We start from the raw sequence: 72089 nt of genomic DNA, 5'->3' as shown, positions 1-72089 counted from the left end.
GTGTCCTCCACAGATATCCCCCAGAAGTGCGTCATCCACAGATATCCCCCATAAGTGCGTCATCCACAGATATCCCCCATAAGTGCCTCATCCACAGATATCCCCCATAAGTGCGTCATCCACAGATATCCCCCATAAGTGCGTCATCCACAAATCCCTCCCATAAGTGCGTCATCCACAGATATCCCCCATAAGTGCGTCATCCACAGATATCCCCCATAAGTGCCCTCCACAGATATCCCCCATAAGTGCCCTCCTCAGATATCCCCCATAAGTGCCTTCTAGTAAGTAAAGTAATGTATTAGTGGGGGGAAGGGAGGAGGCAGGGACACTTGCGGCAGGGCCGGTGCAGTGCCCGGCGATGTGCACACACCGGGGGCAGCTCCTACCTTTCTGCTGCAGAACATTTTGCTCCAAGTCTCCTGAGCAGCGGCCTCTTCACCACTCCTCACATGGCCGGCAGTGGGCAGCTGAACTACAGCGCCGCTGCCCGCCCTTCTGCTGCTGTGCGCAGCGTGACATCTCACCCTCCGTCATGCGCCTCCTGCCCCGCCTGCCTGCTTCATTCATAAAGTAGAAGGAGCAGACAGACGAGGCAGGAGGTGCATGATGGACATTTTTCAAGCAGCTTGAGCGGCGCGCTATGGCTGTGCGGCCGCCCACCCGCCAGCCCGCACCAAAGAGCCACATTGAAGGTTCTAAAGAGCCGCTTGTGGCTCGCGAGCCGCACTTTGCCAACCACTGCTATAGGAGAACCAGAAAGAAGTGAATGCAGCGCTCCGCAGGCTCTGTACTCGCCACTTCCTGGTGCTCGGCTGCTTGCTGTGCTATGACTACACACAGCATGAGGACGTCTGCACGCTGTAACCCCACCATGTACATGTCAGATCACAGCACAGCCTGTGGCAGGCTGAACTAGAAGAGTGTGTATGTGAGATCTGCTTGGAGGGCCATTCACAATGGGGCTCTGATCTGAGGTCTGCTTGGGGGGAGTCATTACCCTTGGAGGTCTGATCTGAGGTCTGCTTGGGGGTCATTTACATTGGGGGTCTGAATGGGGGGTTCTTATTTGCATTGGGGCTGTGATTTGAGGTCTGATTGGGGGTCTAAGCTAAGGTCTGATTAACATTGGAGGTCTGATTGTGGCTCTGAGGTGAGGTCTGATCAACTTCGAGGGTCTGATTGGAGCTCTGAGGTCTGACCTAGGTGCATCTTATAGAGCGAAAAATATGGTATTCCTGTGAGATGGGAGGGCAATAAAATGGCTGTTTTCTTTAGGAAAGGTAGGGCACTGTTTTGCTATATATTTTACTGTCAACACTATTTCCATATGTCTGGCATAGTCAGAGTTGTTCTTCAGGTCCATTTTCATCTTCTATGATTCAGTTCCACAGTCATGGTCTAAATCAGTATCTTCTTCTGGCAAAAGGTCAGCTGGATCAAGGGAGGTGCCCTCTTCACTTTATTCGACTGTGGCTACTCTTGCCTTGATGTCTACTTCATTTGGATAAATTCCTGAATGGGTATCAACACAACCAATCTAAACGGTTTCTTTGTATGGCTTAATTCCACAGATTTTCCCACTGTTCAGAATTACCCCAATAGGGCTTTCCATTCATCTTCCAGTTTTCTAACCTCCAAATTGCCGTACACATTGTCAAACTATTGTAGATTGCCTAGCTGCCTGTGTAAATGTAGACCTTTCCAGTAGTCAACAAAAATAATGATAGCCCTTATTTCCACATATTGGCTTCACTGTTGTCTCCATTCACTTCCATAAGTACTTCACGTGTAGGTTGAAAAGCAACAGCTATCCAAATTCTTCTTTACAAGATAATTGTAGCTGTGCCAACTGTGAGCCAAGTTTTAGACCACCAGGTTGGCGCTGCATTGTAGGCCCACCTCCACCCAGAGTTCAGGTTCTTCTGGCTCGGTGGACTCAAGGAGTCCTGCTGTTTGTTGATTAATAACACGAGCTAGCCAACACTTCCTGAACTTTATGGCGGCCATTATGGCGCATAACAGGTAGTATTTAGTGTTAGGACCCGTCTAACAGAGATCGTCTTGATGTACGGCAGACGGGCTCAGATGGTTTTGTACAAAATGCATTGGCCAAGCATCTCCCTTTATAAATAAGCGTAGCATTAGCACTATAATTTTTGGCATTATTATACTTTATCTGATTTGTAGGGTGCTGCTGCATTGTCTTTTTTTCCTCTGTGCCATCTGTGAGCCAAGTTTTAGATCTTGTGTGTTCAACGACCACCAGGTTGGCGCTGCTTTGTAGGCCCACCTCGACCCAGAGTTCAGGTTCTTCTGGCTCTGGTGGACTCAAGGAGTCCTGCCATTTGCTGATTAATAACACAAGCTTTCAGATGTTATAGCTCCCCATTCAGACAGGTGCCACTTTCATTGCAGCAAAGTCTGGGAGACTACAGTCTGCAGCACCTTCCTCCTAAAGGCTGTGTCAGAATGTAGATCCAAACTGTAGTGCCTAACAAAAGTATGGACAGAACTTAAAGTGGCAGCCCTACATATTTGTGAGAGGACCACCATGGGTAAAGGGATTCTGTCACCTGGATTTTGCCTATAGAGCTGCGGACACGCGCTGCTAGATCGCCACTAGCACTTCCACAATATACATTCCCCATAGCTCTCAGTGCTTTTATTGTGTCAAAAAAAGATTTAATATATATATATATATATATATATATATATATATAGTTATACACAGTTGCAAGAAAAAGTATGTGAACCCTTTGGAATGATATGGATTTCTGCACAAATTGGTCATAAAATCTGATCACAACAATAGATAATAGAAGTCTGCTTAAACTAATAACACACAAATAATTAAATGTTACCATGTTTTTATTGAACATACCATGTAAACATTCATAGTGCAGGTCGAAAAAGTATGTGAACCCCTAGACTAATGACATATGCAAGAGCTAATTGGAGTGAGGTGTCAGCCAACTGGAGTCCAATCAATGAGATGAGATTGGAGGTGTTGGATACAGCTGCCCTGCCCTATAAAAAACACACACCAGTTCTGGGTTTGCTTTTCACAAGAAGCATTGCCTGATATGAATGATGCTTTGCATAAAATAGCTCTCAGAAGACCTACAATTAAGAATTGTTGACTTGCAAATGCTGGAAAGGGTTATAAAAGTTTCTCCAAAAGCCTTTATAGACAAATTGTCTATAAATGGAGAAAGTTCAGCACTGCTGCTACTCTCCCTAGGAGTGGCCATCCTGTAAAGATGACTGCAAGAGCACAGCGCGGACTGCTCAATGAGGTGAAGAAGAATCCTAGAGTGTCAGCTAAAGACTTACAAAAGTCTCTGGCATATGCTAATATCCCTGTTAGCGAATCTACGATACGTAAAACACTAAACAAGAATGGATTTCATGGGAGGATACCACAGAGGAAGCCACTGCTTCCAAAAAAATAACATTGCTGCACGTTTACAGTTTGCACAAGAGCACCTGGATGTTCCACAGCAATACTGGCAAAATATTCTGTGGACAGATGAAACCAAAGTTGAGTTGTTTGGAAGAAACACACAACACTATGTGTGGAGAAAAAGAGGCACAGCACACCAACATCAAAACCTCATCCCAACTGTGAAATATTGTGGTGGGGGCATCATGGTTTGGGGCTGCTTTGCTGTGTCAGGGCCTGGGTGGATTGCCATCATCGAAGGAAAAATGAATTCCCAAGTTTATCAAGACATTTTGCAGGAGAACTTAAGGCAATCTGTCCACCAGCTGAAGCTCAACAGAAGATGGGTGTTGCAACAGGACAACGACCCAAAGCATAGAAGCTTTGGTGCTGTTGCTAATGTTTCTGGTGCCCAGCACCGCCTGCATCCTCCGAATCTCCTCCTTGCTCCCCGACGTCACAAAGTTAGAGCGCCATAATCTCGCAGCTAGCACAGTTCGTTCCCTAGCACAGGGAAGGAAAACGATGTTGCGAGATTACGGCGCTCTAACTTTGTGACGTCAGGGAGCAAGGAGAAGATTCGGAGGATGTGGGTGGTGCTGAGCTCCTTCACAGTGGACGTGGTTGGGCACCAGAAACGTTAGTAACAGCCCCTTGGGCACCTTACTTGCCTCATTTACATATACTGTATATAAAATGTTTTTTTTTACACAATAAATAGGTTGCTCCCTGCTGGAGCAGGTCTGGATCTGGCATTGACGGACTCTACCTGATATCCGCCAGCCATCTGCCTTTTTTTTATCTAACGGGCAACACACACCTTTATCCCACCAGTAGTTGTCACCTAAATGTTGACCCAGTGGGCAGGTAGAAGTGTGGCCCATGTCAGAATATTTATACTACTCTAATTAACAGTCTATATTATTTATGTAAATAAATTAGAATCTGTAAGGGAGGAGAGTCTAACCTATTAACATAAATACCAAGCCTATATAAAATATAATAAATGCCAGCACCAACCTTGGTAAATACTGGAGATTGGGTGCAAGCTCCAGTGGGAATAGTGTCCCAGGATAATATCAATAAAAAACAGAGCAGCACTCCAGTAAGGTGAAAAAAGAAAAGCTGTTTATTCACCCAGTGGTGACGTGACGTTTCGGCTCCAACATGAAGCCTTTCTCAAGCAATGTGGCAATACAAACTGAACATACTTATAGTGTGAGGAAGTGACATCATCAAACATAATTAGCATTAACCCATGCCTATACAGGTGATAAATAATAATGATAATACATGTGTATACATTTGTACATCAGGTGAACACAGTGCTTGGACATAAAATAGAACCGTGATACGATTGCATATTATAATACATTATCTAAATAAATGCAAAATTCATGTGTATAAAGTGCACTTGTGCAATGACCCAGGAAACAATTGGTTAAAATAAGGAGCTGTTACCACACATTCATCATGGGGAGTGGTCAGGTCAGATGACTATGGACATGGATACATGCATACAATCAAACATCTTAACAATACCCGATGTGACTCTGTTGGACCAACATGCGTGCGATCAAGTGCGCATGCGCCTAGACCCGGACGCATCCGCGTCATCCGAAATACACAGTACGCGCATGGCTGGCTAATCGCGTCACATCAGTGTCATCACAAAGCCTCGCGATGATTCACAAGCGCCCAGTACTCCTGCACAATCCACCATATTGGAAAGGGTAAAGCCAGTTCAGGCGCGAAAATAACCGCGTCATGACCTGTGCCGACCATTAACCAATATACTGTGCATACATAACAGAAACAACTCGTTACTTTTTGGTCCACCGGGTCCAAATCCAAGCGCCGTCAAGCACCACAGGTTGACACATATACAGGGGACATCACATGGGCAAGACTGCGGTAGCAGCTTCCCTATATGTTATCCATCCAATGGACCTCGTAACAATGAGGGATCTCCTCAACACATCCATACTCAGGAGACTGTAATTATGTAGCACTATAGGCAATGTATTGTTGACACTGGTGATAAACATATAGTGGAGTTCGGGGATTGTAGTTAGAATGACTGCACAAGTCCATGCTCATTTCACGCAACCTTCAGCCATCGACCATGATGTAACTATGTGAGTAAAAGAAAAAGAGAATTAGCTTAATCGGTATATTTATATAAATAACAGAATACAAATTACATTACTACCCAACACAGGAATTGAGCATAGAGTAAATCAAAAATGAGTCAGGGCAAGCTATCGACCAAATACCTGTCCTAAATTGAGATCAACATTGAGGCTACGTGGTTTCATGGAGTTTAAAGTGAAAATCCAATGGATTTCTTTCTTTTTGAGAAGTGCAATTCTGTTACCACCCCTCCTCGGCATTGGTACATAATCCACAATCCAACACTTGAGATCCCGTTCCTTGTGTTTGAGATCCATAAAGTGCTTGGAAACTGGAAGATCCAATCTTTTTTGTCTGATACTTAAGCGGTGGTTATTCAGTCTAGAGTGCTGCTCTGTTTTTTATTGAGATATGTGGAAGGCTGAAAAGTCAGCCTGAATTTGTGGGAGGGGCATATTACCTTCTTAAGCCCCAGCCCCCAGCTCCTCAGGGCGCTTCTGTTCACATTCTGGATAGGGAGTCGCCTGCTCTGGTGCTGCATCTGTGCATGTCGTGAGTAGCTTTCATCTGGTTCGGTTCGGTTCGTTTGGTTTCGTTGTCATACACTGCCGTCACGTCTTCAGGAGAGGTAATTTTGCGCAAACAATGCGCCACAAGGGCTCCATCAGCCACGGTCACATACTCCCGGCTCCCAGAGTTGGCATGCGTTCCAGCGTGGAACGCATGCCAATTCTCATGTCCGCACCAAATTGCTTCTTGTCTCCTTCCTTGGTTCCCTCCCTGTGTTCCCCTCCAACTTCCTCCCGAGACAGCAGGGGGGGCAGGGTCTGGCCCGCAGATCCCCCTCTCCACACGGCCTCCCCGTCCTCACCTCAGGCCCCACTGCAGGCCGGCGTGCGTTCCAGCGTGGAGCGCACACCGGAAATCCGCCGCAAGGCATGGGCCGGGTCACGTGGTCGGCGTGCGTTCCGGCTTGGAGCGCACGCCGGAGTCCCTCGGCCGGGCCTGGGCCCATAAATGTACATCAGAAACCCTGTCAAAGTTAAAATCACTATGCACCATGACACTTTTGTTAAGGGAATTAAGCTCTAATTGTTGGGTCATTTTTCCTGTGGATCCTTCTTCATGATAGACAGGCTATCAGCAGATGTTTGTTTATAGTATATATATTCATAGTGTAGAATGATGTCACAGAAGCTTGTGTCTATACTGCTGAAATCTGGATCCTGGTGAATATATTTTATTGTATTTAGTGTTCCCATTAGGTCTACGGCCAAAGCAGGGGTATCTAGCCCCCGGGCAACGTCAGGCCATGCCCTCAAAAAAAAAATTTAAATTTTATTTTTTTTTTAAATAAAAAAATATATATAAAAAAAAAAAAGAGAAACTTTAAAATGTTTTATTGTATAAAGAAATTTAAATATATCTACAAGTTAATCGGTAGGTTCCAATCTCCAGCCATTTCATACGCACTCCTGCCGTGCGGGAGCGAGGCAGTCATCCTTGGTTCCTCATTCCGCTGGGCTGGAAGGGAAACTCGGGGGTCTCACCACAAGTAGTCCAGGCCATCATTACTCGCCATACCCATTCAGCGGTCACCATACGCTCACCGCAGTCTTCTACTCTATGGGCGACAGTGCCACATGTTATATGTCTATGCTTCACGTGATATACTGCTGTCTCATCTACTACCTACTTCTGTCTCCTGGCTCGCCAGGCTCATACCTACCTCTGCCTCCTGGATCGCCCAGGCACGCACCTACCTCTGTCTCCTGGTTAGTCCAGGCTCACACCTACCTCTACCTCCTGGCTCCCCAGGCTCATACCTACCTCTGCCTCCTGGATCGCCCAGGCACGCACTTACCTCTGCCTCCTGGATCGCCCAGGCACGCACCTACCTCTGCCTCCTGGATCTCCCAGGCACGCACCTACCTCTGCCTCCTGGATCGCCCAGGCACGCACCTACCTCTGCCTCCTGGATCGCCCAGGCACGCACCTACCTCTGTCTCCTGGTTCGTCCAGGCTCATACCTACCTCTGTCTCCTGGTTCCCCAGGCTCATACCTACCTCTGCCTCCTGGATCGCCCAGGCACGCACCTTCTTCTGTCTCCTGGTTCGTCCAGGCTCATACCTACCTCTGCCTCCTGGATCGCCCAGGCACGCACCTTCTTCTGTCTCCTGGTTCGTCCAGGCTCATACCTACCTCTGCCTCCTGGATCGCCCAGGCACGCACCTTCTTCTGTCTCCTGGTTCGTCCAGGCTCATACCTACCTCTGCCTCCTGGATCGCCCAGGCACGCACCTTCTTCTGTCTCCTGGTTTGTCCAGGCTCATACCTACCTCTGCCTCCTGGATCACCCAGGCTCGCACCTTCCTCTGCCTCCTGGATCGCCCAGGCTCACACCTACCTGTCTCCTGGTTCACCCAGGCCTGTCATCCTCCCCGAAAGGTGTAGGTAAGCGCCTGATTCACTCAGGATTCAATGTATTTGCCTGAATCACTCAGGTTCCATGCGTCTGCCTGGAACGCTCTGGGGTTTCTCAGCAGGGTCCGGCTGGTTCCTGGTTACCCGGTTCGTGTCCGGCACGTCTGGATTTCTGTTTCCCACAGGTCTTGTTGCATGCAGCGCGACTTCGGGCCCTGATTCTGGCAGTTCAGGGTCATCCAGCAGTTGGCCATGATGCCCAGGCTGCATCCTGGTTCTCCGTCGCTTCATTCCAGTGCCACCAGATCACACCTCTCTCCGGGTCTCGTACCAACGCTAGTTTATTTCAGGTAAGCAGGGCCTCAGGCCACCGGAATTTCGATCCTTCCTCAATTGTGTCACAGGGCGTCTCCGTGTCCGGTTATTCCACAGTGCCAGGTTTCAGGTAAGGTCCAGCCGGGTGGCGGCTTTACGCACCTCCACAGCTCAGAGCTTTCCTTCATTCATCACGAGCCTCCATTCCTAGGTCTTCAGTGTCGCCGGAGAGTTGGCAGCGCTGTCCGTGGATTCCGGTAGGTTGCGATCCTTTTTATACCATGGTCATTCCTGTTTCCTTTCCGCTCTCGCCCGGTCACTCGGCCACCGCATAAAAAAAAAAAAAGAAAAATATAAAAAAAGGGGGAAATATATATGACCCCAGGTCTCATTTCCCTGAATCGCTCGGGTTTTATGTATTCCCCTGAATCGCTCAGGTTTTACGTATTTTCCCTGAAATCACTCAGGTCATGTATTTCCCTGAATCGCTCAGGTTTGTATTTTCCTGTCTCTTCAGGTTGTCGGTATTTCCAGGGTGTATGTATTAATTTTACAGGCTATAGCTACTAGAGAGATCGTTGATCCAGGGAGTTATTCTGATTGCCTGATTGGAGTCGGGAAGGAATTTTTTATTCCCCTGAAATGAGGAAAATTGGCTTCTACCTCACAGGGGTTTTTTGCCTTCCTCTGGATCAACTTGCAGGATGTCAGGCCGAACTGGATGGACAAATGTCTTTTTCGGCCTTATGTACTATGTTATTATGTTACTATGTATTTTCCTGATTCACTCAGGTCACGTATTTCCCTGAAATCGCTCAGGTCTTATTTCCCACAGGTTGTTCGCATTTGCCTGAATCGGTCAGGATCCAATATATTTGCCTGAAACGCTCAGAGGTTTTCCCGTACCATCAGGAAACTACCAAGCCGGCGTCAAGGTTTCCAAAGTTTTTCAAGGTCCCACCCGCAGGTGGCTTGAACGATGTCTCCTACACCCTGGCGTTCATAGCCCACTGTCACCGCAAATCTCAGGCTGTCATTTAACACCATCAAGCTGTACCTAGCGGGGAGACAGCACTGCGCCATGCGGGTAGGTGGCGCGCAGCCTGTCTCCGGTGAGATGTTTGGGCGACTCTCGTCCGCGCTGGATGGATTTCCTTTTTGGCCACTCTCCTAGTTTGATTGTTAGGGCAGCCGTGTATCTCGGGTTTTGCGGGTTCCTCGGGCCAGGTGAGTTCACCAGCACCTCCCCTAAACGTTAAGGGTTGCCGGTGCGACAGTTGTCCTGGGCCCATGACCATTGTGGCCTCTGGCTCCCTTCCACGAAGGCCAATCAGCATGGACCATCCTCGGAGGTCAGGTTTTAAAACCTCCAACGATTGGTGCCCAGTCATGGTCCCCCGTCAATTGCTGGCCCCGTTGCAAGGGCCTCCCCAGAGGCCCCGCTGCTTCCTTGGCGTGGGGGGCCCGTCATCAATCCAGTTTTGTGGCCCACATCATAACGCTGGCCTCAGGTCTCGGTCGTAACCCGCTGGCCACCACGGGACACTCGCTCTGAACTGGAGCTGCGCCCTCAGCATCGAAAACGGGGTCCCGGCGCACGGGTTAAATGCTTGGGTAGGTGGCGCTCTTCTTGCTTCACGAGATACATCCCGAACCCGCATGTTGAGATTTCCCAGGCATTTTGTAATCTTGCTCTCTGGGTGGTTTTGAAGGCTTTTGGTCACTACTCTGCCAGCTAGGTCAGGGGAAGCGCTTCACCCACTCATCACAGTTAAGCCTCTCCCATAAATATATATATATATATATATATAATTTTTATTTATTTTTTTTTTATTTTATTTTTTCAACCATATATGACAACAAACTAAAATCAGTTATTTTGAGATGATACAAAGTAGGGGCGGACATACCGCATATGCAGCTGGTTTGGTTGCACAGGGACCCAGGGCAGGAGAGAACCCCTTCTTACTGGCTGCAGGGGGAGATAAGCTACTCCCAGGGCCGTCTTTAAAGCGGGGCAGCTGCCCTGGGCCCAGTTGCTGTTGGGGGGCCCAAGGAGAGGCATACAAGCCTGGCGGGGGGAGGGGGCCCACTGCACTCCCATGTGATGGGAGCGCTCTGACTGGGCCCAGCATGAAGTACAGTGAGAATGCCGGGCCCAGTCGGACCTCCTTGCTTCACTGATATTCAGAGCTCAGGCGCTTCCCCTGCTGGCCGCACATTGGGCTGCTGGCTGTGGGAGGAGCGCTGAATGCCGGGGAATCTGCCTCCAGCACAGTCAGCAGCGCGATGTGAGTGTGGGAGCCTGTCATCAGGGAAGAAGGTAAGTATTACATTTCCCCCCCCCCCCCATAAAGCTGCAAAAAGGGGGCAACCACTAAAGTGAGGGGGCACAAAAGAGCATAACCACGGTGAGGGGCACATATCTGGGTATAACAACTACTGTGAGGGGGCACAGATATATAGGCATAACTACTGTGAGGAGCACATATCTGGCATAACTGTTGTAAGGCAGCTCATATCTGGCATAACTATGGGCACATATCTGACATAACCACTGTGAGGGGCACATATTTGGCATAACCACTGTGAGGGGCACATCTGGCATAACTCCTGTAAGGGGGCTCATATCTGGCATAACTGCTGTGAGGGAGGCACATATCTGGCCATAACTACTGTGAGGGGCACATATCTGGCATAACGACTGTGAGGAGGCACATATCTGGGCATAACGACTGTAAGGGAGGCACATATCTAGCCATACCCACTGTGAGGGAGGCACATATCTGGCCATAACTACTGTGAGGGGCATATATCTGGCATAACTACTGTGAGGGAGGCACATATCTGGGCATAACGACTGAGAGGGGCACACATCTGGGCATAACGACTGTGAGAGGGGCACATATCTGGGCTAAACGACTGTCAGAGGGGCACATATCTGGGCATAACTACTGTGAGGGAGGCACATATCTGGGCATAACTACTGTGAGGGAGGCACATATCTGGGCATAACTACTGTGAGGGGCACATATCTGGGCTTAACAACTGTGAGTCGGCACATATCTGGGCATAATGACTGCTGTAAGGGGGCACATATCTGGGTATAACTGCTGTAAGGGGCCACAAGGAGGACATAACTATTTTGACAGCTTAATTACTGTGAGGGGCCACAATGTGGGCATTAGTACTGTATGGTAGCACTAGATTACCCTGCTATACATTGGCATGGCTCAGTCTTACAGGCCAGCACAGCACCCCCTGCTGGTGATTTCACAAGGGCAGTCACCATCCCTTCCTTATGTGATTATTCTTTTTCTCTATCACCAAAGGGACCTTGTTCTGGATCCAGCGGACATCACACCAATGACAGTGACACCCTGGATGAGGTAGGACCAGCTTTTATTAGGATTGGGTGAGTGTAGCCATGCATTGGGCTTAGGGCTCTTTCACATGAGCGGATCCTGTGCAGGTAATCCGCTGCGTGAAAGAGAGCAAAGACCCGCTCCGGACAGCAGAGACACAGAGCAGTAACATGACTGATAAAGCTCCGTGCCTCTCTGTGATCTTTTTACTACAAAATCACAGTGACACTGTATGCTTTGTATTGCTATAAGTAATGATAGGACGGAATTGGTTATGTTGAGAACTTGGCTTGGAGGGGAGGGGGCCCAAGCACATTCTTTGCACAGGGGCCCTCTGCTGTCTGTGTCTGCCCCTGATACATTTTACGCATATATCTTTGTATCTATTTATCTCCCTAGATCAAATGACACCATTGAGGCTGCAGGTACAATGATCCCAAATTAATTTAGATCCTACACAAAGGATATCATTGATGCAATATATATATATTATATATATATATATATATATAATATAAGTTCATGAAGGCACACTCAATTGTTGCGCGGAATAAATATATAGGGGCATATGTAATCCAAAAGGATATGCCTTTATTTAACAATACTAAAAATCGTGTGGTCTAATTGCTATAAAATACAAATATAAATATACAATTAAAATATGGAGGGCCCTCCTTGTGTGCAGAGATTCTGCACTAATGCTAAACCTTGGATGCTACAAGGTGCCTAGTGCTGGCTGAATACACAAAAGTGCTACATGCAAGCTGAGTACACAAGAACATATATTGCACGCTGGATACACAGGAGGTGATGATTCAATATTGCATATATCAATACATTAAATACATCATATACTGAATGCATAAAGTGCCGGGTGCTTTCTGAATACAGGTGCTGAGTAGATAAAAAAAATATATCTATTGCACGCTAGGTCCACAGGAGGTAATGTTTGCATATATCAGTACATCAAATGCTTGATATGTGGGGAGTGCATAAGGTGGCAAGTACTGGTGCTGAGTGTGAGCTAGATATTAGCTAATTGCACAAAAGTGCACATTTAGTCCACAAACAAATTGTTGCTGCAATCTTTGGTTATTATAATGTAATCAACACTGGATTTTTCAAAGTAAAAATGCACACAGGACCCGCTAGATCTTATAATGCTTGATCATTGAGTAAATAGTTCGGTACCTGAATAAAATGTACACAGGACTCGCTAGATCTTATAATGCTTGATCATTGAGTAAATAGTTCGGTACCTGAATAAAATGTACACAGGACTCGCTAAAGTTAGTATTAGTTCAAGTTGGTATTATCTTGCTTGTTCTCTGAATATATAGTTCAGTACCTAATTACTGTATGTGTCAAACTCTGTTTCTTTTCAAGTGTTATAGGAGTATACAGAGATTGTTGCGATTATTGATACTTAAAACATTATATTGTATCGCATTGGGGGTTTAGTACTTTACCACTCCACGCCACTTCACTCGTCCAGATCGTCTGTTGTTTTTGCCCTGTAAGGACCTACGCGGCGTCCCACATGATAAAGGCGGTGCAGTATGTCACTCACAGAAGCAGTCGTGATTAGTCTTTAATTTTAGGTCGGTAGGTCACTTAAAAAAAATTAAAGTTGTGGTTAGTTCTTGGTTCCGGACTATGAGAAATGCGGCAATATGTTAATTCGAGCGGTGATAGTCCAGCAGTGGATTATGAATATTTCCAATAGTCTTGACTTGTATAACCCTCACTGTTCCTTCTACCAAACGCAGCTCCTTCCTCAGTGGCTTATAACTGTAGTTGTATACTGGAACTGTTGGGGGTTTTTAAATAGTCTTTTTCGAATGGGTGGTACATTTATTTAATTAATTAGTTACATCATCTTGAAATTCCGGACTGGATTTTTTTTCTGTTTTAGGTGCGTTTTGGATGCGGTTTCGGTGCGTTTGTTATATTTAATTCATTACCACCACCCTATGGTCACCCCACATCATCTTTAGTGGGTTGTATCTATATTAGGTTCTACACATGTGAAATATCTTAATTTTGTGAGTATTTAGTTCAATTAAGTATATATGAATAATCCCTATATTTGAATATTGTATGATCTTTGGGGTATAGGCTAGAAGGACGTAGAAACCTAGATATTTATAGGAGATGAAAGTTGAAGAGATGATGGTGAAAGTGGGAGGAGGGACCTCTCAGGGAGAGGAGATAGAGGTGCTGGTAAAACAGCCTGACCTATATTTCCCATCCATAAGGGGCATCCCCTCCATTATAAAGAATCCAAAAATTTCAAGTTCTGCATTGATGCCTGCGGGGGATATGGTGTTGAATTCAAATATTTGTCTTGATTCGGCCCTGGACATGTCCATATGGTTTCCTCCCCTCCAAGGTTTGTGAATTTTCTCAAGAACTATACAGGTCCTTCTCAAAAAATTAGCATACTGTGATAAAGTTCATTATTTTCTGTAATGTACTGATAAACATTAGACTTTCATATATTTTAGATTCATTACACACCAACTGAAGTAGTTCAAGCCTTTTATTGTTTTAATATTGATGATTTTGGCATACAGCTCATGAAAACCCCAAATTCCTATCTCAAAAAATTAGCATATCATGTAAAGGTTCTCTAAACAAGCTATTAACCTAATCATCTGAATCAACTAATTAACTCTAAACACCTGCAAAAGATTCCTGAGGCTTTTAAAAACTCCCAGCCTGGTTCATTACTCAAAACCGCAATCATGGGTAAGACTGACGACCTGACTGCTGTCCAGAAGGCCATCATTGACACCCTCAAGCAAGAGGGTAAGACACAGAAAGAAATTTCTGAACGAATAGGCTGTTCCCAGAGTGCTGTATCAAGGCACCTCAGTGGGAAGTCTGTGGGAAGGAAAAAGTGTGGCAGAAAACGCTGCACAACGAGAAGAGGTGACCGGACCCTGAGGAAGATTGTGGAGAAGGACCGATTCCAGACCTTGGGGGACCTGCGGAAGCAGTGGACTGAGTCTGGAGTAGAAACATCCAGAGCCACCGTGTACAGGCGTGTGCAGGAAATGGGCTACAGGTGCCGCATTCCCCAGGTCAAGCCACTTTTGAACCAGAAACAGCGGCAGAAGCGCCTGACCTGGGCTACAGAGAAGCAGCACTGGACTGTTGCATGTCATTCGGAAATCAAGGTGCCAGAGTCTGGGGAGAGGGAAATGCCAAAATGCCTGAAGTCCAGTGTCAAGTACCCACAGTCAGTGATTGTCTGGGGTGCCATGTTAGCTGCTGGTGTTGGTCCACTGTGTTTTATCAAGGGCAGGGTCAATGCAGCTAGCTATCAGGAGATTTTGGAGCACTTCATGCTTCCATCTGCTGAAAAGCTTTATGGAGATGAAGATTTCATTTTTCAACATGACCTGGCACCTGCTCACAGTGCCAAAACCACTGGTAAATGGTTTACTGACCATGGTATTACTGTGCTCAATTGGCCTGCCAACTCTCCTGACCTGAACCCCATAGAGAATCTGTGGGATATTGGGAAGAGAAAGTTGAGACGCAAGACCCAACACTCTGGATGAGCTTAAGGCCGCTATCGAAGCATCCTGGGCCTCCATAACACCTCAGCAGTGCCACAGGCTGATTGCCTCCATGCCACGCCGCATTGAAGCAGTCATTTCTGCAAAAGGATTCCCGACCAAGTATTGAGTGCATAACTGAACATAATTATTTGAAGGTTGACTTTTTTTGTATTAAAAACACTTTTCTTTTATTGGTCGGATGAAATATGCTAATTTTTTGAGATAGGAAATTTGTGTTTTCATGAGCTGTATGCCAAAATCATCAATATTAAAACAATAAAAGGCTTGAACTACTTCAGTTGGTGTGTAATGAATCTAAAATATATGAAAGTCTAATGTTTATCAGTACATTACAGAAAATAATGAACTTTATCACAATATGCTAATTTTTTGAGAAGGACCTGTATATGTTAATGATGCAGAGTCGCTGTTGTGATGTGTCTTGTAATGCTTTGATACTGAATGTTGTTCATTTCCCTTCTTGATGTGCGCAATGTGTTCGGCTATTCTTTTTTTCATTGGTCTTTTTGTCCTGCTTATATATTGCTTATTGCACGGACATTCTAACATGTATATAACATCCGTGGTATTACACGTTAGGCAGTCATCAATCTGATGACTAAATGAATTTTGCATAAAGTGGACTTCTGTTGTTTTTTTGGGGAAGTTTGCTGTTTTGCAATTGCTCCAGCGGCCACATCTAAAAAATCCTTTCAATGAAAGCCAATCATTAGAAGTTCCCTTCTTCCTTTATTTTATAGTTGGGGCTATTTTAATTCCTAGATTGGGAGCTTTAGTGTATACAATTGATGGTGTATTTAACAATGGGCCAATGATTTAATCTATTAACAGATGGTGCCAATGTTTGTTATTTTTTCAATTGTTTTGTATTGTGCATTATATGGAAGGATGAGTCTAATTTCATAATTTTGTTGTATAGCTTTTTCTCTATCTTACAAAAATTAGTTTAAGGACCGAACAGCAGCTATCATACACTTCACTTCCTGGTCACGTGAGATGCCGAGAACTCAACTGCAGTCTGCATACAACCTATCTACAAGGCACGTGTAATGCCGAGATGAGGAGGAAAACAGCGCTGATAAGTCTGGTCTGAACAGCGGGGAGAGAAGAAAAGCAGCACCAACCAAGCAGGCAAAGGGACTAACACAGGAGAGGGTAACATACAAACCAACGACAGATGGTAACAGATATCCATGTACTAATCAATGTACTAACTTCTATTAACCTGTGAGCCTAAGTGAAATCAGTAGTGTGAAGTATATGAATAGATGTGCTGACATTGCAAAACCTCTGGAAAAACGCACATGCATGTGTATTCAGTAGAACATGAGGAATTGAGGAATATAACTTATACAAGTTCACTATAAAGGATTGCTTGAAGAAACTACACATGAATGGGGACAACACTGGAAGCAGCACAGTGACCCCTAGGGGTGGTGACCTACAAGTTGTTGTGCCTTTTCATAGGTAAATGCATTGATATCCAATTTATTTTAGTCAAGATGAATGTTCATTCCCTTTAAGAGCCATGCTCGACTATAGTTACAATTTTGTATGTCTTGAGAAGGCCAAAGTAAGGTCACACGAAGGTTTCTACTTTTTAGTGTTATTCTTCTCATGAATGTACCAGTCTGAGAAAAGGCCTTCTTGTCTAAGATAAGCTCTATGCAGCTGGTGATAATCACCTATACAATTAGGCATTTATTAACCCCTTCACGACCGCAATCTGTATATATACGTGATAGCTGCACATACCCCGTGCAGCTACCACGTATATAAACGTCAAACAAGCTCTTTAATCCAAGCGCTGCAAAGCGCTTGGATTAAAGCTTCTGCCCCTGCACTGTATGCTGTCACGGACAGCATACAGTGCAGTAATGCCGGCAAGGGACCAATCAGAGTGGCCCCTTGCCGGCAATCGATCCGATTGGTTAGTCTGTGCAGACTAACCAATCGGATCGCGGCAGTGTTAAAATGCCGGTTTCAGGCTCTGATCTGCGCTCTGCAGATCAGAGCCTGAAAGCCGATAGTGTTCCTCATGCACCCCCCCCCCCCGATCTGTGCCGCTCTAAGACCATGATGCCCCACTGTGCCTTGCCGATCTGGCCCTCATCTCCTTCCTGCCATGCGATCCGCCCCTCCCCGCCCCCTGCATTAATTTTCTGTCCGCCCCTCCTGTAGTTTGTACCCCCGATTTATCCCCCCCTCCCTTCCAGCGCTGCCCCCAATTCCCCATTCTGTGTGTGATGGCGGCGGCTCCATTCCCGAGCCGCCGCCATCAGCAGAGTGTCAGCTCTATGCTGACACTCTCCTGTAACCCCATAGATGCCGCGGTTGCGGCATCCATGAGGTTAACAGAGGGAGGGAGCTCCCTCTCTCCACCATCGGGGCTGCAGCGCTGTGATTGCAGCACCCGATGGTTGCCATGGCAACCGGACGCTTTGCAAAAGCGTCCGGTTGCCATGGCAAAGGTGTCCAGTGCTGCCACCTACAGGCAATCTGGAAGTACTATACTTTGGAATGCAAGAGCATTGCAAAGTATAGTACAACTATCAGCCCCACTGGATCTTCAAGATCCAAGAGGGAACTGATAAAAAAAAAAGTGAAAATAATAAAAGTAAAAATAAATCAATAAATAAAAAAATGTAAATAAAAAAAGACATTGCCTTTTCCTATAAAAAAATGAAAAAATAAAATAAAATACACATATTAGGTGTCACCGCGTCCGTAACGACCGTCTCTATAAATATATCACATGATGGACCCCGTCCGATAAACACCATAAAAATAAAATTAAAAAAACAGTGCCAAAAAAGCTATTTTTGTCACCTTACATCCCAAAAAGTGCAACAGCAAGCGATCAAAAAGGCTTATGACCCCCAAAATAGTACCAATCAAACCGTCACCTCGTCCCGCAAAAAATGATTCCCTATTTAAGACAATCGCCCAAAAAATAAAAAAGATATGGCTCTCAGACTATAGAGACACTAAAACATCATTTTTTGGGTTTCAGAAATGCTATTATTGTGTAAAACTTAAATAAATAAGAAAACGTATACATATTAGGTATTGCCACGTCCGTAACGATCTTCTCTATAAAACTATCACATGACCTAACTCCTCAGATGAACGCTGTAAAAATAAATAAATGAAAACTGTTCCAAAACAGCCAATTTTTGGGTCACCTTGCCCCATAAAGTGTAATAATGAATGATCAAAAAATCCTATGTACCCAAAAATGGTACCAATAAAAACCTCAACACTTTCTGCAAAAAACGAGCTCCTGCACAAGACAATCGGCAGAAAAACAAAAAACATATGGCGTTCAGAAAACCAATCCAGCACAATCTACCTTCCAAAAACCGTATGGCATTCCTTTCCTTCTGCGCCCTGCCGTGTGCCCGTACAGCAGTTTACGATCATATGTGGGGTGTTTCTGTAAACCGCGGAATCAGGGTAATAAATATTGAGTTTTGTTTAGCTGTTAACCCTCAATGTGTTAAAGAAAAAAAATATATAAAATGGAAAACCTGCCAAAAAAGTGAAATTTTTAAATTTCATCTCCATTTTCCTTTAATTCTTGTGGAACGCCTAAAGGGTTAACAAAGTTTGTAAAATCAGTTTTGAGTAACTTGAGGGGTGCAGCTTCTATATTGGTGTCATTTATGGGGGTTTCCACTATGTAAGCCCCACAAAGGGACTTCAGACCTGAACTGGTCCTTTAAAAGTGGGTTTTGGAAATTTTTCTTTAAAATTGTAAGAATTGCTTCTAAACTTCTAAGCCTTCTAACGTCCTAAAAAAATAAAATGACATTTCCAAAATGATGCCAACATAAAGTAGACATATGGGGAATGTTAAGTAATAAATATTTTATTAGGTATCACTTTCTGTTTTAGAAGCAGAGAAATAGAAATTTGGAAAATTGTGAATTTTTCAATTTTTTTTGTAAATTTGGGATCTTTTCATAAATAAAGGTGAAATATATTGAGTCAAATATATGACTATCATGAAGTACAATGTGTCACGAGAAAACAATCTTAGAATGGCTTGGATAAGTAAAAGTGTTCCAAAGCTATTACCACATAAAGCGACACATGTCAGATTTGTAAATTTTGACCTGGACACTGGGGCATCAATGACCCTTGGTCATGAAAGGGTTAATGAAGCAAAATATATAATATGTATGTATTCATTTAATGAGCCTCAGTCCTTAGCATAAGACAATCAGTAGAACATATAATATATATTACACTGTTATATGTGATGAAAACAACATGTATCCAGTATATTATATATATTTCTCATTAGGAGAATCTTTGTCTCTAAAAGAGTGTGTGTTTTGTAACAATTATTCACCTCTTTGGTATGAGAGGAGGTACTGATATGTCTGAGAAAACAAAGCCATTGAAGTTATTTACGATTCACAAATAAACAGTGTGAGAAACCTTCAGAGAGACGCCTAGAGGTCTGTCTCTAATTGCTACAAGTGTCAGAATTAATCCCTATAGCTTTGAATTAAAGCTTTTAAGGTCAAAATGTATATTATACCTTTATTCAGACTTACAGAAGTTAACCCTTTATACTATGATGCAAATAGCTTACACAGCAGTGCCACCTAGGTATGAGTAGGTGACATTACAACAGTAGCAAAAGTGCATTCTGGGTAAGGTTATGATATAATTTCTTATCAATAGTCACGCCCATCCGATTATGATTGGAAACTTCCAAACAAGGAAGGTGTGTCTAACTGATAAGTTTGTGATTATAAACCATACACAGGGGGAGAAAAGGACACACACACAAGAAAGAGAGGAAAGAGAAGTTAAGCTCTTTAGAGGGGTCTATCAAGATGAAAGCCATGGTGAGATGCGCTATGATGGACCACCCAGCTTTCCTAGGAGCAGAAGTGAGATTTCTACTAGGACTTGGTAAGAGACACAGAAAATATTTCATTTTATTAAGACTAATTTGATAGTGTGGGTGAAATTATACCATCTAGATTGGCAAATAAATAAATACATTAATTAATTGATCATCTCCATATTGAGATGTAGTCTTAGGATATTGTGAGGCTTCATTCTACCTGCAGAACAATCTAGACTCATAATCTAGCAAAGCATTAAATGATTGCTTTATATATATATATATATATATATATATATATATTGATAGAACATTCTTCGCCAAGCTAATTGATGGATTCCCACAGGAAAGACATATTTCAAAGTCCTTCCCATTTAAGATATGATCTAGCAATGATCCTAGATCCCTGTTATTTGTCTTAATAGTCTTACCAAAGTCATATGTGTGAAAATAGTCCAGGATGGGGCGGAAGGATACAGTTATCTCTTCTAAGCTATATCCTTGAATGGATTTGCCCATGCCTGAAGTCATGTGATGTGTAGTTGGTTAGAGGGGAAAAGAATGTATTTAGCATTCTATATTGATGTCTAGGATTAGACATACCCGTCCTGATATCATGAGGTTTCCTCTGAACAGAAGTGATATATATAACTTATGTTCCTACTTTGATATCCTAACCTGATAATAGCTTTGTTATAATGTGACAAGTTATTTCCCCTCACATGTATTGTTAAGCTTGTAATGCTTTATATTAACGCTATATATATTAATTTGCATGTATCATTGTGTTTATTTACTTATATATGTTTATAACCTTGTATCCAATAAATCTGCATATTTTATAATACCTTTGTATTATTGTGTAATGTAGAACTACATGTTTTATCATTAACGTCATCTCACGTCAAAAAGAACTTATTTATCTGAGGAAATAGTCGGACTCAGATGTGAATTGTATCAATTAGGTTGTCTACAATTTACCAGGTCATGATTTTAAGAATTTATGACAAATCTTATAAATTTTATTTTTTTAAGGTTAATTATTTTTATGACCATAATTAATAATTCTTAATTGAATTATTACCACCCGACAAAGTACTATCAGTCATATTATAGTTCAAGACAGAATTTTACATGTATGTAAAATGTTCAATATGTTCAATAAATATTGTATATTTTCCATGACAAGCCAGTCCATGTAAGTCCATCTATTTGAGTGGCAGCCAGAAGCCTATATATTACTACTTTAAAAATATTCCTGTCTGTCCATTTTTCTTACCTTTTCTAATGAGTCTTCAATTAGTTTACCTGGGTACCTTTTTGTCTACAAATCTTTGTTTCCTAAGTGTGGCCTCTTCCTCAAATTTGGTGTTATCAGTGCTATTACGTTTTAATCGTCTGAATTGGCTTGTAGGGATATAGGTTAGCCATCTTGGAACATGACAGCTGGAAAAGAGAATATGGCTGGTTTTCATTCCAGGTTTTTGGTATGTGCTACAAACTAGTTTGGTTGTTTTTAGCTTGAATCAGTAAGTCAAGAAATTCTAACCGTTTTTGTGGCATTTATTGAGAATTGTAGGTTTAAAATATTAATGTTTTCCCAAGAAGAATTGTAGGGCTGCTTCAGTGTCTTGCCAGATAAATATGATATTGTCGATATAGAGTTTCCAGAGCACCAGTCTCCCCTCCCCCAATAAGGTTTGCACAACCTCTTCCTCCCATTGGGACATGCAGATGTTGGCATAACTGGGGGCGAATCTGGTGCCCATGGTGGTCCCTCTTTTTTGTAAGTAGTATTCTGATTCAAATATAAAATAGTTATGTGTGAATATATGATGAACACCGGCAGTGATACAGTCAATTTGTTCTTCTTTTAATTGCTTGTTGTTTGTTAGATGTCTTTTAAGTGCATGCATACCCTGTTCATGGTCTATGATAGCGTACAAAGAGTTCACATCTAATATGCCCAAGGTCTAATTTTCTTGGTGCTCCAAGTATGATATCAGTGGTGTCTTTTATATAAGAACTGAAGAGTTGTAGAACCATAGACGTCCAATGGATATGCGGACAATTGAGGGCGCAGAACCACAACCAAGGTAGAAGTAAATTCAATTCCATTGTCCACATATCCATTGGACTTCCCTTTTTTGGGGGAATTTTGTGTAGTGTTACTTATGTGTTCCAAATGTTGCATTGCCAGTTCACTTTGTTGTGTTTTAATTTTTTCATCTTTTTATAGATTATTTCCAGTTCCAATTAATCTAATCCCCTACAGATTCTGTCTTGCCATTTGGCATATTCATCATCCTTTGGGGCTTTATCTAATGTCTCCTTTAATTTCCTCTAACATTTGTGTACGTCTCTTTATTATTAGTTGTACCAATATGCACGATTGGGCTTTCAAAAAAGTGTCTCATTCTTCCTTGAAACCTTTAGTGTATAAATCTTGTGCCGGATCCTTTGTCAGTGTTACTCCTTTTGGTGTTGATCCTCTCTCTCAGATGATTAAAATGTAATTGCACTGATAACATCACATTTGAGGAAGAGGCCACACTTATGAAACAAAGATTTGTAGACAAAAAGTACCCAGGTAAACTAATTGAAGACTCATTAGACAAGGTAAGAAAAATGGATAGACAAGAATTTTTTAAAGATAGAGAAAAAAACTATACAACAAAATGATGAAATGAGACTCATCCTTCGATATAATGCACAATACAAAACAATTGAAAAAATGATTAACAAACAATGGCACCATCTATTAAAAAGATAAAATCATTGGCCCATTGTTAAATACAACACCATCAATTGTATACACTAAAGCTCCCAATCTAGGAATTAAAATGGCCCCAACTATAAAACAATGGAAGAAGGGAACTTCTAATAATTGGCTTTCATTGAAAGGATTTTTTAGATGTGGCCGCTGGAGCAATTGCAAAACTTCAAACTTCCCCCCAAAAAACACTTGACGCAAAATTAATTTATTCATCAAATTGATGACTGCCTAACGTGTAATACCACGGATGTTATATACATGTTAGAGCAATGTCCGTGCAATAAGCAATATATAGGCAGGACCAAAAGACCAATAAAAAAAAAAGAATAGCCAAACACATTGCGAATATCAAGAAAGGATATGAACAACATTCAGTATCAAAGAATTACAAGACACATCACAACAGTGACCCTGCATCACTAACATATATAGCTCTTGACAGGGGCGGACAATGAGCTGACAGAGAGGCCCGGAGGGCAATTGCCCCCCTGCCCCCCGGGCCTCTCTGTCAGCTCATTGTCCCGGCCGGCTGGGCCGGAATGATATGTGACTGCAGCCTGCGGAAGGAGACGGGGAGCGGGGGAGGCGTGCGGCCGGCAGCCTATCAGAGAGGCCGCCGGACCGGCGCAGGCGACGCGATGACGTCATCGCGCCGCCCGACTGAGCCGCTGCGCGGCCGTAAAGTAAGGACATCGACAGCAGCGCTGGAGGCGGGACGGGAGTATTTCAGTGGAGGTAGGAGGTAAGTATAAGTCTGACTAGCTTTCTTTCCTTCCTATTTCTGTCACTGATAGGGGGGCCTATCTGGCTACTGGCACATTATAGGGGGGGGGGCCCTATCTGGCTACTTGCACATTATAGGGGGGCCCTATCTGGCTACTGGCACATTATAGGGGGGCCCTCTCTGGCTACTGGAACATTATAGGGGGGCCCTCTCTGGCTACTGGAACATTATAGTGGGGGGCCCTCTCTGGCTACTGGAACATTATAGTGGGGGCCTATGGGCTACTGGCACATTATAGGGGGCCCTATATGGCTACTGGCACATTATAGGGGGGTCTCTATATGGCTACTGGCACATTATAGGGGGGCCCTATATGGCTACTGGCACATTATAAGGGGGCCCTATCTGGCTACTGGCACATTATAGGGGGGGCTATGGCTACTGGCACATTAGGGGGGTATGGCTACTGGCACATTATAGGGGGGGCTATGACTACTGGCAAATTATAGGGGGGCCCTATATGGCTACTGGCACATTATAGGGGGGCCCTATCTGGCTACTGGCACATTATAGGGAGGCTATGGGTACTGGCACATTATATGGGGGGGCTATGGCTACTGGCACATTATAGGGGGGGTCTATGGCTACTGGCACATTATAGAGGGGCCTATGGCTACTGGCAGATTATAGGGCGGCCTATTGGCTACTGGCAGATTATAGGGGGGCCTATTGGCTACTGGCACATCATAGGGGGCACTATGGGGACATTAGCTCAACTGGGGACATTACAAGGGTGTATTTTTGGCACTGTCTATTATAAGGAGAATTATTACTACTGGGAAGGGGGCATTATGGTGGGCTTTATTACTCCCCCATGGTATGAGCCCCTAGTAGCAGCACCAGCCTCTCCCTGCTCTGCTATCCCTCTGCCCCTTCTCCAAATCCTTATTATGATATTTTTCTCATTAGGATAAAACACAGCTCCGCCGAGCCCCCGGCCAAAGTGTGGAGGTGTCCGAGATCCCCAAGGGCCAAGCCAAGTAATTGTAAGTTTTCATATGAAATATGTTTATGTTATACACACATAGCATATACCGTGCCCCACAATATACAGTTTCTTCTGCAAAAGTCATCAGGTGTCATTGGGGGGAGACACAGCGCAGCGCCCAGCGGGGAGGAGAGAATACACGGATGCAACACTGTATCAGCCAGAAAATGACACTTTTGGCATTATACCAAAAATGCCATTTTCGGCTGATATGTTTCGGCGGCTGATATATCAGAGCATCCTTAGTTTATTTTGTTTTCCTGTGTTGTAATTTACATGGCTGACGAAAGTGTCAAGGTGGGGGTCAGGAGGAGGCAGGGGAAATGGGTAAGCAGGAGGGGGGCTCAGTGGGCCTCTGCGTGTTACTTGCCCCCTGGGCCAAAAGTTGCCAGTCAGCCCCTGGCAACTTTTGGTGTTGAATATTTGAATTCAACACCATATCCCCCGCAGGCCTTAATGCAGAACTTGAAATGTTTGTATTCTTATAATGGGAAATATAGGTCAGGCTATTTTACCAGCACCTCTATCTCCTCTCCCCGAGCGGTCCCTCCTCCCACTTTTACCATCATCTCTGCAACTTTCATCTCCTCTACGGACTTCTATAAATCTCTAGGTTTCTACGTTCTTCTAGCCTATACCCAAAAGATCCTACAATAGTCAACTATAGGGATTATTCATATATACTTAATTGAACTAAATACTCACAAAATTAAGATATTTCACATCTGTAGAACCCAATATAGATACAACCCACTTTAGATGATGTGGGGTGACCATAGGGTGGCGGTAATGAATTAAATACAACAAACACACCTGCATTTTCTGTGATAAACGCTCTAAATTAGCGCTTTCTATAACATACGCTCTAAGTTAACTTTTTATAATAAACTTTATAGTAAATTTAAACATTTTCTATGTATACATGATAATGGAATTTTAATTCATGGTTTTCTATTACTTACTGAGTATCATATCATCTGAATAAATATTGTAAAAATAAGGGTAAAATCTATCAACGATTCTGTGGGCCCATTGTATATAATGTAGAACACACATATAGCATTTAAAACGCATCAGCGTTTGCAGCTATTTTTTCATGTATTTTAATAATCTTATTGCATTTTTACTATTGCATTTTTTGCATTATTATTGCATTTATTTCATAGGCACCTAAAACACCAAAAAATCTAGTCCAGAATTTTAAGATTATGTAACTAATTAAATAAATGTACCACCCACTCGAAGAAGACTATTTGAAAACCACCACTAGTTCCAGTATACAATGCCACTGGAAGGAGCAGCAATTGGCTCCGAAATGCGTTTGGTAGAAGGAACAGTGAGAGTTATACAAGTCAAGACTATTGGAAATATTCATAATCCACTGCTGGACTATCACCGCTCGAATTAACATATTGCCGCATTTCTCACAGCCCGGAATCAAGAACGAATCACAACTCAAAATGTTTTTGAGTGACCTACCAACCTAAAATTAAAGGATAACTGTCACACTTAGACTCTAATTTCTATTTTCATATATGTAGTTACTAATACCATGATATTCCAGAATCAGTTACTATTAGACTGACTTACCCCATATTTAATAAGATTCAGCCCTTAGCAACCAGTCTGCATAAAACTGCAATCTCACTATTCAGTTAAGATGGCCGCCACTGCCCTCACCCTGAGGCTAATCCCGCCTGCCCTCACTAGCCAGTAACAATAACAAAAGTGTCAGTAACCACAGCCCTCCCCCTAAAAGGTTAATCTCCTGCAGCACAAAGGGGTCCTCTTACCACGTGTTGCTGTCATTTATACACTGAGCAGACGGCAGATCTTCCTTCCCTGCTCTGCGCTGCTTCAACTCTGCATTGTCCAGCTCTGCTGAGTGAGGGAGCGTCTGCCAAGCGCAGGGACAGGGAGAAGTGCACACAGCCCAGGCACTGTTATCAGCTGCTGGGGAGGACCTGGCTTTAATCATTTACTTACAGTCCCTGGCTGTCTGTAATCTGACCTTGCAGGCTGCTGCTTCTGCGTTCCTCCACATGCCTAGTAACCCTATTTTAAGCAGAGGTAAAAGGCAGTACAGGGAACAAAACTGTGGAATTAAGGGGTAATTGAGTACACAGTGAAAAGTTTAAATAGGGCCACCAAGGAGATATTAATCACCACAATCCAATACTCAAAATAATAATAATATGACAGTTATACTTTAAAGACGAATCATGACTGCTTCCGTGAGTGACTTACAGCCCCGCCTTTGTCACGTGGGACACCACGAAAATGCGCGTTTGACCACGTGGGACGCCGCGTAGGTCCTTACAGGACAAAGAAACAACAGGCGATCCGGACAAGTGAAGCGGCGTGGAGTGGTAAAGTACTAAACCCCCAATGCGATACAATAAAATGTTTTAAATATCAATAATCGCAACAATCTCTGTATACTCCTATAACACTTGAAAATAAACAGAGTTTGACACATACAGTGATTAAGCACCGAACTATATATTCAGAGAACAAGCAAGATAATACCAACTTGAAGCATTATAAGACTAACCCTATCGGGTCCTGCGTGCATTTTTGCTTTGGAACATCCAGTGTTGATTAAACTTTAATAACAATGAAAATAATAATAGTGAAAGCTCAGGGATAACCAGGATGGCCAAGCAGCAAGGTCACCGCAGTAAAACTATGCACAAATTGTTCAAGTGACCATACCCGGTGAACCATGAGCTTTGAGGTTACGCGCTCAGGGTCCGACAGTCCATCTACCACCATGTCCTCAGGTACGTTCTGGCATTAGCATTGCTTCACACTGCCCATTAGGATTTCCGCTTATATCCATAGTGAGTCTCTTATATATCCGTTGTGCATACTGTTACCATCTTCTTCCTGACTGAGACATTGACTCTTACATCGAGTACTTGTTATCACTACGGTCGGTCTAGATATTTATGCACTGTGTCATGTGTGAGAAAGCTCATGGTTCACCGGGTATGGTCACTTGCACAATTTGTGCATAGTTTTACTGCGGTGACCTTGCTGCTTGGCCATCCTGGTTATCCCTGAGCTTTCACTATTATTATTTTCATGGATTGTACCTTTCTGTGTGTTATATCTCACAGATATATTGGTGTTTTTTGGCGTCAGTGACCCTGCGCTTCTCCGTATCTTTGTATGTCATCCTGTAGTCTCTCCATCTTTTATATTTTATAATAAACTTATACTTTTATACATCATCTCCACTTGTTCGTTTTGGTTTACCTTGGATGTTTTACGAGTGGTAATTGTAGCTGTCTAGTTGACAGGTGGCCTTTTGTAGGTTAATACTTTTTTGTATTTAGCCAGTACTTGGCACCTTATGCACTCTGCACATATCAAGCATTTGATGTACTGATATATGCAAACATTGGACCTAGCGTGCAATAGATATATTTTTTTTATGTACTCAGCACCTGTATTCAGCAAACACCCGGCACTTTATGCATTCAGTATTTGATGTATTGATATATACAATATTGAACCATCACTTTCTGTGTATTCAGCGTGCAATATATATTCTTGTGTACTCAGCTTGCATATAGCACTTTTGTGTATTCAGCCAGCACTAGGCACCTTGTAGCACCCAACATTCAGCATTAGTGCAGCATATCTCCATATTGTAATTTTAGATTTGTATTTTATAGCAATTAGACCACAAGATGTTTAGTATTGTTAAATAAAGACATATCCTTTTGTATTACATTTGCCCCTATATATTTATTCCAAGCAACAACAATTGAGAGTGTGCCTTCATATGCTTATATATAATAAACAGCCTCCGGGTGTGCCGATGGTAGAGCACCTCTATCCACATTACAAAACTGGTGAGCCACTGTACAATTATTTTATTTGAATTTCCTAATATACAGAAGGAAATTTTATACTATACCACAAATCGGCCTGGAATAAATCAGGGTCAAGGTTCAGGAATGTAGTATGGTCAGGTCCCATTCCCTCATTTCTTAGTCTCCTTGCTGTGGTGGTTGTTCCTTGGATGGATGAATTGAGTGATCAAGGGATGATCTCATGAAGTGATGACAACCCTTCTATCAGCTTATGCTGCCTTTTTATCCCCCTTAGGAAGAGGCTTGGTCAAGTTAATGAATAATTATTAAAATCAGTCGCTCCACCCAGCGATTTCGCAATTAATTTACTCTACCACTAGATGGCACTAGAGATCCATGTAAAAATGTTTTGCAATTACAGCTATTTTCCCTTTTTATCTTTTAATTTGAAATAGGGATAATCTTTAACTGAGATTTTAGACAAAACTTCTAAAACTATAGAATGTAAATATAAACGTGTATCCAGGATTATACAGTGTGGGAGATTAGCTAGTGGGGATCCTCTTTTCCTGGAACAGACAGTCCGTATGCAGGCAGTTTCCTCGAAATCTGGCTGGTTGCCAGGTTTATTTAGCCAAAAAGGTTTGTACAGCAATAACAAACAAAACAAAAAGTAAATCCTTGCCGTCAGGCGCTAAGCTATACAGTCGTGTCCTGACTATGCGGTGCGGGGCTGCTCCCCGACATCCACAAACACAAATGGTAAAGCAAACCTTTTTTTTTCTTGCATCTAAACATAGCTCTCTCTTAAGTTACACAGGTTACGGTCCTGAGACTCAGCACATGAGAGACCTGTTGTGCTCTCTTCCTGTTTATTTAAAGTCCACCTGGAGGTGAACTCAAGTGGACCACAATCTCTGAACATACCTATCATCCATCACCTCGCCTCGCATACCGTCACAACCTCTATTCTCATATTTGTAGGTACAGAACTCCTAGACATGACTAAGGCCTTGAGAAAAACACAGTCATAGAACACTTGTCCTTATTGTCTCTGTGAAGATCCATTGTTTGTTATTGAACACCTGTATCTACAATTCCAAGAAAAGATTTACCAAGACTGAAGTAATACTTTTACTTATACATTGAGACTCTAGAAGAAATTCACCTAATAGATTACATGAATATACCTTTTATATAAAGTAAAATCAACACACTTTGTTATATAGAAACTTACAGGTCCTTCTAAAAAAATTAGCATATTGTGATAAAGTTCATTATTTTCTGTAATGTACTGATAAACATTAGACTTTCATATATTTTTGATTCATTAGACACCAACTGAAGTAGTTCAAGGCTTTTATTGTTTTAATATTGATGATTTTGGCATACAGCTCATGAAAACCCAAATTTCCTATCTCAAAAAATTAGCATATTTCATCCGACCAATAAAAGAAAAGTGTTTTTAATACAAAAAAAGTCAACCTTCAAATAATTATGTTCAGTTATGCACTCAATACTTGGTCGGGAATCCTTTTGCAGAAATGACTGCTTCAATGCGGCATGGCATGGAGGCAATCAGCCTGTGGCACTGCTGAGGTGTTATGGAGGCCCAGGATGCTTCGATAGTGGCCTTAAGCTCATCCAGAGTCTTGGGTCTTGCGTCTCTCAACTTTCTCTTCCCAATATCCCACAGATTCTCTATGGGGTTCAGGTCAGGAGAGTTGGCAGGCCAATTGAGCACAGTAATACCATGGTCAGTAAACCATTTACCAGTGGTTTTGGCACTGTGAGCAGGTGCCAGGTCGTGCTGAAAAATGAAATCTTCATCTCCATAAAGCTTTTCAGCAGATGGAAGCATGAAGTGCTCCAAAATCTCCTGATAGCTAGCTGCATTGACCCTGCCCTTGATAAAACACAGTGGACCAACACCAGCAGCTGACATGGCACCCCAGACCATCACTGACTGTGGGTACTTGACACTGGACTTCAGGCATTTTGGCATTTCCCTCTCCCCAGTCTTCCTCCAGATTCTGGCACCTTGATTTCCGAATGACATGCAACAGTCCAGTGCTGCTTCTCTGTAGCCCAGGTCAGGCGCTTCTGCTGCTGTTTCTGGTTCAAAAGTGGCTTGACCTGGGGAATGCGGCACCTATAGCCCTTTTTCTGCACACGCCTGTACACGGTGGCTCTGGATGTTTCTACTCCAGACTCAGTCCACTGCTTCCGCAGGTCCCCCAAGGTCTGGAATCGGTCCTTCTCCACAATCTTCCTCAGGGTCCGGTCACCTCTTCTCGTTGTGCAGCGTTTTCTGCCACACTTTTTCCTTCCCACAGACTTCCCACTGAGGTGCCTTGATACAGCACTCTGGGAACAGCCTATTCGTTCAGAAATTTCTTTCTGTGTCTTACCCTCTTGCTTGAGGGTGTCAATGATGGCCTTCTGGACAGCAGTCAGGTCGGCAGTCTTACCCATGATTGCGGTTTTGAGTAATGAACCAGGCTGGGAGTTTTTAAAAGCCTCAGGAATCTTTTGCAGGTGTTTAGAGTTAATTAGTTGATTCAGATGATTAGGTTAATAGCTCGTTTAGAGAACCTTTTCATGATATGCTAATTTTTTTAGATAGGAATTTTGGGTTTTCATGAGCTGTATGCCAAAATCATCAATATTAAAACAATAAAAGGCTTGAACTACTTCAGTTGGTGTGTAATGAATCTAAAATATATGAAAGTCTAATGTTTATCAGTACATTACAGAAAATAATTTTATCACAATATGCTAATTTTTTTAGAAGGACCTGTACAGATCTCAGACATATTCTATAAAACCCCAAATCCACTCACACATCAATATGAAAATTAGATCCTCTTTCTATTCACTAAGAACTAAAACTCAGCACAATTCTACTTAGTTACCTCTCTACAGACAGCAGTTTATGATACGTCTCTATAAAGGCATGAAGACCTTTATTGTATGTGCTAAACCCTCTTCTCGCAAGAAAGCACTTATGCAGACAATTTTGCACAGATCCTTAATCCAAAGATTTTGAACTCATCCTGCCCTTTTCAAGACCAGACAAGATGGCATCTCTTAATGTTCATGTCCATACATCTGTGTAGGCCTTATACTATGGACTCTTTTATGGCCAATAGTTCTGACACCTGTACACTATACTGCTGTGGTAATTGGGAATTATCCATAAAATAAGGGTTCCCTTAGTGACCACATTCAAATATGTATGCACATTTGTGAAGCCGGTTACTTAAGGGAGTGTCACCTAAATGGTGATCTCCTTATGATAGCGGTCACAGTGCATTGTGTTGCCTTGATTTATTTTACCTATAGGAACGATTGGTGCTCCTCTTAACCCATACATTCTAGCACAACTTGGTATTAGTACTATGGCAACAATAATACGCCACTCAAATGTTGTCTTAGTTTTAAAAGGTAATCCTGTAACGTTACATTTTATACTATTTAACTTAAGGGTTCATTTTCTTATTTTTTTTTTCCTTGGACAAACATCTTTATATTAACGATAGCTCTGCTACTGGTTGTTTTTGCATAGCAACCATTGATGTCATTATGTATACCTTGCATTCTGATTTGTTGGGCACTGGTACACTGCCTTGTCCAGACACTTTTCTGCCAAACAACTAGTGCCATCACTGCCCTGTCAATGACGTGTGGCCTCTCTATTGGATGGCAGTGCATACTGCAGGAGGCCTTTCTCCCGCATGGCAGCACACGCCGGCGTGGTCTTCATCAGAATGCATTCCGTTGCATCCCCATCGCGGACAGAATAACGCTGCAAGCAGCATTTTTATGTCCGTGATGTGGTGCGGAGCAAGCAAGAGTGATCCATCCTGATACACAATGTAAGCCAATGGGGAAGCATCTGTTTTCTTGGAACAATAGAAAACTGATCTATCCCCCGTTGACTTTGAATGGTGTTCATGACGGATATGTCACGGCTATTATTATTTTTTTAACAATAATCTTTTTGTTTTGTTTTTTCTTCTTTTTTTTAGTTTGTCAGTAAGCATAGCAAATACAATGTAATAAATCGGCAGCGCAGTGCCTGCATTCATCATATATATTTATCACATATAGTAAGAATATAAATCCTAGTGTATACATAACAATGTACCATGGATAATTTATTAACTTTAATAGCCTGTTAACCCTCCCCCCAACTTCATCTCAAGTGAAAGACAATAATATCTTGTTTTGTTCACATCCGCCATCTATCAATTATCTATTCTGTTGTTTTTCAGAATTGTGGAGTGTTTATTATAAAGGACGTACCAAGGGTCTGAGGTACTCAGCCTCAGAAACCATTCAGTGTGCACAAAAGGCAGTATACTACATAGTATTTCATCTGAACTAAGAAAAGATGACATATATAGCTGCCATTTCTTGAATAAAGGAGTTGTCTGCTTTTTTTTTTTTTGTTCCGTTCGACTTCAAGGCCCTCCAAATTGAAGCATCTGGAAGCATGTTGTATCACTTCACTTTGTGATGGGACAGCCGCTTCTAGCCAATGTCTAAGAAGGCATATTTTCGCTGCCAGTATTAGTATGTGAATTGCCGGTGGAATATTCCCTCTGTTGCCCTCCTCTCATACATGGAATAGAAGAATCCCCAGATCTAAAGGATTTTATTTTTTTTAAGAATATTTTTATTTTATTTAATCCAATAAAACACAAAAAGAGCAGTAGTAATACATTTAACAATTACATGATAAAAACATCAGGCATCAGCCAAGAGGAAGTAAGAATGCTTACTACAATTGCACCTATAGAAGTAGTAGGGTATTCGTTCCCCTGCCACTAAAACACCCCCTACATGGAGATACTTGACCTATCCAGTACATTACAATAAGTAGCACATTACTTATATTACCTTTAAACATTTATTGCTTATTAATATCTGATCTTCTTTACCTATTAAATTGAGCCATATGGGATTTATCATGTAATTTTTACACTTCCCTTTCAGATTCTCGACTTTCAAACCCACCTTTACCAGTACTGGAGAGTGATCTGAGATACATCTCGGTTCATACAAGACCTCTATATTTTCTTGTAGTGTTAACTAGTTATCAAGTCTATTCTTGACAAAGAATCATAGCTCTTACTATAACATGAGTACTGTTTTGCTTCTGGATTCTGAATCCTCCATATGTCCCCCCACCCAAATTCTTGCATTAGTTTTTTCAGCCAAGTAACTACCGTTTTTTTTTTAAAGGTTTTCACTTTTTGTTACTCTAAGTCATTATTCATTATGCAGTTGAAATCACCCATTAATATTAATAAAGAGTCACCTTTGTCTAACAGAAACTCATAATTTTAAGAGCACCTTATGTCTATAAAAGGTGGGGGAATGTATACCCCAGCCAGTACACATTTTACATTTTCAAAATATCCGTATAAAAATATATACAGTCCCTCCACATCAATGTTCGTCGAGATTATAGAACACATAATATCCTTATGAATAATAATGCTAACCCCCCCTGCTATACCTATTGAACACAGAGTGGAATTAGTGAGCTATCCATTTTCTTTTAAACAAGTTTAGTCTGTCTCTAACCATGAGTCTCTACCAAACAAGCGCTGGAAGATATCTCCTAATGATATCAAATACTGCAATTTTTTTTTATTTCTCCCCAAGGCCTCTCACATTCCAACATAACATTTTAGTATAGATCATATTTTTTTACTTCTCATAGTATACAGGTCCTTCTCAAAAAATTAGCATACTGTGATAAAGTTCATTATTTTCTGTAATGTACTGATAAACATTAGACTTTCATATATTTTAGATTCATTACACACCAACTGAAGTAGTTCAAGCCTTTTATTGTTTTAATATTGATGATTTTGGCATACAGCTCATGAAAACCCCAAATTCCTATCTCAAAAAATTAGCATATCATGTAAAGGTTCTCTAAACAAGCTATTAACCTAATCATCTGAATCAACTAATTAACTCTAAACACCTGCAAAAGATTCCTGAGGCTTTTAAAAACTCCCAGCCTGGTTCATTACTCAAAACCGCAATCATGGGTAAGACTGACGACCTGACTGCTGTCCAGAAGGCCATCATTGACACCCTCAAGCAAGAGGGTAAGACACAGAAAGAAATTCTGAACGAATAGGCTGTTCCCAGAGTGCTGTATCAAGGCACCTCAGTGGGAAGTCTGTGGGAAGGAAAAAGTGTGGCAGAAAACGCTGCACAACGAGAAGAGGTGACCGGACCCTGAGGAAGATTGTGGAGAAGGACCGATTCCAGACCTTGGGGGACCTGCGGAAGCAGTGGACTGAGTCTGGAGTAGAAACATCCAGAGCCACCGTGTACAGGCGTGTGCAGGAAATGGGCTACAGGTGCCGCATTCCCCAGGTCAAGCCACTTTTGAACCAGAAACAGCGGCAGAAGCGCCTGACCTGGGCTACAGAGAAGCAGCACTGGACTGTTGCATGTCATTCGGAAATCAAGGTGCCAGAGTCTGGAGGAAGTCTGGGGAGAGGGAAATGCCAAAATGCCTGAAGTCCAGTGTCAAGTACCCACAGTCAGTGATTGTCTGGGGTGCCATGTTAGCTGCTGGTGTTGGTCCACTGTGTTTTATCAAGGGCAGGGTCAATGCAGCTAGCTATCAGGAGATTTTGGAGCACTTCATGCTTCCATCTGCTGAAAAGCTTTATGGAGATGAAGATTTCATTTTTCAACATGACCTGGCACCTGCTCACAGTGCCAAAACCACTGGTAAATGGTTTACTGACCATGGTATTACTGTGCTCAATTGGCCTGCCAACTCTCCTAACCTGAACCCCATAGAGAATCTGTGGGATATTGGGAAGAGAAAGTTGAGACGCAAGACCCAACACTCTGGATGAGCTTAAGGCCGCTATCGAAGCATCCTGGGCCTCCATAACACCTCAGCAGTGCCACAGGCTGATTGCCTCCATGCCACGCCGCATTGAAGCAGTCATTTCTGCAAAAGGATTCCCGACCAAGTATTGAGTGCATAACTGAACATAATTATTTGAAGGTTGACTTTTTTTGTATTAAAAACACTTTTCTTTTATTGGTCGGATGAAATATGCTAATTTTTTGAGATAGGAAATTTGTGTTTTCATGAGCTGTATGCCAAAATCATCAATATTAAAACAATAAAAGGCTTGAACTACTTCAGTTGGTGTGTAATGAATCTAAAATATATGAAAGTCTAATGTTTATCAGTACATTACAGAAAATAATGAACTTTATCACAATATGCTAATTTTTTGAGAAGGACCTGTATATCCAAGGACCAGTGGTTAAAAAAAAAAAAGTTATTTCTCCACGGAACAGTTCCTACCCTATAAATCACCTGTAAGACGTGGGATGTATATGCAAACAAGACCAATCAGTTATAGTATATAGATCGCTTTATCACAGCTTGAATGCACATATCCCCCAGGTCCACAGCTTATACATTAATAGTAGAACCACTGGTTATAATACGTATGCACCAATAGGTGTAAGCCAGTATAATCCCTGAACCACCTATAACACTTAAACCCCCTAACTACACAGAGAATAGTTTAGTTAGATATACCTTATATATCACCCATAAGTCGTATATAGCAATTTGCACAAATACTCTACACGCCAATAAATTCATTTAGTGTAACTAAATACCATATTGCACAAATGTTGACTATTGTGCCCGTATCCACGTGTCCACCTGTGGCACAAAAAGCACAAAAAATAAAAATATTATGTCCACAGTGTTAGGTAATTTCAGTTAGTGTACATATTTGTCCACAATTGTACTTAAGACACATAAGACCTAATTGCCCGTTGTGTCCACAGTAAGTTCGCTTATGTATAACTAGCAAAATTCACCTATATCCATTTCTGCTCATAGGTGATATATATTGCGGGCAAGCAATATCTAAAGGAATTTTAATATTACATTTGGCGGCTATCATGTTTAGAAGGTTCTGCCAAAATTCCCTCACTTTCATGCAGGACCATAAACCATAAGTAACATCAGTGTTTGCTGATTGACACTTTGGACAGTGTGTTATCCTGTCTGTTTGTATCTTGTATGGATTTTTGGGAGTATAGAACCCGTATATGGCTCTATGTATGATTTTAAATTGTGTATCCCTTCAGATCTCATTACTCACATACTTACGAATTACATTCCACCCATGTAACAGTTGATCTGCGTCAGTCAGAGATTGGAATTCCCTGAGCCAGTATCTAAACATATGAGAATCCCCCCCTCTTAGAATGCAGGTCTCTAATTACACTATATATTGATGACAGCGAGTGTCTGATTCCTCCGGACTTCAAAAAACCATCAAAGGGGTTTGTAACAAATTCTACAGCTAAATCTTTTACCCTAGGACGTAGAAATCCCATCGCTTGATAAAAGGCTAGAAAATCAGTAGAAGATATCCGATTCCGAGTGTTTCGTATCTCTTGAAGTGTGCAGAATCTCTTTTCAGATTGGTTCCATATATGTTTCACTTCGGTTATTCCCTTCTCTCTCCATTCAAGGAATTGCTTATTCAATTTATATATCTGAAATTCTGGGCGATCCCATAACCACATTCTTTTGGAGAGCATCATCGGGAGATTGAACATTTTACGTACTGCTTTCCAGGTGGCTATGGTATCTCTCAACACTATACTATATTTTACATTTGTTGAAAGAGACGAGTATTTGGTGTGCAATAAGGCATTCAGATTCCACGGCCTGGCCAGTTCCTTTTCCAAAGAGAGGACTGAGTATTCCGAGGTAATCTGAATCCAGTCTATACAGTGTCTCATTATACATGCCAAATTGTAGTGGCGTATGTTTGGAAAGCCCACCCGCCTTCATTTTTGTCTGAGTATCTTTGTGCTTCACCAGTAATGGCAGTGTTTGCATAGGGTAAAGTAATTTGCTAAAACTCATCATTTTTACTAAGTGGCATCTACCTAGGAAGGATAAAGGCAAGGATTTAGTTCGGCTAAAATCTTTTTGAACAGTGGGGGATAATTCAATGTGTAAAGGTATTCTGGTATCCTGTATTGGTGCTAACACTACCTGTGTACCATCCAGATGTTTTTTTTGTAAGGCTTTGGTAGGCGATAGGTCTAAAATTTCACATTTCAATTGGTTTACCTTAAAGCCAGATAAAGATCCAAAATAAGATAGGAGTTCGAAAAGTTTTGGAAGTTCTTTTTGTGGTTGCGACAAAAAGACCAGAAGGTCATCCGCGAATAAGGTATGCTTAATCACATATTGTCCTATATTTATACCTCGTATGTGGGGAGATGTCAATAATGCCCTAGATAGGGGCTCTAAGCTATGTTAAAGAGTAATGGTGATGGGGGCATCCTTGTCTCGTTCCCTTTTGTAGGCTAAAAGGTTCAGAGAGAAAACCTGGAACCGCTATTCTAGCTAATGGGTTACTATATAGTGAATTAATGCAAGACCTGAAACATCCCTTAAAGCCCATATGGTCCAGAACCTTATTCAACCACTTCCAGCTTACATTGTCGAAGGCATTTTCCGCATCAACAGCCAAAAGTGCTGGAGTTGAGTGCAAGTGAGGATTGGTTTTGATGTCGTCCAATATAGCTAATACCTTCCGGACATTACTCACAGCAGACCTATCCTGAACAAAACCTGTTTGGTGGCGGGATATTATTTTTGGTAAAAAGGAAGACAGTCTGTCTGCCAAAATCTTTGAGAGATATTTAAGATCATTATCTATGAGCGATATTGGTCTTTATGAGGTTGCCGAGGTATTATCTTTGACCGGTTTGGGGGGGAACTTTAATATATGCCATAATCATGTCCAAGGGGAATGGTTGGCCTTGTAAAAAAAAAAAAAAACTATTGAATAAGGTTGTGAGTATGGGTGCAATTTTAGGGCTCAATATTTTATAAAATTAATTTGTTTACCCATCTGGACCGGGTGCCTTACCACCTTTGGACTGGCTTATTACCTTTTGAACCTCTTCCTCAGTAATGGGTTTATTTAAAGTTGCCAGATTCTCCTGCGATATTTTCGACAATTTCAAGCTATCAAACCATTTTCCCTCTATCTCAGTTTGTTGAGGTTGAGAAGAGTATAGTTTTTTGTAAAAATTCCGCAGTATCTCTACTATTTCTTTTGGGTGATGACAAATCTGTCCCCGATTGTTTTTTAGGGCCGATATTAGTGAAGTAGGAGTGCGGCCTTTGGCTAATGACGCCAATAATTTGCCCTGATTTATTTCCGTATTTGAACAGATGTGCCTCTCTCCTAGTTCCCTTTAATTCTTAATTTTGTCGTTGCCGTATATCATACTCAGATTTCGTTGCGATCCACTTCGCTTTGTGATATGATGAGGGGTATTGTTGAAATTGGGTGTAGGAATTTCTCTTATTTTTTTAAATTTTTCACGTATGTCATTATATTACCCCTAAGTACTGCCTTGCCAGCTCGCCACAGCAATAGCGGATAGTCTAAATTTGAATTGGTCTCCCAGTATTCCCCCCACAAATGGTGTAACATTTCTTCGAAGTTTTCGTTATGCGCCATATGTAGTCTAACTTTCGTGGAATGGAGCTTGTAATTTCTATACTTACTGGGGCATGGGGAATTATGTACTGTCGAAAAATAAAAGAAATCTCTACCTTCTGGATGCATTGTGCGCCATGCGTCTTTTAAGCCCATATCTACAACCATTCCTAGTAGGTTTTTGTCCCTGGAGCTAGAGGTATTTGTGTTTTTTTTTTACAGACCTACTATCTTCCTGTTGATTAATTACCGCATTCATGTCTCCAGCTACTATTATCATGGGTGATGCATCACTTAGTATTGACTTCCTCAATTCTCCATAAAAATTAGTATTGGTACCATCTGGAGCATATCCATTATAAATGCTCAAGGTTTCTGATGGTGAACTAAGAACAATGGCTACGAGTCTCCCTTCATGATCGTGGGTGATGGAGGAAACCATATGAATTAGTTTTTTGTGGCACAGGATCAATATTCCCACCACCTTTCCCACCCACATCTTTTGTATCTGAGCGTAGTCCCCTTTCTGTAAGGTGTGATTCCTGAATTAAAGCTAGCTCCGCTTTTAACCTGCTCAGATGTCTCAACACAATTGAACGTTTACACGGAGATCTCAAACCTTTTACGTTCTGCGTAACTATTCTTGTCATTTTGTAAGACCTAAATGAGTAAATGCGGTGTAGACAAATCAATTAATTCAAATTATGACCACTGAGATGAGGCAACTTCCCCCCCATAACACCTCCAACTAAACTTTTGAACAATGTTGAACTTTATCAACGTTATGTAATGGTTCCCGCTGGAACAGTGAACTCTGACCTCTCTTCTTCCCAACATGAACATTCCTCCTCTTACTTCAGGACCGCACCCGAAGCTGTCCCCAGCTCTATATCCACAATAAACAATAATCTAGCTGGATGCACAGCTCAGGGCAAACTACCTATATCTACGTTTCCCTTTGTGTTGTAGATGTTTTTCCAGTTTTATATATATATATATATATATATATATATATATATATAAAAAAAATTTAGATTAAATCTCAGCACATCGTATCTTCACCCACTAGTTTTGAGAGAACCAACACTGTGGTCTCTTCTCATATACATTAAACCTCACCCAAACCCCCCCCCCCCCCCCCTTCACATAGAAAACATTCTAGATGAGTCTAAAGGACATTTGTCATACTCCACCAAATGCTGTATCAGATGATCCCAGCCTCAAGATGTTTTCAGGGCCGGTAGGATCGAGAGGCAAGGTGTTAATCGAGCTGTTCGCTGTGGAGCTTTAAGCAGTGCGGCCGTTCATGTTGGCACTGGAACCGGAAGTCCTTCATGGCTATTTTAACCACTTCAGATCTGCCCGTTGACTATAAACATCCGGGTAGTAGTTCATCTCTGAATGGATGTTCTGAAACGTCTAGGTCAGAGATCGCAGCTGCACACTAATAATTCAGCTTCTGTGTCAGGGGCCCGCTGTCAGCAGGGCACTGCACGGAGAAGGCAGGGACAGTTCCCAGGTGTCCCTGCCTTCTAGATCGCTGCATACACAGCGCTCAACGCTATGCGCTTCCTGTCCCGGCGGTCATTTGACGGCAGGGGCAGAGAGAGTGCAGCAGCTGTCGGCTCTTTCACAGACCTCGATCAGCCTTGCACTGAGGCTGTACAGAGCTGTATACCACTGTACAGCCTCTCTAGGGGCTGTATTTCCCCTGTAACTGGGGCTACTATGTCAGCCCCAGTTACATGAGAAATCAATAGTGAAAAAAAAAAATAATATATGAAAAAGGGACGTTAAATGTTCCCCAGGAGGTCTTGTATGACCTTATGGGGGACGCAAAGTGTTAAAAAAAAAAAAAAAAGCTCCACATGAAAAAAATAAATAAAAAATTCCCCAATTAAGTTTAAAAAATTTAAGAAATTGAAAAAATAATTAATAAAATAGACATATTTGGTATTGCCACGTCAGTGACGGCCGGTTCTATAAATATATCACATGATCCATGCTGTCCAATAAACAAAGAAAAAGCATTAAAAAAAAGCAATTTTTCTCACCTTACATCACAAAAAGTGCAACACCAAGTGATCAAAAAGGCGTATGCCACCCAAAATAGTACCAAACTGTGACCTAATCCCACAAAAATAAGACCCTAACTAAGACAACCGGTCAAAAAATAAAAAAGCTATGCCTCTCAGACTATGGAGACACTAAAACACTCTTGTTTAAAAAATGCTATTGTGTAAAACTTTAATACATTAGAAAAAGTATACATATTAGGTATTGCCACGTCCGTAATGATCCGCTTTATAAAAATGTCACATGACCTAACCCCTCAGGTGAACGCTGTAAAAATAAAATAAAAACTGCTAAAAACAACCAATTTTTTGGTCACCTTGCCCCATAAAGTGTTCTAATGAATGATCAAAAAAATCATATGTACCCAAAAACGGTACCAATAAAAACGTCAACTCTTCCTGCAAAAAACAAGCCCCTGCACAAGACGACCAGCAGAAAAAAAAAAATATGGCGTTCAGAATATGGAGACACAAAAACTTTTTTTAAAATGCTTTATTATGTAAAACTGAAACAAAGAAAGTAGACATATTTGATATCATTGCGTCCATAACAACCTGCTCTAACATTTTTTTGGTTACCTTGCCTCACAAAACATTTAATATAGAGCAATTGGATGAGTGCTGCAGCCCTTTCTATAGCTCATTTCCATTTGGATCCAGAGCCAGGACCCTTTGCCACATGCACCACTATTACTTAGACTATACCAGGTATCCAGATTTCTGCGATTTTCTTTTTACCCAATTGAGGTTTTGGAATGCTGCTCATCTCTATTGTATATCTTTAAAGGGGTTCTGCACTTTCATTTAACTGATGATCTATCCCAGGGCTGGCCAACCTGCGACTCTCCAGCTGTTGTAAAACTACAATTCCCAAAATGCCCTGCTTTAGGCTGATAGCTGTAGGCAGTCTTTGCATGCTGGGCGTTGTAGTTTTGCAACAGCTGGAGAGCCGTATGTTGGCCATCCCTGATCTATCCTCTGGATAGATCAGCTTCTGATCGGCAGGGGTCCAACACCCGAGACCCCCGCCGATCAGCTGTTTGAGAAGGCAGCGGCGCTCCGGCAGTGCCGCGGCCTTCTCACTGTTTACCGCCGGGCGGTTGACCCACTGACGTCACAACTAGTATCAACTAGCGTGGGCGGGGCTAAGCTCTGTTCACTTGAATGGAGCTTAGCCGCGCCCACGCTAGTTGATACTGTTTACCGCCGGCGGTAAACAGTGAGAAGGCAGTGGCGCTGCTGGAGCGCCGCTGCCTTAGCTGATTGGCGGGGGTCCCGGGTGTCGGACCCCAGCCGATCAGAAGCGGATGATCTATCCTCAGTTAAATGAAAGTGCAGAACCCCTTTAATACTTTCAGATATGTTATGAGACTCTTCCACAACCAGCTTATCCACATACGGCTGACACATCGGTCTAGTATAGGTCAGTGGCAATACAGATTCCACATTCTCTATACTAAGACTTGAAGGAAATAATCAAAAGCATTGGCGCAACCACCCTCAGGTGTATTAGCACCAAGAGAGCGTCACTGATTGCACACCTGATACTTTGACGTGAAGTGCTTTAAGAGGTGGAGTGCAGGTGCACACACCTGTAGCAGCCTGAAATGGCCGTCGCTGCATTCAGTGTGCAGGGAAGTGACTCCTAGCTCCGGTGCCGAGTGTGTTTTGCTTGATGCAGCAATAAAGGAATATCTTATATCTTCACAATGGCGAGTGCCGCCCGCTTTCTTTCTACAAAGAATATTGTCCTGGACTAATTGTTGTTTGGGCTCGTGCACCGCTGAGATCATTGTATCAGAGGAGAACCGTGTGGGATCTGCAATTTCGGTTTAAAGTTAAAGGAGAGACGTGGAGTGTGCCGCTCATATTTCTATTCAGAGTGTGAACAATAACCTGAGATCTGTGAAACTCAAAGGGATGCTTTATTAAGGCGGTTAGAACCAAATTCAAAACCTAAAAGGCACAGCCCTGGGCGAAAGATTAAGAGAAGAACGGGAGACTGATCTAAACAACCTAACTATCCAAGGATCTGACGCAACATTATCATTAAACAAAGCCGAGAGAACCAAAACCCGGACCTTAAAGGTGCTAGGACAGGCATGCTCAACCTGCGGCCCTCCAGCTGTTTTAAAACTACAACTCCCACAATGTCCTGCTGTAGGCTGTTCGGGCATGCTGGGAGTTGTAGTTTTGCAACAGCTGGAGGGCCGGAGGTTGAGCATGCCTGTGCTAGGAGATAACCCTAACCACAACCCCTTCTGAAGGAATTCTAACACCTGGAAAATCGGGACTTTGGAAAATTTTTCCTGTGAAGGAAGGCATCCAGACCACAGGGGGATCCATCTGGAGATAAAGAAAATAATTCTTTAACTTTCCTGGTCTGATTGGTAGAAAACAGATCTACTGAAAGAACCCCTCAATTGTCAGAAATTTTATTAAAACGTTCTTGGTTTAGAGACTCCACTCCCCTTGGGAAATAACATGACTCAAAAAAAAAAAATCTGCCTGAATATTCTCTGTGCCCCGAATATGAACTGCTGAGATGGAACTATAATTTCTGCCAACTGAAGAATCTCACTTGTCATCAACGTTAAAGGGGTTTTCTCAAGACGCAGGTTTATACTTACCTGCTCCCGGCGCGCAGTCCACTTCCTGGTTTCGGCAGGGGGCGGGCTCCATCTTCATTGATGTCTTCTCCCGGCGGGCCGCGCGCTGTACTGAACGCGCACACCGAGTCCGCGCATGCGCCCTGGTGACTTCTTCCTGGCCAGTATAGTATACCTGCCAGGAAGAAGTCACCAGGGCACATGCGCGGACTCGGCGTGCGCATTCAGTACAGCGCGCGGCCGGCCGGGAAAAGAAAACAAGACGTCTGCGCACGCTCGGCCACCGCGATTCCTGAGAAGAGCGGTGGCCGTAACCAGGGGAGACGGAAGACCACAGTCAGGTAAGTATAGGTTTATTTTTTTCTAAGGGGTGGGGATTTGTTAATTAAATATATTTAGAAAAAGATAAGATGATATTTTAGAACATGGATCCTCAAAAGAATGAAAATCCTATTCTCGCTCCGAGTCACAGGAGCTCACCAAATTAAGATGCTGAACTCTTCTAGATTTCTGCTTTTTGACTCCCCGATTTCCTAGTGGACCTAGCAGAGCTGACCTCAGATCTGACCAATGACTAAAGGTTTTTATAAAAAGACGGTGATTCCTCCGCTACCGTTTTGTCAATGCAGTCCTGATAACAACAAAAAATAAAAAAATTAAAGTATTCAGAAGGCATCTGCATAAGGCACATTCCTTATTTTTTCTCTTAGACACAGCCTTCTTAGATTTTCCCTGTTCTATACATATGTGACATTAACATAAGAACAATATAAAATAATGGACAGAGGCAGCCCACGTCCTTTCAGGTACCAGAGCTGGGGTGGAAGCATAGTCCTTCCATAAATATCCCTTTTGCCTTCTTCCATGGTAGTTAGCCACAGGATATAGTACTCCTAAATCGAGTTAGAAAAGAAGACCCACCAGGAGACCACACACACACACATGCTATTCACATGAACTCTCGGTCAACTACAATTCGGGTTACGCGCTCTTTAAGCGCCTTATATGATGTCATACCCGCACGCCCACTTCCGGTGCCTTTGCGTTCCACCGACGGCTTCCACTTCCTGTGGAGCCACTCAAGCATCCGGAAGCGTCCGCTCCTCCTCCTCACTGCCTAAGGTGCGCCACTACGCCACCAAGCAGCCATATCCCACAGCGCTTCAAAGCCCCCTGTAACGGCCAACGCGCCTCTGCAGGTCCTTCGGCGCAAGAATATGCCACCATATATTATAGAAGACTGCAGGTAAACCTGGGGAAGAAGCCAACCTATAGAACTTCAAGCTTCCCTCCAGAGACAAAAAAACAAACAAAAAAAAAACATACTGGGGTGGGAGAAGAGCCTCCGCGTTTTTATGCTTCAGGTTTCCTGTCTGTGGGGGGCGGAGCCTCTCTCTCGTGGAGCTGTCGTGGGTGAGAGGAAAAGTGACATCACTAGCTCAGGCTCCCTTAGACAGGCTGTGGCCATCTTAGATAGTGGCTTATGTCGTTCAACGCAGCATCTAGTGGAATAGACTGGAGCCATCTGGCATGGCCGCAGCAGCTCCCTACATAGGGCAAGGGGCTGGGAAGGAGAACGAAGGAATAAAGGCAGACTACCAATGCAGCTCCCACAAGAGACTTCAGCTACTTTGGGATAGGTCCCATACACTATAATAGACCTAGACCTTTTCCAGCACCTAGGTGTGAACTTCTAAAAATATTCTTAGGAAGTCAAAGTTCCCTCAAGATATCCCATACAGAGAACAGGAAACCTGAGAGGTGGGATGGGGAGGTAATACTGGCAAGGCAGCCATTAGGGTAAGGGTAAAAAATAAATAAAAAATTCCTTTTTATAGTAGCAGTTCTGATACCACATGTCACAGGCATTTTAAATACGGCCCTCTACTGGATCTGCTTAATGTCAAAATGACAGACATGTTTTTAGATTTTTTTTTTTTATACCTATGTTACAGGTTAGAGTTCTAACAAAGTGTTGCCAAAGAAAAATAAGAAAAAGCAAATAATTTCAGCCATTTTTATTTACAAAAACAAAATGGTTCCAATTGTAGAATTAAAGAAAGGAAAAAGCTACACTTTCATAGCAACATTAAAGAGACTGCACTGCCAATATGACTATGCCATGTGCCACTTACAAACAGAAATAAAGAAAAAACAAACAACAACCACCTTAGACGTAGGGTCAACTTTTACTAATGAGGATGTAAAACCACTCCTAGAGGGGAGGGAAAAAAAATAAAAAATAAAACCTCCATACCCCACAGCCCTTCATCACCTGAGATTTTAATAAATGCAGGATTTCTATGGCAGTAGCACTTCATAAAATAAAATTGGACCAAGCCAAATCATGGGCATCCTTGTTAGATTATGAGGTGGATTAAATGGGCAAATGTACATAAAGTATGGGCTAGGAAAACAGACACTATCAGGATGAAGAACAGCTGCGGAGGGGGGAATATATTTCCTATATTTTGGGATTGTTTACCTACCTGGAAAAAAACAAAAACACTTAGAGAAAAAGGTCTCTTGTACAAAACATCAACGCAGCAACAAAATGTCTGAATGTCTCAAAAGGTGGACACAGATACATGGAGGTAAAATGGGATGACTTTACATGACTAGGAAAAGACCCCCCCCCCCCCCCCCCCAAAATAAAAAAAAATTACAAAAAAATAGTGGTCCTGAAATAATGTCAAAGATACCGAAATTGAAGACGAGGTATAGTTAAAATAAAGGTTACCTCAAATTCAATTTCTTGCACTTGACAAAACGAGTCTGAAGGGAAAATAAAAAATAAAAGAACCAGCTAATAAAAAAAATAAAAAGTGAACCAATTAAAAGGTTCACTTTCGAGCAGGTGGTGGTGGAGGTGGAGGAGGGGGTGGGTACTGATAACTAGCTGCTTGATTCATATAGTTCAACAAAGGAGTACCAGGCGGGGCGAACTGCTGGGACATCAGCGGCTGTGGTGCTTGGCCATATGCTGCTGCACCATAGCTGCTAGCTGCTCCTGCGGTAAATGCGCCCTGCCCGTATCCATACTGGCTAGGCTGGAAGTTTGAATTCTGCCCTGCATAACCAAATCCCTGACGACTTCCAGTTCCATTGCTGGCAATTCCATCACGGTTATTCCGTCCGTCACGTCTACCACCATCTTTGCCACGCATTCTCCTGTCGCACTCTTCTTGATACATCATGTTTGGATTATTGTTGGTTGGAATGCTGCGGTACCTAGATCGGCCACCTATGGATAATGAGATACAGTCAGACTTAGAGACTGTGAGCCCTATTGGGGACAGCTTGATGCTAATGTCTGTAAAGCGATGCAGAATATATGTCAATGCTATGCAAGTGCTTACAATAAATTTCATTTGTAATTTATTTATTTTTATACACAGAAAGGGGGGAACACAATCGGCACTGAAAACAAATGATGCACCAGGCTCAAAGGAACGCCAAACCTTGAAATTAAGGATACAAGTAAATAATATGAAGCTGCCATCACTGTCAGGATTTCTTTCCCAATATAAAAGCAGAAAATATACTGCTCATCAACTATTGTGGTTACATGGTGTATATAATGACCGCAAGCCTACTGTGCTCAGATGGCAATGGCCAAATGGTTAGTAATGGGTCATGGAGTGAAGCAAACCCAGCGATGTGGAACTGCGCTGCGTTAAATTGCAAAAGAGGCAAATTTCTATTAAAGAGGTTTATATGGACTACAGGTTTCTAGAATAATTTTTTCTTATCCTTAGGTCCAGATAAAGTTATAAATCTTCAAAAATTACATGTCTTAATACCTTATGATTTAAAAGGGTTTTTCTGAGATTTTAGTACTGATCAATTGGGATCCAACGGACCCTTACAGATCAACCATTTGCGAAGGCAATTGGGCTCTCCGGAGTGCCGCAGCCTTCTCCATGCTCACCAAATAAAGCGCCATACATTGTATAGCAGCTTTCAATGGTGCAGCGTTGCACCTAGGCCATGTGACCAATGACTGTGCCTGGAGAAATGACTTGGCCTAGGGAAAGCAGCGACAAGGCCTCATAGGGCTGCAGCCTTCTTAAAAAGCTGATCGGCAGGGGTCCCAGGTGTCATTCGCCACCAAGCAGATATTGATAACCTATCCAGGAGGAAAGGTCTTCGGAATTAACATCTCAGAAAAACCCTTTGTTCAGCCTCTCTTGCAACAGAGAGCAGCATGATTTCACATCACTGAGTATTCTTCACCCCATGAATGAATTTTTGTACAGTATGGATAAAGTTCCTGCTGATCTGATCGACTTAACCATTAAACAGCTTAGCTAAAGGAATCTACTGAAAAAAAGGGTAGAAGCTTGCTTGCTGTGCCATTTTGTTTCTGTAACTCCCATGCACTGCGAGCTACTGAAACAGTGAGTGCCTGCGTGCTCAGTCATTTCCGGCCACCTAAATATTGTCTTTCAAAATGTAAAACGAGCAGATATAAACTCTCTCTCTCAATACAAATGTATACCTTACAACAAACAGGAAGACTCACCTCCACCACCACCCCCACGGCCATGATCTACCAGCTGCATGAGTTTTGGATTGATAGTCTGGTTAGCTTCTTGAAGCACCTTCACCAGCTCACGAGCTTGTTTAAGGTTTCCAGGAGTGAAGAAAGTATACGCTGTGCCTTTATTTGTACTACGGGCCGTGCGGCCAATACGGTGCACGTAATCCTCTGAGCTATTTGGGTAATCATAGTTAATGACGAACTTGATATCTTCCACGTCTGTTTAGTGACCGGGATAATTGATGTGTAGGGGGAAAAAAATAAAAAATACATCGAGGAGAGGGACAAAAATAGAAAGTTAGAAAATATAGGAAAAAAAAATAAAAAAATCTAAAACATTCAGAAAACACACACAAAGGAGGGGAGAAGTAGGGAAATAAAGTACCAACAAATAATAAAATACTTTCATTAGGGCTATTATAAAGGGGATGTTCTTAATAGTATATGTACTCCCTTATGATTAAATCTTTATAATTCTTTTTTTTTTATAAAAAAAAAAAGTAATGTTTTACCAAAGTTGCACTATATTAGCAAAGGACAATTATTGCCCTTTTTGTTAAAAAAGAAAATAATCTTCTAATTTTCTAGTAAAGCTATATGAATTTACAGACACTTACTATGTGAATTAACACTTGTGCTAAAATGCACCAATAACAGTTTACGCACAACATTTTTCGTTTATATACATAATCCCTCATATCATAATGTATACGTACAATTTTATGATCATCTTTCAGAGCTGACTAACATGCTTACACTAAATCCCTATGAGAACACAGCAACTCATTTAAATGCACACATTTTCACAATCATCAGGTTCCTTATTATGGAGCTGAAGTCGAATTACTCCATGGGATTCATCCTCGGTGAGCTTTTGTCCGGACCGATGCACACTCCCTCAGTGAGGTGGGGAACCAGCTGTTGCTAATCCCATCCGTTTGGCATATAGCGGTCCTACCGCCTTCATCCATGGACACAGGGCCACCGAAGCAGGGAGCATGCATCAATTGTCCAGGCGCAGCAAGAGGTCCCAACACGTGCACTGGCTTGGCTAGATGCTTCTGTCCAGTGAGCCTGTTAATATGCGAAGAGAGACCCCTCCACCACTCATCTGTTGTGAACAGTTAACAAAACTGTGAAGTGGCAACCCCACCATTTCATGCGCCCACGTACTATTGTGAGATAAATACATGGTGGCCTTGGATAGGTCTGTTTCTTATTACAGGAAGATCATTTAAAAGTGCTGCAGGTTTTTTTTTCAGGTTTTGGGCATTTAGTTTTGTGGAGAAATGATAAAACCAGTGCAGTCTGCTCAATGGTTTGGGTAATGGAAATTTTAAGTGAGCAAGTGTCTTTCAGCTTGAAAATAATGTGGGCTTCTTCAGTCTAAGATGTAAAATAGGGAAAAGTTAATATAAATGGCACTTTTTTCTTTAAGGCCACGAAGATAAAAGCAGACCATGAAACATACCGTGCAGCATTCTAGCTTATTTTAAAAAGGTAGAGAAAGGGGCTACTACATTTGGAAATGGAGGAAGTCACAGAAGTCTGTAGAAAAACAGCAGAAGGGGCTATTCTTCTGCTTCGAAAGCCAAGCGACTTCCCATGTCTTCCTTGGTTTGGAACTTTCCCACAGCTGCTGAGTAGATAGCATAGTGGAAAGCACCAGGTGATCTCCCTTCTAGAAAGGTGGTCCTTCTATTGATTATGGCATCATACCAGCAGCCATAAGTGAACGGGGTGTAGACCCAGCTCAGCTGTCAGGGTGGAAAGCACACATTTTGCACCCCGATGTCGAGTGGGAAAGTTAGGGGATGGAGATGCAGACCCAAAAACTGCCTCTTCAGTACAAGACCTTTGCGAGGGAAGAGTGTAAGAAGCCAGTGCCCTTATAGCGGGGCAGCTTCCAGTGTTCATCCCCCCTCTATTTTCGACAGGCAGCTGGCCCTGTACTGAGAGTGATCTGCAGCTTCTGTCAAAAACAAACAAAAAAAGATAAGATTTAATATTAGGAACTATGTCAAAAAGTTATAATATATGTATACTTTATATATAAAATCCCTTAAGTGAGCAGAATGATTTCATTAACCAGTAACTTACCTGTCACCTAATGCAAGTAACTGAGGGAAACTGCATGCACAGCAGCTAGCCATGCATTTATGCGGTATCATAATAAAAATGAAAACTACGCAACTATTATAGAAGGCCTATAATTCGTACTATACGCAAGGTGCTGTCCATACAGTACTTGTGGTAAATCACTGGAAAAATACATATTGTCTCACACTAGTGAACCACCTTTCCATTGGGGAGAAGGAGACCAGGAAGTTTTCTGAACATGATAATGTTTTGTCAGTTAGCCAATGGTGAACTTCCACCAGGAGCAAGCTCTCCAATCCTAAGTAATAATATCTAAAATAAGGCTAAACCTTCCAGAAATAGTAAAATATACAACATAAAACAAAAAAATAGAAAGTCTGTAAGTAACAAGAAACAGACAGATTTAGGTTGTTTTGTTTTTATAACAACATGGATGGGGCACAAACTAGAAAAATGGAGACTACACAAAAAAAAAAAAAATGTGTCACTAGGCTTACACTCAAAAGGAAAAACCTAGATGAAATGTAAAGTATAAGGAAAATTAGTATGGGAAGATAGTAATATACTTCTCATGTCCTAGACCGAATAATAAAATATGAACAACAAGTATATTTAAATGTCTGCCCTATTTTTAAGAATATTCAGCTAAAAATAATGGGGGGGAAAAAGAACTGCTAAATAATATCACTCTTTGCCCGATTTATATAAAGCTTCAAGTTCTAGATGACTTGATCTATTAGGAAATATATCAGCTGTATTCAACCTGTAAAGTTACAAACCTAGACCTCGCGAGGCAACATCTGTAGCAATTAGAATTGGTGCTTTTCCAGTGCGAAATTCTGTAAGAGTAAATTAATGTAGAGTTACAAAATGTTTTCACATTTGAGACCATTTGTTTTCTCAGATAGCCAAGTATGGTTTTGGTACATTCGATAAAATAATTACACCGTTTTAAAGGGGTTCTCTGGCCTCTTTGCAGCTTGGCCCCAGATCCCTTGAGAAAGGTCTTGATAGGACCGAAACGTTGGGATACATTATGGCCTAAAAATTATATTACGTATACTATGTACATGCTCTAATAATGGCGCGATCAGTCATATATTGACATTATCAGAATTTTTGTATTCAAAATAAATTTGCAAACAAAAGACGTTGGTGTGCCGTGGATTATCTACCTACTACGTGATTGAAGTCCTCCGCGAGCACCCATTACATACAGGTGTGCGGACTCCACAATTTCCTTCCTTTCTCCTATAGTGACGACTAATCCTCAGGAGGTCATCAATATCAGATTGGCAGGGGTCCGCGCATTGTGCTGTCTCCTCATACAGCTGATCGGCAGGGGTGCCAGGTGTCAGACCCCCCAACAATCTCATATTGATGACCTATCCAGAATGTGTAAACTTGGCCTTAGGGTTCCCTCTTCAAGTCCCAATTCACTTAATGTACATAAGTAAACAGAATTTTGAGTAATTGAGTAATGTAGAATTCAGATGTCAATTTGTATGCATTTAACATTTACACTTATTTTTGACTTATCAATTATAGACAAAAACATCTTGATTCCCGCCACCCCCTCCTCTTCATTTCTAGCAGAAATTCTCTTCATACAGCCATAAAAGTAATTGGTAAAATTCTGTCTTCTGTAACGCAACTACCATTAGAGGCTCACTCAAGATAGATTGATACAGCTCCAGTATACTCCCATGTGTGGTCGCTATAAGCAGCAAGAATTTCATAGTTTAACTAAATCAGTGTGTGAAGACAAGCAAGAATTTTTAAATGAACTTGTCACGTTGAACATGCCGTCTCATCTGCCAGCATCATATTACACAGAGCAGGAAAAGCGGAGCAGACTGATATATAGTTTTGTAGAAATACATTTCAGTATAACGTGACACTTAATGATGGAAATCCCTACTGTTTCTACGCTTAGGAATCCAGTGGGCAGTCCTACTGGGGGGTGCCATAAACTACTAGGATACAGTGACTTCTAATTAGCTCCTATGGAATGCCTGATTCATTCTAGTTCAGGCTATACACAAGCAAAAAATAAGAAGTTCTGAAGTGGAATACATGAAAGCAAACTGACAAAACCTTCTTTCAACTCTGTTCTCGGCATACAGAAGTATAGCTTGGCGCACAGAGAAACACGGTAAGTGACCAACACTTTTGGTGACAGAAGGCGTTAAGAATCAGTCTGCTCTAAAGTCTACCTGTATAAGAACAGTGCTGAGAGGAGTTTTGTTACTTTTCTTGACTCAGAACCCATTTTCTTTTTTGCCTACTGAGTGACTGACAGTCATCTCAGCATGCATGCTCATACAGGGAATCATTGAGTAACTCTGCCAAACAGACTCCTGGAAAGAGCAGGGATTTCAAATAACCAATTACAAGTTCCCCTGACCCTTTTCTGACAAAACTACAAAGTCAAGTCACATTATCATGACCATCAGCTGACATCCAGAGTAACTGCCGTGTGCAGCTAGACAGGCTGGGGGTGACTCAATGTCCTGGTCGGTTGTCACAGGTATCTGGAGCCATGCTGACAGCAGTCCAACCCACAGCTGCTGGAGGGTGCATAGAGCAGACAGGACAATTAAGGTGGTTCCACAGATGCTCAAATGGGTAATTACAGAGTCAGGGTAGTACATGAAAGTCTTGGTCATGCTCTTCTAACCAATGTCGGACAATTCTAGCCATGTGACGTGTCACATTGTCTTGCTGTAATAACCCATCTGCCTCAGGGAAGAAAATCAGTATTGGTGTAGATCTGCAAGGATGGATTCATACCCAAATTGGTTGAGAAGGCCCACTCATCCATGTTGAAGGCAAAGAGAATGCCACAAAAACATTCCCCAGACCATAAACGCTGCCACCACACGCTTGTGTACTTCCAGCAATGGTTGACACGCCAACATCCATCCTTTTGACGAGCCAGAAAATGTGACTCATCGGAGAAGGCAACCCCTTTGTCAGTCAGGGTCCAATTCAGATACTGCCGTGAAAACGGAAGCCTTTTCTACCGATGCAACTTCATTAGCATAGGTGCAGTGACCATCTGTCTGCTTTGGGGCCGCATACACAGTAGCGTTCACCAAACTGTGTTAAAGCATGCGTCTATTAGCCCCCTGGATCATTTTGTAGGTGACCTCCTCCACTATAGTGTTTCAGTTCGCCCTCATGCACCTTTGTAGCCAATGTTCACCTCTCACATCAATAGTAGATGGTGCTCCGCAGTTTCCCCATCGCTTATTCACAATGGTGCCATTTGTCCACTCACCATAAACTTTCACTACAGCAGCACGAAAACAGTTCACAAACTGCACAGTATCAGAAATACTGCCACACACATCCTAAAAGCCGATAATCACCCTTTTTGCAACTCTGATAAATCGCTTTTTACCAATGACAGCAACAAGGCATATGTGTGCAGAAAGCCTATAGCAAACCATCTACCCACCAAGCCAGCTCACAACACTTTCCTTCATGAGCTACACACTGCCGACGTCGAAAGTAGCCATAATAATGTAACTCGACTGTGTATATATATCATTCTGGTCGTTTAACCTGCATAATCCAGGTCACGTCCAGCCACTATGAATTCTTGCATTCGTATTGGAAAGTCAGATGGAACACCGTTTAGGACTAGTTTGGTTCATGTTAGATTCCAACAATCCTCAACTGTCAGTTGCCAAAGGAAACTAGAAGATATGTTTTCAAGCCTTAATTACCAACTCACCATTTAGGACCCAGTCTCTCTCCTGCTGACTCTTGTCACCATGGATACACATGGCAGGCCACCTACAAATATATGCAAAAATGAAGAACTGTAGGAATGAAGAAAAAGCAATAACCAATATTTTGTGCTTACCCATCACGCCTCATTCTGCGAGTAAGATCATCACAGCGACGTTTAGTTTCCACAAAAATAATGGTTTTGTTTTCTTTTTCTGCCATTATTTCTTCCATTAGCTGGATAAGTCTGAAAGAAGTGCATATAAATGTGTTAATATTGGAAGTAACATAACACGGAAGCATAAAGAAACTGTACTAAACCTACTTGTGGTCCTTCTCACTCTCCTGGCAAACATCAACGATCTGGAGGATATTATGATTGGCAGACAGCTCCAAATTGCCCACGTTGATCTGCACATAATCTCTCAAAAAGTCCTCAGCTAGTTGGCGCACCTCTTTTGGCCACGTGGCACTCCACATTAGAGTTTGTCTGTCAGGCTAAACAAAAGAAACAGGCTTAGTTAATGCAAGGATGGAACATAGATAGTACCAACATTACCTCTACATGTTAACCCCTTCAGGACTCTGCCATTTTTCAGCAAATCTGACATGTGTCCCTTTATGTGGTGAGAACTTTAAAACGCTTTTACTTATCCAGGCCATTCTGAGACTGTTTTCTCGTCACCTTTTTTTTTTTTAAATTAGCAATTTTCAAAATTTCTATTTTTCTGCTTTTAAAACAGAAAGTGATACCTCCTAAAATAGTTATTACTTTACATTTCCGATATGTCTACTTCATGTTTTGTAAATTACATTTTCTTTTTTAGGGACCTTAGTAGGCTTAGGCTACTTTCACACTTGCGGCAGAGTGATCCGTCCCCCTGCCGGATCCGGCAAAACGTATGCCAACTGATGGCAATAGTAAGACTGATCAGGATCCTGATCAGTCTTAAAAATGCCTGATCAGTCAAAGAATTGAAATGCCAGACCGGTCTTTCCGGTGTCATCTGGCAAAACAGATCCGGCATTTATTTATTTCACCTTTTTTTCGGTCTGCGCGAAGAACGGAGCGGGTATTTTGCATTCCTATGGAAAAAAATGCAGGATCCGGCATTCAGGCAGTTTTTTTTTTTTTGCCGGAGATAAAACCATAGCATGCTGTGGTTTTATCGTTTGCCTGATCAGTCAAAATGACTGAACTGAAGACATCCTGAACGGATTGCTCTCCATTCAGAATGCATGGGGATAAAACTGATCAGTTCTTTTCCAGTATAGAGCCCTTTTGATGGAACTCAAAAACGCTAGTGTGAAAGTACCTTTAGAAGTTTAGAAGCAAATCTTTAAATCTTTAAGTTGCCAAAATCCACTTTTTAAAGGACCAGTTCAGGTCTGAAGTCACTTTGTGAGGCTTACATAATAGAAATCACCCATAAATTGCCCCATTTTAGAAACTACACCCCTCAAGGTATTAAAAACTGATCTTACAAACTCTGTTAACACCCTTTAGGAGTTCCACAAGAATTAAAGGAAAATGTAGATGACATTTCAGAATTTCACTTTTTTTGCCAGATTTTCCATTTTGATCCATTTTTTTCAGTAACAAAGCAAGGGTTAACAGCCAAACAAAACTCAATATTTATTACCCTGATTCTGTAGTATGGTTATTTCGATACCCAAATTTTTATTTGGTTTGCATACCATAAAAAAGTATTGCAATACTCTATACCACGCGAAGAAAAATAAAAAGACCCCAAAAAAGCTGTGTGCGTTGCGCATTTTATGGAACGTACGGCCCATAATCGAACAATCCTATCCTATTTTGTATTTTAATAGTTTGGACTTTTTGGACGTGGCGATATTTAATATATTTATTTATTGTTTATATATTTTATTTTTATATGTAAAATTGGGAAAGGGGGTGATTTATACTTATTTTGGTCTGGTTATTTACACTATTTAATAACCATTTCCCCCCTTAGGGGCTAGAACCTGGGAACTTTTGATCCCTTCACACTCTCCCTGCTGCCCTGTGCATAGTACAGAAAGTAGCAGGGAGCTTACCATTGCAGCCATGGCTTCAGTAGCGTCATGGCTGCCACGGTAACTGATCGGAGCCCCAGGATTACACTGCTCCGATCAGAAGCTGCCACCATTGAGGGAAGGGGGGGGGGGGGGGTAGCCTGTGACCACTGCCACCAATGATTTTAATACTGGGGAGGAGGGCGCACTGCGCCTCCAATGAAAGTTAACGTTTAATACAGATACTGGAGGCTGGGTGCAGAATCACATAGCCGTCGCCCAGCCTCTATGAAAGGAAGCTGCGATCAGCGGCAGTTAACCCCTGGGGATGTAATAATTGTTTTAGCACAGTTTTTATAATATTTCTTTCTACGGCGTTCAGGTGAGGGGGTGGATTATGTGATATTTTTGTAGAGCCGGTAGTAACGGACGTGGCAATACCCAATGTCTGGTTTTCTTTACTTTTTTTCCCCCTATTTTGTGTGTTTTATTTTAGGATTTTATTATGAAAAACTTTTTTTTTTTTCTGTCCAACTCTGGGACTTCAACTTCTGGGGTCTGATCCCCTCTGCAATGCATTACAATACAATCTGTATTGTAATGCATTGGCTGTCAGCTTTTATGCCGACAGCCTGCCTGTGAGACCCAGCCTAAGGCCTGGATCTCACAGACTTCCGTAGAGACGAGCTCTGATGCCTATGGAAGGCATTGGGCTCACCTTCTCTGTAACACCTGTACCCTCCGCAAATCAGCTTTGACCGTGGCATACAAGGGGTTAACACGCAGGCATCTGTGTTTTCACCAATGCATGCAGCAAGGGCCCAGCTGTCAGTGACTGCCGGTTCTGTGCCGCTGATCAGGCGGGTGCAGCTCCTGCACCCGCCCGATCAGCCCATAGTACATGTACGGCGTTGGTCCTTAAAGGGAACATGTCACCAGTTTTATGGTGTCCTAACTAAGGGCAACATAAATAAGTGACTGATTCTCTTAGCAAAATTCCGGGTCACTTTCTTTAACTGACCCAGTCAACCTGTCAACATCTTGTATTGAAAAAATCCAGCTCATAATGAGGAGTCCTGAATATTCATGAGCTCCTGACTCTCCCCGCCTACCTGCTACTGATTGACAGTTATTTTCCATATGAATCAGCAGCAGGTGGGCGGGGGAGTGGCTATAGCTCTGAATAAAAAATAAAAAAACGCTGCACTCACTGACATCACGCTGGACTCAAATCAGCTCATTAGCATGCGGCATGTGGCATCTGTGTGTGTATATTATGAGGTAACCATCTGTCACACCAGTAAGTGAACAAATCTAAGGCACTTTTTAGAGGTTATTGATTATATATAATTAGATTATAATCAAATATCCACATGACAGGTTCCCTTTAAGTCAAGTCCACCAGCGCCGTACATGTACGGCATGAGTTCTTAAGGGGTTAAGGAATAAAGCCTTGTGTAAAAATCTAAAATTCTAGAAAAAATAAAAAAATTCCTCATATAGGTACCCTGATTTGGTCCACAATCTTGCGGATCTGTGGCTCAAAACCCATGTCAAGCATTCTGTCAGCTTCATCCAGCACGAGGTAGGTACAGCGTCTTAAATTAGTTTTACCGGCCTCCAGAAAGTCAATGAGCCTGCCTGGAGTGGCAATGCAAATCTCCACACCTTGAGAGAAGACAAAGATTAATCAGACTATGCACTGCAATAAACTATGCTTTCTGTGAGCATAAGAAGAAAATTGTGGGGGCACAAGAAAGGTAATAAGGTGGCTTTCAGCTATACTGTTTTATAATACATAGTATGAGTGAAGACAGAAATATAGCTGTATGGGGAGATTTATCAATGGTGTTTATGCCACTTCTGTGGTGTCAATTCATTGAGAAATACGTAGTATATAGTTCTGATACAGAAAATGGACACGGAGGGTGACTTTCTTTGACAGTTTAAACAAAAATTTAAAAACACAAATTCATCAGAAATGTGGGGCATCGCACTTTGGGTATAACGTCTTCTGGAAGTGACTAAAGCATATGTAATAGGAACCTGGGGGGGGGGGGGGGGGGGGGGGCGTGGGGCCTATACAAAAAGCTTTGCTATGGGGCATTACGAGATCTGTGTATGCCTCTAAATGAATAATTTCCATGGCAATAGTTCTAAAAGGTTCTTAATATTATTTGTTTTAAAGTAATTTGCAGTGTTTCTAGCACAAACACCATTATAATGTATTTGCTTCTACCCCCTTGGTGCTGCTCCTAACATGTTCTGCTTGGGGAATGAGGGTCTAAAACAGAATCAGTGTCCCTGAATTTTTTTTATATACATATATCTATACTTATAATGTATATACTATACACAGGATACTTTTTTTTTTTCAACAAAATGTTACCTCTTTCAAGATCACGTATCTGTGGACCCTTAGGAGCGCCACCATAAATGCATGTACTCTTCAGCCGAGATGACTTTCCATATTCATCGGCTACTTGCTGTACTTGCTGAGCTAATTCTCGGGTTGGAGCAAGAACCAAACACTGAAATACAAAAAAAAAGTTCAGATTTCCCCAAAACTTTAAAGGGGTTCTGCGTTTTTTTTAACTGATGATCTATCCAGCACCTGATCGGCAGGGGTCCGACACCCGGGACCCCTGCCGATCAGCTGTTTGAGACGGCAGCGGCGCTGGCAGTAGTGCCGCAGCCTTCTTGCTGTTTACCGCAGGCCCAGTGACGTCATGACTGGTATCAATGGCCTGGTCGGGGCTAAGCTCTGTCACTTGAATGAATCTTAGCCCCGCACAGGCCAATGATACTAGTCATGACATCACTGGGCCTGCCGTAAACAGCGAGAAGGCCACGGCACTACTGCCAGCACCGCTGCTTTCTCAAACAGCTGATCGGCAGGGGTCCCGGGTGTCGGACCCCCGCCGATCAGATGCTGATGACCTATCCAGAGGATTGATTATCAGTTTAAACAAATTGCAGAACTCCTTTAAATGGCGTCACACTGAACAAAGACAAATAATGTAAAAGGAACTGAATACATACAATTGGTCCATCTCCTCGCTCCAGATAAGGCTGGTGGTTGATGTGCACCATTGCAGGCAGAAGATACTTTAGAAACAAAACAAATTAGGCACTTAGGAATCAGAAGATGTTTTTGGAGTAAACAGATTCTGAAACTAGTCTTTTCATCTGTAAATAACCAAAATGATTTTCTATTTCTTACCCCTTCGATGAACCTGATGCCACAGCTCTGCCCAGAGGTCCATCAGCAAACTCTTTATTTTCTCAAGATTAATAAAATAATGATGGCTTAAACTAGACAAACGTCAACTCAAAACACAAAGCCAACTTTAAAAAGTCAAGTGACTGCTATTCTAATCTGATTGGGATAATGGGCCCGATGTATTAGGGGAATGTGTTACACTGGTCTTGAAGGACCCTGTGCTGGCGGAACAGGCATTTATGACAAAGATTTATGCCAACTAAATGCCTCCTGAGGCAGTCTACTCCAAACTGTAGCTGGCGTAGATTTCAGTCAACATTTACATCAGTTTCTGGTGCAAATGATAAATATGCAGAAGCTGCTGGTCCCACTAACTCTTGGAAACCGTCAAGGGCAGTGTAACAATGCCAGTTGGGTTTTGTGACTTTTTAATGCCAAATCCATGGCAAAGGGAGAAGATAAATCTCCCCCTATGTGTTTTATGAGGGATTAATGCTTTTGAGCTGTCCTATGTAAAAAATAAAACAATTACCGCAAGTGTTTTGCCAGATCCGGTCTGGGCAATCCCCACCATGTCTCGACCACTCAACGCAAGAGGAAACCCCTGACATTGGATTGGGGTTGGTTCCTTAAATCGTTGATCAATAAGAACATCCATAACATACTCTGTGATATAAGAAGACAAATATGAAACACGGGTACTATGCTTTGGAAAGAAAATCCTTAGGCCTCTTTCACACGAGCATGACCGATTAGATCTGGATGGGTTCAGTGAAACTCGGACCATTTTGAAAGCAAGTTCAGTCGGTTTTGTATGCGATTGCATTTAGTTCAGTTTTTTCCACGCGGGTCCGTTTTTTACGCGCGGGATAAAAAATACAAATAAAATGAGGGTTTACAAACAACATCTCCTAGCAACCATCAGTGAAAAACACACTGCATCCGCACTTGTGGACGCATTACAGCCCCATTCAGTTCTATGGAGCCAGAGCTGCGTGAAAAAACACAGAATATAGAATGTGCTGTTATTGTCACGCAACACAAAAGTGATGCGTGGGGTGGGGGGGGGGGGGGGGGGGGGGAAATGATAATAATAAAAATAAAAAACGCTCATGTACAGAGACCCATTGAAATGAATGGGTCAGGATTCAGTGCGGGTGCTATACGTTCATGTCACGCATCGCACCCGTGCGGAAAACTCGCTCCTGTGAAAGAGGCCTTATGCTGATAACAGGGCTTGACCATTGACATTAAAGGACTACTCCAAGGATCACCTACATGTCATATGGTGTCCCAACCACAAGAATGAAAGAGTGCTGCAGCCGGCCCATACTTATACGTAGGGATGTCCCAATACAATTTTTTTGGGACCGAGTACCGATACCAATTAAATAAATAACACATTTATTTTGTGACCACTGACCAACCAAAAGTCCAAAAAAACAGCCCCCAGCCTCCCATCAGCACCCCAGCCTCTCCCTCTTATCAGCCCCCTCTGGTAACTCAACCCCCCCCCCCCAGTATTAGTGGCCACAGGGTCCCCCACCTCCCCCATCATTGGTGGCAGTGGGCATTGCGCCCCCCCCCCCATGGCAGCCAAGACGCTACAGAAGTCCTAGCTGCCATGGTATGTCAGTGAGCAGCATTATACTCACGTGCGCGGCGGCCGCTCCTTCTTCTGTCTGTGCGGCGCATTGCTAATGCTTATAGCATTAGCAATGCGCCGCATAGACCTATGAGAAGGAGCGCCCGGCGGCCACGGCGCACGTGAGTATAATGCTGCTCACTAACATACAATGATTACTACTGGGGAGGGGGGCGCACTGCCCACTGCCACCAATGCAGAGACTGAAGAACATTACCGGCACCTGACCTCTGAGAGGACGCTGTGATCCACACAATTAACCCCTCAGGTGCCACACCTGAGGGGTTAATTGCACGGATCACAGTGTCCTCTCAGAGGTCGGGTGCCGGTAATGCGAGTCACAGAATTCCTTCCCCCACGCCGAACTGCTGAGAGCGCCGCCGCAAGTGGCCAGCAGGTATCGGCAGTGGTATCGGGAACATTTGCACAAGTACAAGTACTCTGCAAATGTCCAGTATCGGTATCGGGACATCCCTACTTATACGCCTACTCATGTGCTGGTATTACATGCTTCAATGGAGGTGTCCCTTCTTTGTCCTGATGAGTAAAGATTCCAGCATTCAAAATCCCAATAATCACAAATTGGTAGCATATACTAGGGAAGTGCCATGAATATTAAAAAGGTGATACAACCCCCTTTAAAAAGGGAGTTTTCACATATAATTTTCCCCAAAAAAGCATTTTTGCAAAAAAGATAAAAACACCATAGAAACACTGCTTTTTCTGTAGTAGTCTTAAGACAAATAAACCCTTAATAATAATTAAAAAAAAAATCTTGGTGTCTTGGCTACGTTAAAGATAATACAAACGGATCCGTTCTGAATGGATGCAGACGGTTGTATTATCTGAACGGATCAGTCTGTGCAGATCCATGACAGAGCCGCACCAAACGCAAGTGTAAAAGTAACCTTAGTGTGGCAGCATCCTATGGGGAAAAGCCTGCAAAACAAATAAGAAAGAGATTAAATAAAATAACTTACGAGGAAAGTTTGACTGTTGGAAAGTATAGACAGGTTTCGGGCAGTTGATCCCACGGACAGTAATCTCTTTCTTTCTGCGCAGTTCTTCAACGTCATGCTGCAATATAAGAATATTGTAACTTTTAGGTTCTTGTAACAATCAAACAGCAATTACAGTAAAGCAAAAGACCTAAAACACAACCGTTATTTTATTACATTTAAAGGGACACTGACAGGCCCAATAAGCATATTTAATCATCTAAGTATCCCCCCTGTCCACCTTATAAATACAGTAAACTGAAGTTTTATAACCTGCTTGAAGCGTCTTCAATCTGCCCAACAGGCGGCGTTTCTTCTCCACTTGCGCCCAGCCAGCCGCCCCCAACTGCCGTTTTGAAGCGCTGCACAGCTCATCAATATTCACTTCGCTGGGCGGCTACTACTGTGCCCGTGGTCCCCCGCCGGCCCGTACCGCGATGCACTGTATCTTGACACATCGTCAGGTCATAGTGCGCGCTTACATGCACTATGTCCCGATGCTGTGCGACGTCAGGACTGACTGCAGTGCAGCGCGCAGAGAAGATGAAGGAGCTGTGGAGCAGCGCCCCTACAGGAAAGGTAAGCACCGAGGGGGAAGGCTTAAGAGTTTTTAAAGAAAAACGTTCTTTTAATGAGTTTTTTTGTTATTCGAGTACTTGAATAATACTTAGTAGGGCTGCAGCTAACGATTATTTGAATAATCGATTAGTTGCCGATTAATTTCTACGATTAATCGATTAATCGGCAAAAACGACAAAATTACAAAACAGAGAGGTTTATATGATCTTACTTAAAAAAATATGTTCAAAGGCCATATTAAAACAAAATTGTGGACGACACTATTATGGGGGATCTGTGGACGACACTTATGGGGGATCTGTGGACGGCGCAGTTATGGAGAGGGGGATCTGTGGACGGCGCAGTTATGGAGAGGGGGATCTGTGGACGGCGCAGTTATGGAGAGGGGGATCTGTGGACGGCGCAGTTATGGAGAGGGGGATCTGTGGACGGCGCAGTTATGGAGAGGGGGATCTGTGGACGGCGCAGTTATGGAGAGGGGGATCTGTGGACGGCGCAGTTATGGAGAGGGGGATCTGTGGGTGGCGTAGTTATGGAGAGGGGGATCTGTGGACGGCGCAGTTATGGAGAGGGGGATCTGTGGGTGGCGTAGTTATGGAGAGGGGGATCTGTGGGTGGCGCAGTTATGGAGAGGGGGATCTGTGGGCGGCACAGTTATGGAGAGGGGGGATCTGTGGGCGGCACAGTTATGGAGAGGGGGGATCTGTGGGCGGCACAGTTATGGAGAGGGGGATCTGTGGGCGGCGCAGTTATGGAGAGGGGGGATCTGTGGGCGGCGCAGTTATGGAGAGGGGGGATCTGTGGGCGGCGCAGTTATGGAGAGGGGGATCTGTGGGCGGCGCAGTTATGGAGAGGGGGATCTGTGGGTGGCGCAGTTATGGAGAGGGGGATCTGTGGATGGCGCTGTTATGGAGAGGGATCTGTGGGTGGCGCAGTTATGGAGAGGGGGATCTGTGGGTGGCGCTGTTATGGAGAGCGGGGGGATCTGTGGGTGGCGCTGTTATGGAGAGGGGGAGGATCTGTGGGTGGCGCTGTTATGGAGAGGGGGATCTGTGGGTGGCGCAGTTATGGAGAGGGGGATCTGTGGATGGCGCTGTTATGGAGAGGGATCTGTGGGTGGCGCAGTTATGGAGAGGGATCTGTGGGTGGCGCAGTTATGGAGAGGGGGATCTGTGGGTGGCGCAGTTATGGAGAGGGGGATCTGTGGGTGGCGCTGTTATGGAGAGGGGGATATGTGCACTGTTAAGGGCATAACAGTGCACAGATCCCTTTCCTCATAACAGTGCACAGATCCCCCTTCCCATAGCAGTGCCATACACAGACCCCCCCCCTCCTCCCCATAGCAGTGCTATACATAGACCCCCCTCCCCATAGCAGTGCCATAGACAGATCCTCCCCCCTCCCCATAGCAGTGCTATACACAGACCCCCCTCCCCATAGCAGTGCCATAGACAGATCCTCCCCCCTCCCCATAACAGCCCCGGCCCCGATGCTTATAAGTCGGACTAATCACGTCTGCATCTTTATTTGACCTTTTTACAATGACGCTCCTGTAACAGCCAGGCAGAGCGGACGGCGGCGTAACGTCACTCACTCACGTGACGCACCTGCTCTGCCCACCTCATGAATGAAGGAGGCGGAGCAGGCGTGTCACGTGAGTGAGTGACGTTACGCCGCCGTCCGCTCTGCCTGGCTGTTACAGGAGCGTCATTGTAAAAAGGTAAAATAAAGATGCAGCGACCGCCCGCCCGCATAGCAACGAATCGGCGATTATTCGATAACTGGATTCGTCGACAACGAATCCAGTTATCGAATATAATCGATTACATCGATTAATCGTTGCAGCCCTAATACTTAGATTAATCAATAGAATACTTGATTACAAAAATAGTCGATAGCTGCAGCCCTAATCGAGAGCCTGTATTAAACAGGCAGAACAGCAAGCAATTGTCTGAAGATAAACATTCCCTCCCGGCAATCTCTTGCTTGATAGCGGAGGAGACCGCTGCTATTACATGCAGCGATCTCCTCCGCACCATGGGGAGTAGTGATCACTATGCCATAGTAAGGTTGGCCAGCGTAAGATTGGTATTAGACAACATGATGTGCCGCCGGCAAGGGCTGATTTTTAAGCATGCTTAACAATCAGAAATGCACGATGATCAAGCATTTGCTCGTTCATCAGGTTATCCGCGGCAGTATTACACTGCAAGATGATCTCTAACAAGTGTTCATGCGAACGCTTGCTGGCAATTACTGGCCAAAATATTGGCCGATGTAATACAGGCTTAAGAGTCTACAGTACAATGAAAGTCACAGATTGCATCCTAAGTCACAGTAGATGCATCCTAATATTATACCTTTATGAAGACAACGTAAGCACTGATAAGGGCAGCCCCCTACTACAACCTCTTGGCGTTACCCTATAAAACCCTAAACACGACCACCAGACAGCGAGATCAATAAAGTTGTGACTGTACAACCATAAAGTAATGTCCAACTTAGGATAGTAATACGCAAATGGCCTCAATTCATCAGGAGTATTGACAATACTTTTATTAAACTTTTTATTCATCCTATCTTTTTTGGTGCAGCTACACAGAACTGGAAGCACACAGCATTAAAGGGGTTGTCTGGTTTCCAATATTGATGACTCTTAGGTCAGCAGTTTACCATGGTCAAAACTGCTGCCAAATTCGCTTTAAGCGGTGACAGTTTAGTTGTTTACCAGTGTATGAATATTACCGGGTTCAAACAAGCAGTACACCAAAATTACAATGACAGCAGAGCTCCCCATAGAGAAGGCAGTGACAGTTTTTGTTTACTATCCCTGCCTTCCACATACTTCAGCGTTCAGAGAGTTCTGTGTACAAAGATCAGAAAGCGACAAAGCGAACGCCTGGAACCAGGAGAAGGAGTCCACACAAAATAAAAGTTTCAAGTATAACAAAAGACCCTTTTCCCTCAAATCATTTATTACAGAAAAAAAGAACAGGTATAGTTCTATGTCACCATACTGCCAGAACAGATGTTATACAGTGTAAAAACATTAGAAACACCCATAAAGTGACTACTTTATACCCTAAGGCCTCTTTCACACGGGCGTCATGTTTTTGGCCCAGATAAGATGCGGGTCCCCTTTCCTGTGCACAGCAAAGATGAAGACAGAAGAGAAGCCGGGCTGCGCGAGCAAGTGGATTATATATATTTTTTTAACCCCTCCAGCCTTATTATACTATGCATTCTGTAGTAAGAATGCTATTATTTTCCCTTATAACCATGTTAGAAGGGAAAATAATAAAGATCGGGTCCCCATCCCGATAGTCTACTAGCAACCGTGCGTGAAAATCTGCATCCGCACTTGCTTGCGATTTTCACGCAGCCCCATTCACATCTATGGGGCCTGCGTTGCGTTTAAAACGCACAATATAGAGCATGCTGCGATTGTCACGCAACGCACAAGTGATGCGTGAAAATCACCGCTCATGTGCACAGCCCCATAGAAATTAACGGGTCCGGATTCAGCGCGGGTGCAATGCGTTCACCTCACACATTGCACCCGCACGGAAATTTCGCCCGTGTGAAAGGGGCCTAAGGAATTCATTTTTGGGAAATTTTGACATTTTAGCTCCCCCCCTGTAGGAATTGCTTCTTTCCTCACAATGTTCTGATTCAGTGGCTTATTTTTTATATTCACCATGCGACCTTGGAAAAGCACACTTTACGACTAGAGATGAGCGAACTTCTGTTTTAAGTTCGGCGTCTAAAGTTCGGCTTCCGGTTAGCGGAGAATCCCGATCTGGAACCGGATATGGATTCCGACTTCCGTTGTGGTCCGTGGTAGCGGAATCAATAATGGCCGATTATTGATTCCGCTACCACGGACCACAACGGAAGTCGGAATCCATATCCGGTTCCAGATCGGGATTCTCCGCTAACCGGAAGCCGAACTTTAGACGCCGAACTTAAAACAGAAGTTCGCTCATCTCTATTTACGACACATTAAAATACTTCTGCATTTTGCATATTTTTTATGAAAGAAAAAGGGGGGAATTTGTGTATGTATATTTGCCTACACAATACATTCTATACTATTGCTAAAATAATATCTATAGCTATAACTAATGTATTTTTATTATTTCTTATGAAATAATAAAGTGAATTAACACAGTTCTGCCACTATCAGGGCAGAAAGGGGTTAATTCACAAGTATGATCACAATTAACTTTATAGCCAGCACAGTCTCTCGCACAGCAAGATGATCTTACGCTGGGTTCAGACCTGAGCGTACTTGAACGTACGCTCTGTATGTGCGATTGTACGGGCGTTTGCAATCACGCATACAGAGACAAGCGAACGCCCATTGTCGCGCGTTCCCGCTAAAGTCTATGTACGGGAACGCGCGACAAGACGCCCCAAAGAAGCTCATGTACTTCTTGGGGCGGCGGGCGTTTTACAGCACGATCGTACGTGCTGTAAAACGCTCAGGTGAGAACCATTCCGATAGGGAATCATTGGTTCTTGCCTGTTGAGCGTTTTACAGCGCGTAGGAACGCGCTGTAAAACGCTCAGGTCTGAACCCAGCCTTAGAGAAAGGCCATGCTGGCTTCTTCTAAACTGCTTTCATTCACTATGAAACACTGTGACCGGCCATCACAGTGATCACAAACATGGTCTTCATTGTGACTGCAGCTGTCTTAATATTATAAGGCTGTCTTTTTCTAATACATTATCACTGTGTCTAGGACTCTTAACACTTCCCCTACTGGTCAGGTGTGTGGATAGCCATGTACCCTTCATTACAATGTGCAGCAGCTATTTTGTCATCAGCCATAAATAAAATTAGTCAAATGGCTAATGTTCTCCTACACGTATAACTTTTTCCATAGTATACGAAAGATAGACTATGTCCTGGGTTATTGGTTCCAAATACCCTTTTACCATTACCAAATACCATTTTAATCTAAAATACGCTTCCTGGCCTATGGTGGCAATACAGACCCCAAGTACAGTATTGTCAATTGCACTTCCTTAATTTACCTTTATTAGCATATTGTATAGGATGTGCCACTCAAGTCCTTGAAAAACAACAACAACAAAAACAGGCTGAAATACCAATAACTGCTGAAAGTGGTCTTTACTTACTATTGACATGTGAGCTACTTCTGGATGCTCAGTGTAAAAGTTCTTCTCAAATTTTGGAAGCTCATTTAAATCCCAGCGCTTCTTGCGGAGGCGTTCTCCTGGGTTACCAAATTTTGGGAAGCGAGAGCCACCAGCCCTAAATAAGTAGACAGAAAGGCAAAACGTAGGTTATTAACAAGGATGTAAAATAAATCATTTGAAATATTTAAAAGAGAAAAGACAATGACTAATTCATCAGAACTATATGGCGATATACCACAAGCTGGCAGTGGTAGCTAAGTGCAGATTACTGCTAATTGCTCGGCTGCGGTCCAGAAATTACCAGCACCCTACTGTTACACAGTTTTGTTCAAAGAAGGCCAAAAGGATATTGTAGACAAACATGGGGGAAGATTGATCAAGACTGGTGTAAAGGAAAAATGTCTGAGTTGCCCAAAGCAACCAGATTCCACCTTTCATTTTCCAAAGGAGCTCTGAAAAATGAAAGGTGGAATCAGTCCTCAGCAAGCAGGATAGTGGCGGTCATGAAACATGGCTGTTTCCTTGGCTTCCACTACTTTTGTGTAGGCCCTGAACATTAACCGGACACGCCCAGTGCATTCGCAGATACAGTAAGGAGGATCCCCCTGCATCTGTGCCAGACATGTCCACTTACGCTGGGTTCACACCTGAGCGTATTCGATAAGCGCTGTTTACAGGCATTTTTATCGGGCGTTTTTCAGGCGTATTTTGGAAACGTGCGTCGTATGCACATTCTTGCTATTGACCACAGAGGCATACAATGAAAAACAGAGGTGTTACGCGCGACAATACGCCCCAAATAATCTCCTGTACTTCTTGGGGAGTAGGACGTTTTACAGTGCATTCGTACGCGTTGTAAAACGCTCAGGTGAGAACCATGCCCATAGGGAAAAATTGTTTTTTGCCTGTTGAGCGGTTTACAGTGCAGGTGTGAACCTAGCCTTACCGTTCAGCTCCTGTGCTGAAGTACTGGAAGCCAGGAAGAGGCTGAGAAAGCAGTCACAGGAAAGTGGCCATGTTGCATCCTGTAGACCAGATATCAAGCCGAGGGTCTTCACAGTCATAGCTGGGGCACAGTACACTCATTTATGTTTTGTAATGATCAAACATGTCTGTTTATGTTTTTGGGGATTTTTATTTTATTTTTTATAAATTTAGGAACAAACTCAGCAATTTCTCCACCTTGAACCTCCTTAAACAGTTCCACTGACAATAAGCTGATCAAAGTGTTCCCCTGCTGGGACCTTCAGAGATCAACTGTAACCTGTGGGGAAACAGTTTAGCAATTTCCCTGTAGCACCCCCAGAGGAGAAAGAAAGAATTATACAGTGTCCTTTCCAATCAATGTGCTGTCTCTGCGTAATGCAGGGCAGGTCCTCCAGATAAAAAGATGCTCTTTGTGCCACTGCAGCCAATCACTGGCCACCTGAGGAACTGGAGCGCAGAGACCGCAACACTGGACCAAAGGAGAAGGAACCGAGCAGTGGGGAGTACGGTTCCCTCTGCAGGTCTGATGAGACAGGGGAAGCAGCCAAAGCTGGACAACCCTTTTAAATATTAATGACCCTACCTAATGATTAGTAATAAATGTCAGATCAACTGACATCTAACTACCCAATGATCACTGGTTTTGAAGAGTCCACGTCACTCAGTCATAGTATACAGATCTGTACACTGTGTTTAATACTCAATCACATGAACATGACTGAGATGCAGACAGGCCTTGTGACTGAGTGCCGCAGCCCCTTTAAAAGCACAACCCAATCAAGCGTTTAAAGGTGCTGTCCCCGTTCTTTATATTGATGACCAATTAGCTGAAGAGATACGAGCACTGCCTCGCCGTCACAATTACATCTCGGCCATCCCATTCACTTTTATTCATTTCTTTGGGTGACAGAATTAATTATCAATTCCGGAATCATCCGTGCATCACAGATCAGAAGGCCTTCAGCACACCCATTAAAGGGCTTGTATTGTATGTGTGTGTGTGTGTGGTTCTCCTGAAGACACTGTATGTTCATGGGTATGCTATTACTACTATTTGTGGATCCATTGACTTGAATGGGGCTGCGGATCCATCTGTGCGGGCAACAGTAGTACAAGCTTCATATTTTTGCAGACTAGAAATGCGGATAACATACTGAACGTTGTCAGTACATTTAATTTACCGATAGAAATAAACGGATCCGCATCTATTCCGCAAAATGCGGAACGGATGCTGATAAACTTATACGGACGTGTGAATGTACCCCAACAGTCACCTCGATATAGGCAATTGTATGCATATTGTACCAATGTATTGTCATACCATCCCTCAGGGGAACCGCACCTTTTCTTATCTCTTTAATCATGTCATATATATTTATTTAAATAAAATGTACTATTTCTTGAGCTGCAGAGACTCTGTTGTTTTTTGTAGGTGGTTGCAGTCATATGCAGTATACGGCATGTCATTACAGCAGCGGATGAAGTCTGAGCCGGGCAATATGTTAGTATATTGATTTAATAGAGTTTAAAGACCCCCCAAACCAAAAGTACTAATGGGAATGTGTGTGAAGAAAAAAAAGCCACTCATCTGGACCAAGGGGGACGTGACCAGCTTTATGCCCCTTGGGGACAGATGACGCTGAGGCCAGAGAATTTCTGCGTGTCACAGATGGGATGTCACACTTCCGCTACACCGCTTCTGAGAGACGAGTGTTTTTTTTCCCCTTTGTATTACACACATTTGCAGTGGTAATTAAAAGGGTTTTTGAAGACTTTATAAATGACGACCTACCCTCAGGCCCGGTTTTCAGCATCTGATCAGTGAGGGGGGTCCAACACCCGGGACCCCCGCTGATCAGCTAATTGAGAAGGCACTAGTGCTTCTGTGAGCATCGCAGCCTTTTCCATGCCCTATGACCAATGAACATGTCGTCACCGGCCTAGGGAAAGCAGCGAGAAGGCCAGAGCGCTACTGTAAGGCTAGTTTCACAGTTGCGGCAGGACGGATCGGGCAAGCTGGTCTGCCTGTCGGATCCGTCCTTCCGCTATTTTGCCGTATTGCTGCTCCGTCCCCATTGACTATAATGGGGACAGGGGCGGAGCTCCGGCGCAGCACGGCAAAAGCCGCCGGACTAAAAAGTCGGACATGCAGGACTTTTTAGTCCGGCTGCTTTCGCCGTGCACCGCCAGAGCTCCGACCCCATTATAGTCAATGGGGACGGAGCGGCGGTCCGGCGAAACAGCGGAAGGACGGATCCGACAGGGAGACCAGCTTGCCGAATCCGTCCTGCCGCAAGTGTGAAAGTACCCTAAGCACAGCTGATCAGTGGGGGCCCCACAGATCAAATACTGATTAACTATCCTGAGAATAGGGCGTCAATTATAAAGTCCCAGAAAATCCCTGTAAAGGGGTTGTCCAAGTGTTTTATACCCTCTGACCAGTGGGGGGGGGGGGGTGGTAGGACACCCAGGACCCTCAACTATCAGCGGCTTGAACTGATGAGATCAGAGCCCCACTGATCAGCTACTGATCTTGAGGATAGGTCATCAGTGTTTTAAAAAATAATAATAATAATAAAGCTTGGGGATTGCTGTGTTTTTATTTTTATTTTATTCCAACAACTACTATAAAAGTACAATCACGTCCGGCCACCCACGGAGATCTGGCAGCAGGTTATGTCATCTGCTGCTCCACACATAGCAGCTCTATTAGGCCCACCTGGGGTAACATCACGTGATTAGGTTGCCCGGATTAACCCTTCCCCGGCACGGAGATGGTAGACTCTCTTATTCACAACAACGATAAGGCTACCTCCATTTTTACTGAGGCCGCGCACCAACAAGTATATTCTTACCCGCCTCGGTCACGATCCATAAAGCTTCCCCTCATCGTGCTGTACGAGACGATGTCAGCCGTATGTTACAGAATACGCGAACCTAATGGGAGCTGTTCTTCTTTTCTCAGGCTAATACGCGGTAACCGTACACGTAGACCGCTAAACAGCCGGTATGCTCCCCGGATGTATCAGCACAAAATGGCCGCCGTCGTCTTCTTCTCTTTCCTCAGCGGTTGACCTGAAATGGAGCTACGCTAGTTACGTAGCGTAACTTACACCTTTGCTTACCAAAGCTGATCACGTGAAATGCGTGAATCGGTTCTAGAATAGAAGCCTGCCTCCTGCGTGACGTCATTCTTAACTACTGTTATTGAAGTGGGCGTGTCTCCAGCAGCTACCAGTTGGGGGGCAGAATGCGGGCTCCGTGTCCTTGCTGTGGATGTGTCTCCTGCTGAGAAATCTGCAATGTTCCTGTAAAGATTTCCTTGAATTCCTTATTACATTCAGTA

At 43.0% G+C, this 72089-nt stretch overlaps 1 protein-coding gene across 2 annotated transcripts; it reads right to left on the bottom strand.

Moving 5' to 3' along the window:
- Positions 1–45748: 45748 nt before the first annotated feature.
- DDX17 (DEAD-box helicase 17) lies at positions 45749–71796 on the bottom strand. 2 transcript variants are annotated; one of them, XM_044302285.1, is made up of 13 exons: positions 71599–71794; positions 67736–67871; positions 61994–62090; positions 59901–60034; positions 59188–59253; positions 58535–58676; positions 57653–57813; positions 54452–54624; positions 54263–54373; positions 54131–54192; positions 51168–51227; positions 48271–48507; positions 45749–46989 (listed from the first exon to the last, which is right to left on the bottom strand). In XM_044302285.1, exons 1-13 carry the CDS (start codon positions 71631–71633, stop codon positions 46589–46591), a joined length of 1815 nt encoding a protein of 604 aa, XP_044158220.1. In that variant the 5' UTR covers positions 71634–71794; the 3' UTR covers positions 45749–46588. The 2 variants fall into 2 exon arrangements, with proteins under 2 accessions (XP_044158220.1, XP_044158221.1); XM_044302286.1 differs by lacking the exon at positions 45749–46989 and having other exon boundaries at positions 48306–50260; positions 71599–71796.
- Between the last annotated feature and the right edge of the window lie 293 nt (positions 71797–72089).

The sequence above is a fragment of the Bufo gargarizans genome, chromosome 7, assembly GCF_014858855.1.
Source record: "Bufo gargarizans isolate SCDJY-AF-19 chromosome 7, ASM1485885v1, whole genome shotgun sequence".
Classification (NCBI taxonomy): domain Eukaryota; kingdom Metazoa; phylum Chordata; class Amphibia; order Anura; family Bufonidae; genus Bufo; species Bufo gargarizans.
Note: the sequence above shows the minus strand (reverse complement) of the source record. Positions and strands in the feature narration are given on the sequence as shown.

Coding starts and splice junctions, on each gene's coding strand:
- DDX17 (XM_044302285.1), bottom strand. CDS start 71,633: ATGAGGGGAAGCTTTATGGATCGTGACCGAGGCGG. Junction 57,814..58,534: donor GATACGTGATCTTGAAAGAG/GTAACATTTTGT, acceptor TCTTCTCTCAAG/GTGTGGAGATTTGCATTGCC. Junction 54,193..54,262: donor CGCAGAATGAGGCGTGATGG/GTAAGCACAAAA, acceptor ATATATTTGTAG/GTGGCCTGCCATGTGTATCC.